The sequence below is a fragment of the Rhopalosiphum padi genome, chromosome 3 (genome assembly GCF_020882245.1).
Source record: "Rhopalosiphum padi isolate XX-2018 chromosome 3, ASM2088224v1, whole genome shotgun sequence".
NCBI classification, from domain to species: Eukaryota; Metazoa; Arthropoda; class Insecta; order Hemiptera; family Aphididae; genus Rhopalosiphum; species Rhopalosiphum padi.
The window spans coordinates 17,905,533-17,977,621 of NC_083599.1; the positions used below are offsets into that span (position 1 = coordinate 17,905,533).

General features: G+C 26.8%; 2 protein-coding genes and 1 pseudogene across 2 annotated transcripts; 1 reads left to right on the plus strand and 2 right to left on the minus strand.

Moving 5' to 3' along the window:
* Positions 1-22,053: 22,053 nt before the first annotated feature.
* On the plus strand, positions 22,054-28,667 carry LOC132924838 (52 kDa repressor of the inhibitor of the protein kinase-like). Its single transcript, XM_060989280.1, has 3 exons — positions 22,054-22,066; positions 27,400-27,525; positions 27,721-28,667. The coding sequence occupies exons 1-3, from the start codon at positions 22,054-22,056 to the stop codon at positions 28,665-28,667; spliced, it is 1,086 nt and encodes a 361-aa protein (XP_060845263.1).
* Positions 28,668-47,225: 18,558 nt separating this feature from the next.
* On the minus strand, positions 47,226-48,045 carry LOC132927945 (uncharacterized). Its single transcript, XM_060992511.1, has one exon. The coding sequence runs from the start codon at positions 48,005-48,007 to the stop codon at positions 47,417-47,419; it is 591 nt and encodes a 196-aa protein (XP_060848494.1). The 5' UTR covers positions 48,008-48,045; the 3' UTR covers positions 47,226-47,416.
* A 560-nt stretch (positions 48,046-48,605) lies between these two features.
* Positions 48,606-50,817, minus strand: LOC132924839 (uncharacterized; annotated as a pseudogene).
* Positions 50,818-72,089: the final 21,272 nt, after the last annotated feature.

Below are 72,089 nucleotides of genomic sequence, written 5' to 3' on the forward strand. Positions count from 1 at the left end.
TATTCTTATTTTAATTTCATCGTGATTATTATTTTTGCTATTTATTGTAACACCCAGGTATTTAAAATTTTGCACTGTTTCAAATTTTTAAAATTATTACCTATTTATTTACTAATTAGGATATTGGAAATTGAAGAGGGATTACCCTCAATTACCCTATATTTACACCACTGATATTAACCTATAGTGTCTGCAGAACTAGATTTTTTGATAGTCGTTCATCCTTATCAAATGCCGATGTTTTGTACCGATTTTAAAAATAAGTTTCGCAAAAATAGTTTATGTCGTTTAAGACTAGAATGCTCACTAAATATTAATTATTAAAACAATATGTGATGATTGTGATGTAGTAAATACTCAGTAGTAAAAACAGGTTTGATTGCTTACTAATTGTGTCCCTAAAAAAAGGTTTATTTTATAGGTATAGACGGTATAGTAAATCCAATGGGTACAACATGATTGTGCACTTTTTCATTTTTTGACCAGACTAATTACATCACGATTGAGCATCAAATGATATAATATGTATTATTGTAATACTAATATACCTACATAATATATTATGTATATGTATATTGTATATACTATATACTATGCATAATTTATGCATGAACAACATAAAATAATATATTATACAAAATGCGTATTTTCTGTTATTTTTATATTACATCATTTTCCATTACCACAACAAATTATCATCGTTGGCTTGGTTTTAAATTGTTTTTTTCTAAATCATTGTTCTAAATGATAAATATAGTATATTTATATTATATTATTCATATTCAACATACTATTTGTTCTCGATATTATAAACGTATACCAAATTAAACAAGAAAGCATTGGTTTTTTCACCATATTTTGATTATTTTAATAATTTTATCTGAACTTTGACAAGTATACAATGATACCCGTCATTGCATTCAAATTTAACACATCCATTATGGTGATCAATGACCTAATCTATCCATCTCTACTATACAGCAGAGCGATACCCACTTTCCCACTTTTTTTTTTAAATATTTTGTTTTATTTTAACAATTTATATTGAGCGTAAATGTCCTTACAATTAATTTTTACATTCTTAAAAAAAACATAAGTAATATTAAATCAAATTTAATGACAGATTTAAAAAATAATAATAATTAATTATTATTGTACTTTATTGAAATGTACGGAGTAATAGTACTTTAAGTATTCAAATTATGCATTTTAAGCATTCGAATTATTTACCAATTTTTTCAAATTTTTTTATGAATTTTAATAAAACTCGATATCTTGAACTTTTTCTTATTCCCCTTGAGATGCAACATAATGAGAATCTACTGTAATATGTTTTAATAATCATATTTTTTTAAATTTATATGTTAAAAAAAAATGTAACCTATAGCAGAAACCTACAATTACAATATAAAAGATACGTGAATTCAACAAAACAATGGATAAAAATAAGAAGTTATTAACTATAAATTACAAAGTTATAACTATAAATTACAAAGTTATAACTATAAATGTATATTAAAATTAAAAGTGATTGTTTATATAGATGTATTTTATTACTCTTCCATTAAAAAATCTGTTATTAATATTATTATTTATTATTTTTTTTAATATTTATAATGTTTAAAAACATTATTGATAAAAATCATATAGCCCGTAATAAACATATTATCACTACTCTGCCGTCCTAAGGAAGAATGCCGTAATTTCCGTCCATTCAATTTTGAGAAAAATGACATTTTATGTTTAGTAGTTTTTGGTAGTTCTAAATAAATAAATATAATATTTTTCAAAGTAAAATCCATAGTTTCTTATGGAAATATACCTGATAAATGCAATGAAACTATTCAATTTTATTTCACCAAGATATCATTGTTTTGATATTTATACTAAGCATGCTATTAATAATTCAGAATTGTTTACTAGGCAAAAATGCTGCAATTCTGATTACGGCATTTTTACGTAGTATACCAAAATGTACTGATCACTAACCGGTTGAAGAAATAACGCCGTATATTATCTATATCATTTTTTAGTTATAATTATTAATTTATTTAGTTACAATACGTCAATTATAAAATGACTAAAATGATTACAATGTCTTTACCTTAAAATCATAGTTAATATCTATGTAATAATATTAATTCAAATTTAATTAATTAATTTAGTTAATTACATATCGTTATATTTTCCCAAAATTGTTTTCTATTACTTGGTATAATTTGCTTCAAATTCGAAAGTATATCGTCACGTTTTTCTTGTGGTATACCACAATTTTTTGTATGTGGAGATGGCGGAGGCATTCCTTTTTTATTCATACATTTTTTTTTGGAGAAAATCCAATGTTGTGTATGTTTCATCTCTAAACTGATTTTTAGTAAATAATACATATTTTCTACGTTCAGCTTTTATTGACACAATGTCTTTCAACAAAACTCTATTGGTAGATTTTAATAGTTTCTGTTGTGCCTTAAAATCTTTCCATTGAAAAAAATCAGAATAACTCATTTTTTTTTAAATGTACATTTCCTTTATTAGCCGCCCCTACTGCATTAGCAAAATCTTCAAAATCATAGGTTTTCTTTTGATGTTTTAAAGATAATTCCACTTGATGGTGAAAACTATCGGCTGACATAAATGTGTGCCCTGCTTCAAAATAATTAAAAATAATTTCTTGGGCACAAATATCGCTTGAGTTAACTATGTATACCAAAAATGACAATAAACACCAGTTTTTATTTTGACTACTGCAGTTATCTAGCCAAACTGTCAACTTTTGGGAATCGCGATAGTGCAGGAAAAACGAAAAAAATGTACTGACCATGTCTTCTTTTTTTCGTCCACTTTTCGTTCTTTTCCTAAGTTCTCCGGATTTTGTGAAAAACTCGACGTCATTATTAATTTCAATTATACCATCGTCAACATAAATAGGTAACTCAGATATATCTATAATAGATTCATTATTATCTGAAAATTAGAGAAACCCAATTCTTTATTTTTCGAATGAAAAAGCTAACATAATATTATATATAAAGTTATAATTTTAATATTTTACCTTGATCAATTTCTTCAACTCCTGCAACTAAAATCTCTTTCTGCAGTTATTGTAGCTGTAGTTGTTGATTCTGGTGAACCATGAATAACACTTATGTTTGGGTCATAATCATACACAATATTTTCGGTATCTATTTCAAAAATAAAAACGACTTATATTCACGACTAGGTATCATCGATAACTGAACGAAATATAATTTGTTTACGATGTAGGATAGCGAAATTTCAAATATTATCAGTAATTTAAAATTAAATATATAAGATAAGGCTTAATGGCAATCGGTTTCCTAAACAACAACGCCGTAAATATAGATTATGTGGAAGTGCTAAGCAAAAACGCCGCATTTTAAATAAAACATACGGCAATCTTTCTAAGCAAACTGTGGTTACGGCGTTTTTTCTAAGCATCGATTATATTTTATTACAATTGCGGCAATATTGTTTTCTTATAAACACATATTCTGGATAAATAATCATAGTTACGGCATTTTTGCTTAGGAAAAACTTGAAAAACTATAATATTAAACGTAATATTAGTATTATCTCATTTTTTTTTTTTTCGATTTACGGCATTCTTCCTTAGTACGGCAGCTAGTAACTGGACTATGATTATGAAAAACAAACCTCATTAGTCATTAGACGTATTGAACGTATAAGAACAAAAAGAGTTATAATATGTTAATGTTTAAAAACAATAATATAAATATAAAAATTATCGTATCTATACTATTCTTTTATTAAAAAAAAAAAAAATTATTAGAATATAAAATAAAATATGAGGGCATATTTATTAATATAATGGAGTGTTGTATGTGCCAATACAGCATATATTAAAACTAATTTAAACAATAGCCATATCAAATTTAGATCAATGAAGCAAATTTGCTGAGACAGCAAAATTTATAAAATATTTAAAGCAACAAAATGGTAGTACGAGCAAGTACCATGGTTTATATGGGAAATTATAAATTATAATATATGTCTTTATAAATAAAAGCTTTTAAATGTATCATGAATGTTTGTGTTTAAGTATCTATAACATCTTAATGTACATTATACGACACAACATATACTGACTCAACCGTCTCAACCAAATTGTTAGACTTGTTATTTATTTTTATATACAACCTATCTTAACATAAATATCGTAATTTGTAATTAAATTTGCAATTTGCAATTAAATTTGCATTTGCAACTTTTTTTTCTACTTTTTCAATATATTGATAAGTACGTTTTAAATGCCTGTCATGTAAGTATGAACTAAAATCTAAAAATTTTAAGTGCAATTTTTTGCAATTTTTGGATTTGTATTGAAATTTTATTGAATTTACTCTTTTATATACAACTATTTTAGTTATACCTATAGGCTATATTCGACACTCAACTGTCGTATCATCTATGTTATCTTAAAAAATAAACATAATTTCAATTTGGTAGGTACCTATTAAGAGGATTACCTTATACCCACATGTGTTGTCTATGTCTTACTAATGTAGATCATAGCAAATTTACGTTTAGCAGATTGAATTTTATGCTGTTAGCCTTAATATTAGAGTCAAATTACCTATTATCAAACTTAAAGGTAATAATATTATCTAGGGCATCTCATAGACTTTTATTGATATTTTAATTTTTAAGCGAGTTACGAGCATTTTAAAGTTTTAATATTTTACATAACCATAACTCACTTAAAAATTAAGATATCAACAAAAGCCTATAATATGTTCTAGATAATTTGCATTTGAACGAAAATTTGCTACGATCTACATTAGTAAGACAGAGATAACATAATATGCGGGTATAACGTCCTCTTAATACAGCACAAAAATAATTTGTAAAATATGACTTTAACAATTATTATGCGGTATATTGTTATAATTTGATCTTCTGCAGCTACTTCGAATAGAATACTGAATTATTTATATTTATATTTTTGGTAGAATTTTAGATAATAATTAATAACAGTAAATTTAAAACATTTTTAACAAAACGCTTTTATTTTTTAATACAATTTTTAATATTTTAACATATAAGTGTAATTTTTGGTATTTTCTATTGTAATACTGCAATTAGTTTTACTAATTATTTAGTACTACAACATTCGTGCTGTACTAATTAATAATTTACAATAATCAATATTGAATATTAATCAAATAAAAATTTTTAAAATCCTAAAAAATACTGCACACTTTTAAATTTGCTATTGCACATTTAATATTAACTACTGCACATAGTGTATGCTACTGCACACAATTTTAGGCTCTGTTTTATGAGCATGTGAATGGTCAGTGTGTTTTAGAATCTCGCCTATGATTAAAGTGAATAAACAAATAGTTTTTTACTAAATAGTTTTTTTAACTAATAAGTACCTATTTAAAAAAAAAAATTATATTTAATAAAAATTTCAAGAAAATTATTTTCAAGCAAATTGGAGCAGTTTTAATACCTTAATTTTTGATTTTAATTACCCGATTCATCTTCTGAAGTAGTGTGACATCGGCTTTTGCATGCAAATTTTTTATAATCAGAGCAACGCCATACAATTTTATTTTCGTACACTTCATACTTGCTGTACAGAAAACCGTTATACACCAACATATTTTTGCCTTTTTGGCTTTTAATAAATTTTAGTGGCATAATTCAAACTTATAAAAACCACGCGCAAAGAAATTTGTATCGTGTGGACATCCACAATAAACACTAAGAAAAATCCCAGTATACGAGACTGTACAAAATTATGAGGACTATTATCGAATAGACGTACCTATACAAATTACAGAACACACACTAAAAATGATAAGATTGTTCACATAGGTACATAAACTATAATCGACGGATGTAGTACAGATCGATATTTTTTCTGTCTGTACTGTTCTTATAATAATGAAAAATATAATATAATATAAACATGCTTTTAAAAAATGTTTGATTATAAGATTATATTCATTTGTGTAATTATTTAAAAAGAATTGTCCATATTTAAAGACTTATAGAGATATTTCTACTTATTTTTTATTTTTACTAAACTTTTACTTAAATATAAACATGTTTTTAAAAAACGTTTGATTATAATATTAAATTCATTTCATCATTTGTGTTACTATTAAAAATAAAATTATTATTTATTAAATTTATTAACTAATTAAATTATTAAAAAAATAAAAAATAAATTATCGGATATTTTTGATACAGGATATTTTTTCCGGTGCATCCGAGTTGGGTCCCGAATACTAGGGGCTAATCGCAGGTAGTGTACTAGTTAGGTCCCAGATTTTTATAGGTACTATACTAGTTGGGTCCCAAATTATTATAGGTATTCCACTAGTTCCTGAATATTTTTTGGTAAGTACTACACTATACTAACATTTTCATTCCCATTTTAACAGACTGTCTATGAGCTATTTAGACCACAGGTATGGTTAAAAATGTTTTTTACAGTTTTTTTTTAAAATATTAAAAATGCTAAAAACCAAGTATATAAATACATATTATTTAATTTAAATAAATCCATATAATAGGTTTATGAAGAATTGTATAATTTAAAAGACGTAAGTGGTTTTCTCTCATGGATTTTTCGAGCATTCGTGTAATAATATCAGTATTATCGGTAATATCTGATAATTTTTGACATATCTTATAATAAACTATCTGGAACAGCGATAAATGCCGGTTAAACCTCGACGAGTTATCTATCGATATAGCTACATGTTGGTAGTAAGTGTTCTGCATTCTAACCACTAGCACTATGGAAGATTCTAACGTTATGTTCAGTGAAAAGGGCAAAAAAATATATATTATAGAAGGATATAAATTTTCATTTCACAAACTTCTGAAAAATGATATTGAACGATGGAGATGTATTCATAGATCATGTAAGTCATTTTTTAAATACAACGAAAATCAATTTATTGATCAAAATTTGACACATAATCATAATTGTGATTCCGAAAAAATATTAAATAGGCAGATATTAAATAATAATTTAAAGAGAAAAGCTCAAAATGATATATGTGAGAAACCTTCTAAATTATTACATTGTGAATTAAAAAACAATGATATAGATACATTAACACGTTACGATTGTACACTTATTAAAAAAAATATTCATCACGCGAGAAAAAATATTCTACCAAATATTCCACAAAGTTATGACGAGGTTCACAAAGTATTGAACGATTTAAATATAAAAACTAACAAACAAGAAAATTTTTTATTAATTAATGATAATCAATATAACATAGTTATTTTTTGTACAGTCGAAAATTTAAATTTTTTATGTAACAACAACACGTTTTACGTAGATGGCACATTCAAAAGTTGCCCAAAAATATTTATGCAAATATTCACAATACATACAATACATAATAATCATTATATTCCACTTATTTTTTGTCTACTCCCAAATAAACAAAAAGAAATTTATACTCAAACTTTTCGGATGTTATGTAATGAATGCGAAAAACTTAATTTAAAATTTTTACCTCAAACAATATATGTAGACTTTGAAGAAGCTATTCATAATTCTATTTTATCAGTATGGCCGGAAATAAATATTAAAGGGTGTAGATTCCATTTAGGGCAGAGCTGGTGGCGGAAAATTCAAAATTTGGGATTAACAAACGAGTATAAAAGTAATTCTGAATTAAGTAAATATCTCAAATATTTTTTTGGCTTACCATTTCTACACCCAGAAGAAGTGGAAAATTGTTTTATTGAAGATATAATGAGTCTCCAACCAAACGACAATAAAATTCGAGAATTCACTGATTATGTTTTTGACAATTATATTAATGAAGAATCTAGATTTCCACCAAAAATTTGGTCAGAATTTAATGCCTCGACAATGCGAACCACAAATTCCTGCGAATCATTCCATTCTCATTTTAATTCTATGTTTTACACAGCACACCCAAATATTTATCAGTTCCTAGAAATTTTAAAAAACGTACAAATTGATACTTATATAAAAATGAGAAGTGTAGAAGTAATGAAAAAAAGAAACTGCATTTTGCTAAAAGAAAAATTTATAGCTGACAATATGAATAAAAAAACTGCAGGAATAATCAATCGATTTGATTTTGTAAAATTAATATCGTATAAATTTTTACCAACAAACATGTGATTTTTCCAAAAATATTTTTTTTTTGTATTTATAATATTATTGTATAATAATTTTAACATTTTTAATATTTTTTAACTTACACCTATATGGCTATATTTATATTATATAATATGTATTTTTATACTAATTAGTTTTTAACCTTTTCAATATATAAGTGATTTATTTTTTTATAAAATTCTAATTACTTATATTTTAATAGAAAAGAAACAAAACTAAAAAAAAAACTGTAAAAAACATTTTTAACCATACCTGTGGTCTAAATAGATCATAGACAGTCCTAAGTCTGTTAAAATGGGAAGGAAAATGTTAGTATAGTACTATAGTGTAGTACTTACCAAAAAATATTCAAGAACTAGTATTGTAGCTAAAATAATTCAGGACCCAACTAGTGTAGCAACTATAAAAATCCGGGACCGAACTAGTATAGTACCTACAAAAATCCGGGACCCAACTAGTGTAGTACCTAAAATAATTCGGGACCCAACTAGTGTAGTAATTATAAATTTGGGACCCAACTCGGATGCAGCCATTTTTTCATCGGACCAAATGTCGCGGATCTTTTGTCGCCGGATATTATTTACCGGATCAAATGACGCGTCACCGTTTTATAATATTGGCTGAAAGACCGCCCTTCTAAGGCTTACTTAATAATAGTTAAGAAAATACTTACCAGTTAAGTAAATTTAGAAGTTTGAGTGTAAAGAGTGTAAATGTGTAAGGAGTGCGCGTCTGCGATTTAAAATCGCGACGTTTTAAAAACACGGACGCGCGCGTTCGAATCGCTTAGTGTGTAATCAGCTTAAACAATAACAAGATTTATTCGTACCCACTATACAGCATAGCGGTTAGCTACATTCCTATTCTCTTTAATTAAATATTTTTTAGCATATTATTCTTATGCTATAATATTGTTTTGATGATAAAATGCAGGTAAAAAAGATGTTAAGTAGTTGTTTATTGTATTATGGTTTTTATCGGTAAAATAAAGATATATTAATATATTAAAAATTATGAAATTTTTTATGTTTAATATAAAATAATTATAAGATGAAAACGATTTTATTTAATTATATTATAGTACACAAATTCATCATACATTTTTGATTATTTAATTGGTTTACAATATTGCAACATATCTAAGCTTGTGCGGGGGAACTATTCTTATAATTTTTTTTGAAATAAATAAATTATTAAAAATTTCTAGATCTTTTAAATAACTGTACATGACTCTAAACAGATATTTAGATCTATTTTATAGTGTAGCTTTGTAGCTAATGAATTTAAGCCCGGTGACTTACCCTTGTCGTTTTTTACCGATTACCAATAATATTATATCACTGAATTAAAATTAATAATTCATAACAGTGATACATCCACTATACAATTTGCCACCACAAACCACCCCCGACATTAAAAATCAAACCATTATTTTTACTGCATCTTCGGACAATAAAAAACACGCATACTACACTATTATCGTTTAAACGAAAAGCGTTTAGTTTAGATGACTTGTATGGTTTTGTTTACTCTCGCTTACCCTTTTTCTCAAATCAAGCCCCCGCATTTTTTTTTCTGAGGCCATATTTCATAGGTGACTTAAAATATTAAATACGTATTAACACACTCCATCTAGCTGTAGCCCAGCTGTGTACATTTTACCTTGTTGCTAAATTTTAAATACATTTTATTTTATTATTTACATCTTTATATTTCCTATGATGAATCATGTATTATTAATTATTATATTACTCGTAGTCTTTCGATCGAACATCAAATATAAAATAACAGAATAATTTTAATAAGATAATTTATATAACAGCCAACAGTAAATGTGTATACGATTATTATAAAGAAAATGTATAATTATACGCGGGCAATGAATTATTTGTATCATATTTAAGTGTTAAATTTATAACACGTTACTATAGTCACACACAATCGGTTTTGTAAGAGTTATGACAAAGTTCATAATGTCCATATTATACAAAAATCAGAGATGCTTATACAAATGCGATGCATAATAGGCGGTAAATGACACGTTGTCGGTCGTGAAAACAACGCAATTCACCAGATTTATCGCGATACCGTATAATTTTAAAAAGCTCGAAGACGATGCGTTCCAATTTTTCATGATCCGCATCGTCGCGTAAGACGATTAACACGTTGTCGTTATACGCGAATCCAAAAACGAATTCACCAAGTATGCCGATTATAAGTCGTTGAAAAGTTTGCGCTGTGAAGCCCGAAACGCATATGATGGGAACTCAGAAAGTCTGAACGGTGTCGTAATTGTGGTTTTATAGACGCTTTCGGGCATGTTTGGTGCCTGTATACTGTACAGTTGATACGTTCGTACGAGATCAAGTTAGGTGAAGGCAACTGACAATTAACATGGTCTTATAGATAAAAACAGAGTAATGATAATATTATGAGTATAACTTAAAATTCATGGCTTGGAACCGAAATTAAAAATACCGATATTTTAACCGGAACCTTTTAAAAATATTGGAACAGGAACCGTACCATAACCCTTTTAGGACTTTCTTAGGAACCGAAACCAATATTTGTTGGAAGTGAATTTTTTGGTTTTAAAAGCTCCAATTAAATATTAAACTATTTAAACTATATTAAATATTTTGGTAATAAGTAATAATATTTCATTAAATTTGATGAAGTTGTAAATGTATACGTACATATATAATTTTATAATTGTTATCTATTGTCCAAGTGTTAAACAAAATCAACAATAAGTTAGGATGACTTACGTAGTTACGCCAGTAAAACATTATTTAATAATAAAAATAAAAAAAATATATAATTTTATATTCTAATAATCTATAACAGTTCCAGAAAAAGATAAAATATGAGCAGTTACCAAAATAAAAATGTATAAGTAATAATTATTAATTATTGTTGTTCAGCGCCTTGCTGTGGGTTTGTAATACCCATCATTATGATTATTTCTTAAGAGGACGTTATACCTGTATGTGTTGTCTCTGTCTTACTAATGTAGATCATAACAAATATTCGTTCAGCAGTTTAGAAAGCTATAGTTTTAGATAATAATATGTATAATGTTGATAATCAAATTTTTTTTTTTTTTTTTGAAAAACCGAATTGTAACCGAAACCGAAAAAATCATAAAAGTTCCAAGTCCTGAGTCTTAAATTAATAATAACATTATTTATGATATGATTATTTACGTATGTGATTTAACTAAATATGTACTACAGTCTACAATAATAGGTTCCATATAAGTGTTTCTTATAGCAATCTAAATGTATAAAAAAATACATAATAATATGCAAAGAATTTATGGACATTGAATTTGTATCACTCATAGAGTCGTAGGTACTTTCTTCATATGTGTAGACAATTTTGGTTATGTAAAGCAGCGGTTCTCAACCTTTTTCATCGTGAGACACAGATCTTGTAAAAAAATCTCTGAGGCCCACTAAGAACACGTCATAGGACACCTATATTACGCGTATATATACTGTGTATAATATTATTAGTTATATAATAAAAATATACAATAATATTATTTTAAATAAATACGTTATCAATAGGGCTCGGATTTTAAAGAAAATGCTTCTTTTTATATATTTAAGATAAAAATCTAATTTTTATACATAATTCGTTTCACGTTAATCTGATTCGAAATAAACGAATTTATTTTTGCTTTTTTTTGCTTTTTTTAATATAAATGCTTTTTTTGCTTTTTTATTGCTTTCTTCAGTTATTCTAGCTGTGTAATTTTTATTTGTTTGTTACGCTATAGTAATTAAAAAAATGTTCATATAATTTATAAGAAATGTCAAAACCCGTAATAAATTATTATATAAAAGTGTTTATTTACTTAATAAGAAATGTGAAAATCCGCAATAATGACCGTGACCGTACCATTAGTGCGAAACGTCATTAAATGTAATGATTGAAATGTATAGATTATCGATCTACAGATAGCTTATGGGTCGATAGCTTATCGACTATTGCATATAGTTTGTTGATTTTAGTTTTTATTCAGTTTTATAAAATTATAACCTAATTCGTGTAAATTTTTAGTCGTGCTTTTTTTAAAAATAAATATGCTTCATTTTTGCTTTTTTTAAACAATTTTATGCTTTTTTTGTTATTTATTATGCTTTAAAATCCGAGCCCTAGTTATCAATGTTAATGTTTTATGGTCTACGGCCCAGTTCTACGTTGCCCACGGCCCACTTGTGGGCTGCGGCCTATGGGTTGAGGGAACCGCTGATGAAAAGTATATAATAATTTATCCTCGATTAACCTTAACGATTCCTGTTCTTTTATTATTATTCAAAAAACTTTAATTTTAACACTACAGAAACAATGTTGTCGGATACCCATTACTACACAGCAGTGTGTTTCTAGGATTTTTTTTGATTTTTAAGGACATATTATTTAAATCATTTAATTTTCTATACGTTTATTTAAAAGTTTATAAAAAACGAGTTATGTTATAAGATATGTGTATAATATATATTTTTTAAATTAATACAAGCTATTTTAATAAATTAATGGTTATAAAAATTGTTTAATTCCTATTCTAAATATTATATATTTGAATTGAATACTCACAGTAAATATATAATTTATTTTAACCATTTATTATACTTGAAGCATACTTAATACACACCAGTATTGAATTCACTAATTTTTTTCTCAATGTTATATATTTTAAAATACAATAAAAGGTAATAGATTAATACAATTACAATAGACCTAGTTATTGACAATTTTCTAAGGTATAACATTATATCCTTTTATTTTATATGTATTAAATAACTGATCGGTGGGTTGATATCGAACTCTACACCATTCTCTAATGCCCAAATCTTTTGCTACTGCAAATAATAATAAAAAAAACAAGATTACATTTTATAGCCTCTATGTTTTAGTTATTGAGCTAAAAATAACTCAGAAATTAACCAATAAAATCTGACTAGTCCTTATATTTTTAATGTTGAAAGCATTAAGTATATCTTTTAGTTTTCTATTCAATTATGAAAAACATTAATTTGAAACATTTTTCCGGTGTGTTTCTAAATCACATGATTGTCATAGAATCGTAAATTTCACTTAAATAACATTGAGTACTTTTTAAGAAAATTCAAATCAATATTTTGTCATATAATATATTATATATACGTAAAAACAATAACTATATACTTTCATAGAGATTATTTATTATAGGTAGTTTTGAATTAATATTAATAAAGAGATATATTATACCATTATTTTTTTTTATTTAATAGTAAATAAATAAATATTATCAATTATTTTTCAAAAGAATACGTACGATCCTTCATTTTTTTTAAATGAACATTGATATAATCATAGTACATCCTTTGAATAACTAAAACAATAAATCGTATAATAATTTGGTACGTACTTTGAATAGTGAAATTACATTTAATTATAATCCATTTTTTATTTTTTTTTTAGATTAAATATTTGTTATTAAAAATATTATGTTTAATAACATAGACGTTAATTTTTTGTTTATGATGTAAACACTATAATATAGTGATTATATATATTTAAAATATATTACATATTTACGAGGTAAGTGTGTGTTTTATTTATAGACATAGTTTTAATTAATTAACTTTTCCAATATTACGAAAATCGATGTAAGACCTTAAATTTTATATAATGCAGTACTGATTATCAAAATGTACACAACCCATATGTGTTTATGTGTATTGTGTAGAACACAATACACAACCCATGTTATGATCAATAAACCTCAATTATAAAATTATAAACATTTCACTTGAGTTATAATAAAATACATTCTATATATTATTTTAAAAAATAATCTTGAAAAAAATTATATTAAAATAATAATTACCTGAAAAGCTATCAACGATCTCCTTATTGTCAGCTGTAACAAAGAAAATATACTTTAATAAAAATGTACCTACTGCTTAGAACTAAACATTTTTTTTAATTCTAATGTTATCAATTCACCATAATACTAAAAATAGTATACATAAGGTGATTATTCTTTAAATTTAAAATTTTTATTATTACCTGTTCTCCAGTTAGCTTTATTCTCTAATAAATTAAATTAAATTAATTGTTTTGCTATGCCTAAGCAAGTTGTTGCTTAGGATTTAAAGTAGTAAGTACGACTGTATCAAATAAAATTATATTATGCACTATAAAATGATATAATAATTATTTTTTACCGAAATTAAATACTCCTACGATATTGTTGTATGGATATACTAAAAAATACAAAAGAATTAATAATTGTCCTATAAAAGTCTAATAGAATCTATTAAATTGAATATTAGATTAATGTGACTGGCTCAGACATTTTATTTTAAGCCAGTTAAGTTAGTTAATCTAGTGAATGCTTTGTGTAAATTTAATTAAGGTTAATAAATTTTCCAAAAGTAGTATACTATAATATGCTTTCCGCTATTATCCAATTTCATGCTCAAAATTATATTTTTTTTTTCTTTAAAATATTTAATTCGAATTTTAATATTATTCCGATTATTATTGTATAGATACCTAAAATGTTTTCATTTTATAACAGCCTACCCTATATATAATTATATATAATTTAACAAAGGTAATCAATCTTTTTTTACCATCGATAATGCATGGATAATTTTATGTAATATTTATAAATTATAAAGGATTTTATAAAGTAAAAATGTATTCAAAGATAATAATAACAAGACCATTTTTAGGCTATAACTAGTAAATATCGCATTTTTAGCTCGAAATAGTTTAAAAAAATGTGTGGAAAACTGAAATTTGTAAATTTGTGAGAAACAATGACACAATTTTAACATTATAAAATGTCTGATACCGTACATGGTTACATACAGTCATTATTTTTCAGTAGTATAAAATAGATAGTTAAGTTGTATTAAACTTGAAATTTGTAAAAGAAATCAGTAAACTACTTATATTATACAATTTATACTTACCCCAAAAAAATGTTTTAATTATCGATTCTGTTAAAAATTGATTTATTTATTATTTTAAAATTGTCAATGATACCATACGATCTTTCTTAAGCATTGGTGTGAAAGAATGCTTTCATTGTATGCGAATTGTTAATGACTGCATTCGATTTCCATTAAAATAATATTATTTATGAACGTATGTTAATCGTGATTTAAGATATTATGGTTGCCCATCAACTATAGCACGGTCTTATATTAAGACCGTGTGGCGTGGACTATATAGTAAAATGGCTTATCAAACGACCTCTAATATGAAACTATAAATCAGCTGTTTTTAAGAACGTAGCGCTTATAGCTGAGAAAAAAAATACTATGAGGACTGATTTTAGCTGCATTTAATATTTTTTTTAGATAACGCTCCTATTATAACAATAGCTGATTTTAAACAAATTACAAAACATCCATATGATTCATTAAAAATAATTAAAAACTTTCACATCATTGCTCGTAAAGTTAAAAAATATTTAATATAAAATAAATCGTAAATTGTACTTCCGCATGCTAAAAATAATAAACAATATTGTAAATCAAACAAATATTTTCAGAATTACATAGTAATGTATTCTAATACATTTAATCTATATTCACAGTATCATTAAATTAAATTATTATTTTTTCTTTCAATATTTGTGGTTATAAACTTATAATTTATTCTTTAAGTGTCGACTGAATAATATGAAATTAAATATAACTATATAATTGAAATATAGGTAAATATTTTTTTATAAATTGTTAGAATATGTAAAATAGCATACTAAAGGTAATATTATGAACTTACTTTTAGGATCTGTGAATGTATAAACGTAATTTTGTGAATTATTATTATGAATCATATATAAATTATGCTACACTATAAATATACTGTTATAAACAATATGCTATTTTTAAGTGTAGGAATATATAAGAATCTGTCTACTTTTTAACAACGATGTACTATTTCATTCAACTTCAACAATAATAGTTTATATATTATTTTAGAAATTTACATTATGTTGTATAAGTATATATATTTTATGTAATAAAAATACATTTATTTTAATAATTTATAAGAATATAACAAATATTTTTACATGTATACTATATCAGTCAACTTACCCATCCAATCTGTTAATTTATAAACATAAATAATTAATAAATATAAATATTTAAAAAAATATATTTATTGTTTAATAGTTATTAAAATTCTACAATAAAAACAATTGTCTTTTTTGTTTGTTTTACCGATTTTTGTATATTTTAAGGAGAATATAAATTAAATAATAACAAATATAAGTTATAATATAATAGTTTAGTATAATAAATAATAATAAAGTTATGATAAAAATTATTTATAAAATTAGTTAATTATGGACGTTTTTTAAATCTCAACACAAGTAAAATAGTATTTTAAAAGTTTTTTGATTAATATCAAGTTATTTTCTCATAGATGTTCCTCAAATGTATTCATATCATTTAAGGTATATAAAATTTATTTTTTTCTCACTGATAATATCAGAACAATAATCTCTTGGAGACTTAAGAGGATCTGTAATAAATGAAAAATAAAGATGTAATTTTGGTGAATGACATAATTATTTACATGTTTGGTATTATAAACAAAAAATGTAAAAAACATATATTAGATATTATGCAAATAATGGTATGAATTAATTTAATTGTTTGTATAAATTATTATGAATTTTACTCAATAATAATTGTTACTTACCATCCTTATCATATTCTTGTTTTTTGGCAAAATTGAAGAATTCATATTGGATTTCTAGAATTTTTAATATTTTATTATTATTTTATTGTTAACATTTATAATGTTTATATACATTTTATAAAATGTATAGTATTTCTTAGGTATCAATACCAAAACATGTGAGTTGCTAATATACAGAGATAGTACAGCTATTAAAATACAGAATACAATTATTGATGGCTCAATAGTATTAGGTCAATACAACACAGAATAGATAACATATTAGTGTGATATAAGAAATGGGAACCCAAATTAAATCCCCTTAAAGTGGAGCAGATATCATCACTCAACGCAGATACACAAACCCAACTCAAGTACAAATTTTCAACCAAACCATTACACGGAATAAGAAGGATGGAGAGGTTTAATATCTTGGAGGTTTTCTAGACAAAAAACTGATAGAGAAAATACATATCAATATAGTAAACTAAACCAAGCTTGTACTCGGATGAAAATATTATTATTATTATTATTATATATATATATTTTTTTTTTTTCGTATAATTTATAAAGTTTGTAGATTTTTGTGTAATAGTTAATTTTTCAATTACAATCGCCCATACTCATAAAATTCCATGTGATTTATGTAATAAAAATAATTTTTATTATGCATTATTTATTAATATATAAATTTATATATTATATTAAATGCATCTCATGTGTCATTGTTAGTAAGTTTATACATTTTAATGAATTCAGCAGATTATTTGTTTAATATCCATAAAAAAAAAACTCATTTGCATATACCTATAATAATATCATTCATTTTCTTGACACAGATAAGAACATATTTTCTTATAATAATACAGGCGCGCACCCAGAATTTTTGCTTGGGGGGGGGGCTTAATAATTTTTCTTTTTCCCTTACACACAAGTAAACAATTAAAACTAATTTTTAAATAACCACTTTTGTTTATTATCATATGTTATATAATATGTTATATTATTATGTATTTAATATTTATAACTAAATATTATGATAAATGAATTTAAAATTTAAGTTTCCTAGGTCCCTTTTCAGAAGCAATTTTTAATACTTCGGATTCTTTAATTTGTATTTCTCGATGTATGTGGAGATTTGCCAGACCATTTAAACGTGACTGTCCCATTGTGTTCCGGAGATAGGTTTTAATTCGCCGTAGTGTGGAAAACGACCTCTCAGCCGTACTTGTACTTACTGGTAACGTTGCAAATATTTTCAAAAGTATAAATACTGATTCAAATATTTTAATATCACATAAATTTAAACCATCAATTGCGTTTAGCGGTAAAGTATAACCACAGTTTTTAAATTTTTCATACCACAATTCGAATTCGGCCTTAGCGACAGAAAAACTAATTTGTTGCATATCTTTTTCGTATAAGTCAAAAAGATTTTTAAAACTTGAAATTTGTTCATCTGTTGGATTACGTCCGGTTGGTAAAAGACATTTATAACTTGTTAGGAGATTTTTATGTTTTAAAAATCGATCAGAAAGACTATTAAGAAATGAATCGACATATGGAATAAAAATTGAACGTCTATAGTATTCTTCAATATTTTCAGATGGTGTATTACATCGCTGAGTTTGGTGTTTTGTTAGTCTAGGTATAGACATAGTCAAGTCTAAATTAGAGGCAACTTCTTGTGCTTCTAAAAATAATTGTTTAAATTCAGTGTCGGCATTACTTCTAAGTCGTCGAAGAATAGACACTACACTTTCTACTTGGTTAACTGCAGTTGATAGATCTATATCTGTCGTTTGAAGTATTTTACTTATTGGTAAAGTATAAGCTAATAATTTTTCTGAACAAAGTAATGAAATAATAAATGTAGATTGACGAATACCATTTAAAAGTAAAAATGCACCTGATGAAGAGTCTTTACTGTTCCATGATTGAATTTCTTCTAACGCCGCTACTACAGGTAATAAAAGTTGATTAAATACTATTATTGAATCGTGTCGTTCAACCCATCTAGTTGGACATAGTTGAACAAGTTTAGTTTTATTAATATCAGGAACTAAGAGTTGAATTTGATTTTTTAAAATAATTTGACGTTTTGGTGTATTAAAAAACGTGTATACTTTTTCTATAACACCAAAACTATTCCTAATAGGTACTACATCAACAGCATTAGATAAAGCCAAATTCAAGCTGTGTGAAACACAATGTACATAGAGTGCAGTTGGATATTTTTCTATATACGCGCTTGGACACCTTTAAATTTGCCACTCATCGCTGCAGCCCCATCGTAGCCTTGTCCGCGTAAATAATTTATATTAATACCACATGAATTCAATGTTGTTAAAAGTACATCTGCTAAATTTTGACCCGAAGTGTATTCTACTGGTACAAATTTTAAAAAATTTTCAACTATTTTAAAATTGTTTACATCGATTGATTCAATATATCTTATACACAATGCGAATTGTTCAATAGAGGAAATATCAGACGTTTCGTCAGCGAGTATAGTAAAACATTTAGCGTTGTTAATTTTAGTTACAAGTTTTGTTAAAATTACTTCATCGCAAGCATCTATTATTTGGTTTTGAATATTCCAACTAATATACGTTGAATTTTTTCCGCAAGTCATTAAATGTTGTTTTAAATTTGTGTCTCCTGAATCAATTCGTGCCCTAAGTAACGCTCGAAAATTACCTTCGTTGCATTCGGGCTCTTGATCTATATTAAACGTTCCGTAATCTCGATGTGCCCTAAGTGGTAGACATTGTCGTCCACACAAAATAATTGTTTTTATTATCCGTTTAAGTTTTTCTTGATTCTCTAAAGTCTGTTGGTGATGAAATTTGTCAATTTGTTTATCAACCGATAATATTTTTCCTAACATGACATCCATAAAATGGTCAGCTTTTAAATTAGCTTCTTTATGATAATTTAAACTTCCGTGTTTTTCGAATTTTTCTAAGCCTTTTTTCCAATTATTGTTCCCCTTTTTAACAAACGTATGAAGTGATTGGTTTGAACTATAACCAGCCTCAGAAGGTGAAAATAATACGCAAAATTTACAAAAATCACTATCTTCAATTTTTGAATATGTTAACCATTTGTATTTAGTTAACCATAGTATATTAAATTTTCTTTTTTGATTGCCAATTTGTTGATTAGGAAAATTATAGTTATTATCTGGGACCCACACATTTTGTAAAACTTGAATTTTTTGTTTATCATTGAGTTTTTTATTTAAAAATAATGATATATCGAAAGAAGACAAATTTTCATAATTACCAACAATATCAGATGTTGACTGTGACGGTGAAGCAAAAAGTTTTTGAGGACTGGGCGGTTCATTGATAGTTGAAATTTTTGGTTTTATACTAACATACTTAAGAAGAGTACTACTAGTACCAATTTCAGGTTTCTTTCGTTTTTGACTCATTTTAACTCGGCTTTTTTTTTACTCATACGCACATTCGATACAGGCACATAGCTATCACATAGAAAAAATCGAACAGACTGAATTATCTAAACGAGATTTTCATGCCACGAAATAAAAATCGACGATAGCCACCATAGAGTATATTGATTGTCACAAACCTTATCGCGTAGTATTGAACTATTATGTATATATTATATGTGTATCTAACATAATAACAAAATTTTAAAATAAAACATTATCATTTATCATTGTTATACTATATTTTCTATAATAATGTGTAATTTAATATTGATTTATTATTGAAAAAATATTTTTTTTTGGGGGGGGCTTAAGTCCCAAAGCCCCCCTTGGGTGCGCCACTGTAATAATATATTTATAATTAAAACAAAATAACAAATGTATACAAAATATTACATACACTTACTCTGTATACCTAAATAATAAAAATAATTAAATATATTGTATTGTATTTTATAGGTACTATTTAATAAACAATAATGAAAAATACTAATTATAAGGTCGCAATTAATATTTATATAAGGATTTTTAAAACTAATTGTAAATAACCTAATTAATAATACTATTCATACTACGATTCTATACTATTTATTACATTACATTTTTTTTATATATTGTTTATTAAATATAAATTGCGGAACAGCATTATTTGACATATTATGCAATAACTTTTGTTCTATTCAATGTATTTTATTTTTATTTAAATATTTATTTTTATTTATGAACGGTACAAGGTTTGTAAAGGGGGCAGCATTTTAAAATCTGCCCCCAGGTGCCATATTCGTTAACCCAGCACTGTGTATACATAGGGCTAATTTGGGGGGACTTAACCCCCCGCCAAACGAAAATTTGTATTTTAATTGATTTGCTAAATCCTTTATTAGTAATAAAAGTTAATTCAACATTTTCTATCAATTGAACTAAGTAAAGAGTTAACAAAAATTTAATATTACCTACTACTAATTTATTATTAACTCAAGTTAAGTTAGTTAAAAAAAAAGTATCTTGTTTTCACATAGGTAAAATTAAAATAATCAGTTCCTAAAATTATTCATGTTAGACCAAAGAACTATTATTATTGTATATATTCCAAACGGTAACTGTAGTTTACGATAACATTTACGACGATCTAGGACAAATGGACGTAGCCATTTGGACGTAGCCGTTTGGACGTGGCCGTTTGGACGTGGCCGTTTGGACGTGGGGACAATTGGACGTCAAAAAAATAAATATATTAATCAGTAAATACAATTAATAAGCTAGGTATTTATATTTTATATTTATTATTATACGTCAAAAATGGTTATAAAAATATTTAAAAGTACAAATTATTCATTATATAAAATATTAAAATTAAAAAAAACAATATCAAAAAATGTTATTTATACTAATTATATTTATTATAGTACGTAAAAATGTATATAAATCATATAAAAAAAATTATCTAAAATATCTAAAAAGTTGTTAAATGTCAATTATAATTATTTATATTAATTATATTATATCATTTTAATGTAGAGAAATATTTTGAGCGATTCCGAGTAAAATGATATTTTAGCTCTAGTCTCATAACTTTGAACAATTTTTAAAATACGTTTATCCGCGTCAATAAATTTCTTTAGTTTTTTGGGAGTACTCTTACCTGCTTCAAGTTGGTTGTAAGATACATCCTATCCAAATCCTATTTTCACTAGGCCCGCTATCGTCTAATAAATAATTTTCCGACATGCCTTCAGACGGTGAGTAAACCTTGTATGTATCTGGTATCTCTAGTGTTATCAAATCATTCGGTGCATTTGGTGCTGCGTGTATTTCATTTCGTTTTCTTCATACTATTTTTTTTAATGCTGGACCACGTTGAAGAGCTCCCTACATAGTTATAAAAAAATTAAACTAAAAAATTAAAATTAAGAAAAAAATAGGTAGTATCTAATAAGTACCTTCGATGCTTGTGATAATCCAAACAATGCATTCATTTATTACTGTAGATGTTGGCTCAATAGTTTCTATAGCACGTTTTTTAATATTGCATACTGCGATATTTGCTTCAATTTTAGCAGCGTCAGAGTCATGAGTATGATTGCTTATACGCTTAAGAATAATTAAGTCTGTTATACCAGTATGTACACGAGCCTTACATTCTCGTTTATACCTACATCGTCAAAACCGTTTTAAACCATCAGAACTAAAAGCGTCAAATGAGTACATGAAACCGTCATTCAAAAAAAATTTCACCATCGCGATTCGAGTTAATTAACGACATTTTACATGTACACTTTTATACAATGTGTACTCGACTATAACACGATTATAAGTGTGTATTGTCGTTTATTACTGTGTTTCGATAAAGTGTGTTAAAAACGGTTGTAATAACCAATAAGTTATACATTATTTTTATATGAAAGGTACCTATTGCCAAAACGATAAAATTCAATCTATAAATAATACGCGTATTATACGTAATATTCAATAATAAGCTATACTATTTGATATAATACGATAGCATTAGTTATATTATGAACATATAATATCAATGGTTTTATAATTTATAAATACCTAAGAATAAACCAGAACTATTAATTTTTAGTTTTTTTTTTGAAATTTTCTTTATATTTTATTTTTTACGTCCAATTGTCCCCATGTCCAAACGGCCACGTCCAAATGGCCACGTCCAAACGGCTACGGCCATTTGTCCCTATTCGCATTTACGATAACAAATTTTAAAACTTACGTTCGTTTTTTTTTTTCCTTTTTTTTTCCAACTTACTTACAAAGTTTTCAGGTTTGAAATAATTTACAAATTCTTCAGGTTTGTCTGTAATAGTAAATTTTTAAATTACAGTCACCCATACGGCCATACACATAAAATTCCATGTAATTTATGAAATGGAAATATGTTATTATGCACATTATTATTAATATATTATATTAAATCCATCTCATGTGCCACTGTTTAAAAATGTAAGCCATTTAACGAATTCTGCGGGTTATTTATTTAATATCCATAAAAAAAAACCCATTTACGTATAATAATATCATTAATTTTCGTGACATAGGTAAGAACATATTTTCATATTTCGCATGCTTTTTATGAATAATAGACTGAAAATGAACGGGCAAATGGTAGACAGATTATTTAGATAGCAGATAGTCTACAATATATTATGATGAATATATATAGGTAGGTTTTTCTTAACGTATTAGACTATACCAAATACCAAGACTCCTAAAGCATCCTGGATGCTGGTAATGTGGCTCTCGTCACTACTTCCTTACTAATCTAATAAATAAAATTATCTTTAGTCCATGCATGTAACGTTTTTTTTTTTGTAGTTCACTACTGATGAACGATTTCTTCTTGATCAGACGATAATAATAATATAATATGAACTATTTCATAGAAACGTCAAATAACCGAAATGGACTTTTACAAACTACATATAAGAATCAAGAATCATAAATTTATCCGTCTATGACCAATCACGATTATTCAAATCAAGACTGATGTTCTGAAGGCATGAACTACTAGTAATAATTATAGGTTATAGTGGTAAATACGAACAACAGCCAAGTCAATCGAAAATATAGTTCTGAGTTGTGTTACATAAGTAGTATTGGTAGTATATGCACCTCGAAATGACTAAATCAAATTTTTAAATTTGGTAATTTAAAGAGGGACTTTCAGAAGGATTTGTCGGGTTTATTTATTTGTTGAGTTTAAGACAGGATATTTCTATTTATTTTATTTTTTTACTAACAACATCGTTCGGGATATAATTAATAAATATACCTATTATTTAAAATATAAGTCCTAATACTAATAAATTAATATTTTTTAACTGATTTCCATAACATTTCCGTTGTTGAATAAATAATTACATTTTCTTAAAATAAATTTAAATGTGAACATTTTATTTATGTCTCTTTAAGATATGTCATTTGATTATGACGTACTTAAGTACTTTTAATTTATAGAAATTGAATAACTTACTATTAAGCATAATAATAGAGTAGTTTATATATCCTTCATCGTCTAAAATAATATATTATAAGTTAATTTATAATTAAGTTGAATGCTCATTAGGTTAAAGCGAAAATTTGATTAAATACAACTACTATATAATACATAAACCTAATTTATCTGAATAACATAGATATAGATACAAGTTATACAATATTTGAAACAATAAAATATCATTTTAACAAATATGTGTGATTCAAAAGTTGCAGCCAGTGTCAGAATCTTATACCTAGGTACTTACTTTCAAGTCCAGATTCTTTTAGAGCATCTGTTAGTTAAATTCAGGCGTTATAAATATGATATTGACAAACATAATACTCGTATATATTGGAAAAAAGTATTTTTAAATAAATATTAGTCTTCAAATAATTAATGTTTTTAGAGAAAATAATAAGTTCCTAAATATATGTGAAGATTTGAGGTACATAGGAGAAAGTTAACTTCACGTGAGTGAATAAAGGTAGGTATTTCAGAAAAAAAGTCAGATAAGTATAATAAATATAGTTTTTTTTTAAATTTTGAATTCAATTTTATTACATAAATTACATTGACCTTATTTTATAAATTACATAAAGGTATACAGACAGTGTAATATATAATGATATATTTATCGTGTTCAAATTGTATAAATCAATTTTACAATGGAAAATTTGATACTTTTACGTCCCTTAGCAATACTTACCATAGCAAACTAAATAAAATAACAAACTATAATTACATATATTTAAATTGTAATATATCGTCGCTATTTTAGTCGATTTCGTAAAAAAATAAATTTCATATGCTCATAACATTTTTCTATATTGACGCTTATTGAAGAACCTTATATTGGGTTTTTTAAGCTTAGGTATAAATTACAAACATTTTATGAATTTTTAAATTCAAAATTCCTTGCAAATTTTCGCGATTTTGAAATATTTCGTAAACATTTGAACTTTAAATGCTTATAAACAATAATTGTGACTAATTATTTTTTTAACTACGATAAGCACAACTTATAATAAACCTCGTATTAAATTTTAAAGATATTTGGAATGCAATTTTTTTTATAAAAAACATTGAATTAAATAAAAATATAAAATACTAGTAATCCCTGTCATTATGAGTCTTTAAAAAAAAAACATGATTATGATATATTCATTATTTTCGGAGATATCGCAATGTGTAAACTCTCGAGAACATCACTGCATCATACTTTATTACGATAATGTGACAAGAAAAATTTACATATATTATTATAATGTTATATTATAATACTCACAAGATACATTCAAATAACAATAATTACAACAAGAATAGAACATTACGGGTACTGAATATTGTGTGTGTGAGAGTGAGACCAACTGTTACTCCTGTGCCCGCGACCTACTTAAATTATTTTTAATTTACGTTGCGGCGTCGGTGACAACAAAAAACTTACAAGTATACGTCTTTTACAAAAAAAAAATATATGTATATATGTATTATGTATATCTAGCCATTATATTTAACACAATCAACGGTATTTTGAAAATTGAATGAATTACTGACGCATTGCATTAAACTTCATAGGCATGAATACAATACGTCAAGCACCTTATTATATAAGGTATATTATATAAGAGGACGTCATATCTGCATGTGTAGGCTAACAGCATAAAATTCAATCTGCTAAACGCAAATTTGCTGTCTTACGTTCGTAAGACAGAGACAACACGTGCGGGTATGACGTCCTCATAAAAGCTGGATTTTATACAGAAGATCTATCACACATTATAAGTTTTATTGTAAAATACAATCAATCCGTTCAAAATCTAAAATAAATTGTGGCTATGCGTGCATACAAATAATACAATTTTTGGCAGTTATCATACAAAATAATAATAGTAAAATGATTGCGATTTGTGCCCACGATTTCTGATAAAACTAGTTGAAAAAACGTTGATTATTCCACCAATATGGTGGTTTTAATACAGGAATAAAAATATTGCATAATCATGATAATTTGATATCATATAATGGCGACCGTGGATGTACGTCGTGAGCACACGTATGTCCTACGTATATGGCAGAGCAGATGTATATAAAATAATAATAATTTGCGATCGGCGTATAACACATTAATAACACGGTTAAATTAAACTACGATTATACAGGGTGTCCCGTTAGGATTTACGCATTGCGATGTCTCTTAAAATAGAGTATAGAGTACAAATACTATAAGCATTTCATATTTTAAATTAATTTAATGTTTTGGTAAAAAAAGTTTAAAAAAAATCGAAGATAGACATTTTTGTAGTTAATTTTTCAGAAAATTTTGACATTTCAACATTTTATTTTCATTAATCTCATGATTTTTAGTATTTTTCCTAGTTTCGAGAAACGAATTAGAAATTATTTAATACCATATAGATAAATACCAGTGTTATTAAACATGTTGCCCACAGGCTCTTTCCTATATATAATGATATGAAATGATTTTTAAAACTAAAAAAATATTATCCAAAACGTGATGACAGACAAAAAAAAAACAAAAAAAAAAGACATCATTGTAAAATCAATATATTTAACACTCCGTTCAGAATCAAAAATCAATTTACCTATTAAAATATAAATATTTTTAAATATACATATGTATTTTTTTATTATTACTATTCTACTACATATCTCAATAAACATTTTTACGGTTTATCGGTAACGATGTTAAGGTTTTCGAAACGTACTTTTAAATGAAAAAATAAATAAAAATGTTTAGTATTGATACATACACATTTTTTTTGTATATAGTACAACAATTTAGAAGTATAGCGCAGTGGCGTAGCTGAGGGGGGGCCATGGGTGTATGCCCCCCCCTTGAAATTTTATTTTAAAACTAATAAATCTAATGAAAATATTTTAGTTGCATGTCCTACTAAAAAAAGTAAAACATTAGAAAATGATGAAAAAAACAAATTGATGATAATCAACATCCCATTAATGGTAGGTATAATTTTAATTTTCATATTTTAGTAGGTACCTATTTCAGATATTTATTTTATTATACTATTATTTTTATGCCTTTTTACGTTTCAGAAGAATTAGATATTGGAAATTTGTTTGGATTAAATAAAGATGACCATACTAAAGCTTCCTTGTTAAAACGTTCAAATGTGCCAGATGAACATTTTATTTACCCATTTTCTATTCACAACAAAAATGGTAAACAACTTAAGCGTTATTTAAGAAAAAATCACTTTGAACAATTTACATGGCTTGAATATTCAAGATCAAAAAATGGATTATTTTGTAAGTACTGTGTACTTTTCCTAACATCTGAGCATGGCGGTCGAAGGGCTACAGAAAAATTGAAACGACTTATTACTGAGCCGTTAAACTAGTTTGCCAAATTATTAGGAAAAGATGGGCTATTAGAAACACATCAAAATAATGACTATCATAAAAATTGTGTTCAATTTTCTTTCGATTTTCAAAAAACTTTTTCAAACCCAAATAAAGTTGTAATTAACATAATTGATACTGAACGTATGAAACAAATTAAAGAAAATAGAGAGCGCTTAGTACCAATAATTGAGAGTATCATGTTCTTAGGACGCCAAAATATTGCTTTAAGAGGACATAAAGATTATGGTATACTTTCTTCTGAACCTCATTCATCAGAAACTGTTATTAATGAAGGCAACTTCCGAGAAATTTTAAAGTTTAAAATTTTATCAGGTGACAAAACTCTTGAAAATCATTTAAAAAATAATAATGCAAAAGCAACTTATATAAGTCCCACAATTCAAAATGAATTAATAGAGTGTATTAGAAAAGAAATTATATTTAAAATCATTAAAGATATTGAACAGGCTAAGTACTACAGTATTATATTCGATGAAACAACTGATGTCTCAACAGTCTCTCAAATGAGTTTAAGTATCAGATATATTTACTCTGGAAAAGTTTTTGAAAGATTTGTTACATTTATTGATTGTCATTCATCTATGGACAATGACAATGAAGACAGCGATGAAGTAGATTTAAACCAGATAGAACCAAAATTGACTGGAGAATTTCTTGGTGATATAGTTATACAAATGATGTCCAAACTTGGCTTAAAATTTGATAATTGTGTAGGTATTTCTACTGATGGCTGTGCAGTGATGGTTTCTACTATAGTTGGGGCTGTTCAGCGTATTCAACAGTCAACAAAAAATGCAATTCATTGTCCTTGCAATAATCATGCTCTGAATCTATCAATTTCAAAGTCATCTACAGTTCAATCCATTCGTAACTGTATTGGTATCATGGAACAAGTTATATCTTTTTTTAACGCATCAGCTAAACGCAATTTCATTTAAAAAAAAATGCTCAAAAAACAATTTGTAAGTATTTGTCAGACCAGGTGGATGGAAAGGCATGATAGTGTGTTGAATTTTAAAATGTCATTACCTGAGGTTATTAATGCACTTACATCTATACCAAAATGGGATGATATAGTATCATCTTCTAAAGCCAAAACCCTTTTGTTTTCAATTTCAAACTGTGAATTTATAATTTCTCTCTACTCATTATTATCTGTATTAGCTGTGACGTATCACGCAAGTAAGACACTACAAGGAAAAAACCAAGATATATTAACTTCTTTTGAAGTCATTGAAAATATAATTTCAATTCTTAAGAACAACCGTTCAGATTGTGATACTAACTTTCAAACTATTTTTAATGAATGCAAAGATCTGATGGAAGAACTAGATATAGATATAAAAATACCAAGGATTGCTGGTAAACAGAACAATAGATCAAATCCACCCAATGTAAATAGTTGTGAACAGTTTTACAAAATTACTATTTTCATTCCATTATTAGACGGTATTATTAATGACATGTGTAGAAGATTTGGAAATCATGAAAACCAGACACTTAAAGCTATAACCAAATTAGTTCCTAAGCATTTAGTAAAGTTGACGAACAACGAAAGGAAAGAAATACTTAATGAAATAAAAAATAAATATTCATTTTATAAAGATATCACAGATGTGCTGTTTGAGTCAGAAATAGAATTGTGGTATACCAAATGGATCCATTACAAAGGTGGTAATGGTCTACCATCAAATATCATAGAAGTAATTGATGAGTGTTCTGATATGGTTTACCCTAATATTAGTTCTTTGCTTCACATTCTTGCTTCTTTGCCAATTAGTGTAGCAACTGCTGAACGCAGCTTTTCCACTTTGCGCAGGTAAAATATTTAAGCTATTTATTTTTGTTAAATTTCCCTAATGCTTTATTATTAGACTTTAAACTACAAACTTTTAGAACTATAAACTACTGCTTCAATATTCTTTAGTTAAGACTATGTTATTTACTAAGATAATTATTAAACATTTATTTAGTAGTTAGTTATTCTTATTACTTATTATTCATAAAATATTCACTACTTATAATTAATAATTATGCATATTTATTTATATAATATATTATAAATAAATAAATTGCTTAAATTCGATTTTGCTTTTACCTAGGCTTTTACGCTGTTGCATGATGCTTTGTTTTAGATTAAAAACTTGGTCAAGAGCAAAGATGGGTGAGGAACGACTAACTGGTTTGGCTTTATTAAATATCCATAGAGATATTGAAGTGGACGTTGAATCAATCATAGATCAATTTTCAAGAGTAAAAAATATATCTATATTACTATGAAAATTGTTGTAAATATTTTTTTTCTGATTTGTTGTACTGCCGCGGTAAGAGTGTTACATGACTTTAGAATTTAATATAATATGTATATCATACATTTTTTTTTATAACAGCAAATAAATGGTAAGCAATTAATTAAACATTAATGTACGGTTAAAAATAATTAATGGAAACTTTTGAATTCCTCACAATATTTTGTGGACTTGTGGTGTATTACAATTTTTAAATAACCCCCCCCCCCTTGATTGAGTTCCAGCTACGCCACTGGTATAGCGTATAAAAATATATTTAAATGAATTTACCAATATTGTCTTACGTTTGAAAATGATTTTTATGTGTAATGTTATAACTTATAACGTGTTATTTTATTTTACTTACATTATCTACTATTTATTATCTTTTACTTACTTTTATAATCTAATAAAATAAAATGTATTAAATGTAATTATGTATACATTAGACATCATACGATTAATTATTGATTATTTTGTAGCAATATATCATTGTAATTTATAATAACAGTATAAGGTCAGTTAATAATTTAAAATTTAATAAATAAATTACATAAAATATAGTAATATGAATGTTAGTGAATATCACTTTCATATTTTAATTTGAATATAAAATTACATAATCATTGTTATATTTGTTACCTTTATCGTTAGCACCACTAAAATGTATTATATGTATCACTGCCAATGACAACGTTATTAAACCTTTATAAGAAATCATAGTTTTTGTTGAGATATCTATAAAAAACGTGCATACATATTGCGTTGCGTAGGTAGAATGTCATTATTTTTTGAATTGGTACGATGTTAAATTTGGTTTTTATTAATTATATAACAACTAAGAACACATTACAAAAATAATTTATTAAATCATTGTTTGTTTTTAAAAACTCACATATGTACAAAGATGGCACACTTTTATGGTTCGCATATTTTTTTTGGTTTTCTACACAATAAACTATTGAAAAATACTTCAATCTTAATCTTTGATTGTGGTTTCTGATATCAAATTAGATATAGTTACTACATCTATGAAGTCAAAAATTTATGCAACAAAATTACACTTTTTCTAAAAGTGAACTGCGGTAATTTATGTTATATATATAATTTATATAGATACTAAATAATGTACATACCGATACGATAACATATATAGGTATATATGATAAATAGGTAAATAGGTATATATGATACATATATATAGAATATACCTATACGTTATTATGTACATTACTATACATTATCGTTTAATTAATATGTCACGTTGAATACAAATTTGTCAGGAAGATCCAAATTTATTTTTAAGTTCTAACGCAATATTCTAAATATTGACTCCTTCACAAGTAAAAGATTATTATTTATTACAAGTGATAATTCTACTTAGTACGTGTTGGCTGTGTCGTTTAATATTTTATTTAATATGGAACTTACAAAAATGTTTAGCCAAAACGACAAACAATTTTAAATTTAAATTTAAATATAATTTTAAAAAAATGGTTATTCAAACGGAATAAATATTATATATATATATAATACATTTCCTCAGTCTGAATAATGTATCTTATCGGTTTTGTCGCAGATTGTTTAATATTAATTTTTTATTTTTACCACATTTTACATATCGAATTTTAGAAAAGGTGCAATTTTGTCGTAATTATAACCATCTCCCAAAAATAAAAGGCTTTAAAATTGATTTATAAAGACAGTGACTATATATAAAATCACTATAAAAAAGTAATATCATGTTTTGTAATGTCTACCTATAGGTATACTATTGTAACATTTAGAAAAAATTTTATACTATTTTAAACATTCCTCCTACAGTCCTACATTCGTATCATTACGTTTACGTATTATTATGACACTACTCAGAGGCGTAGGTATACTCTAGATTATTTATGGAGAAATTATTTGTAATAATCTGACATGAAAAAAATATTGATTAATAAAAAATAGGATTGGGTCGGGAATTGAAAAAAAATGAATATTATGCAGCATATAAGCATATTATTATACAACTATATTAACTAATAAGCACTTTTGATATTATTAAATACATGTTATTAATGTTTTTAAATTATTATAAAAGTAAATTTAATCTCTACCTACGTTGTGCTAATTATTTTGAAAATTTGTATTGGATCAACAATGAAGTCCCTATGTTATTTAAAATGGCTAACCCAGTTAGATGACTTAGATGCTCTTAATTTTTAAAATATTAAATATAGGTAATTTAAGAATAAAAAATCACCTGGAAGGCTGGAAACTATTCGGAGTGAACACATTTAGGTACAATAATATAAATGCAGTGTTGGTCTGGCTCATGACTGGGCCCCTGGTTAACTAATTTCGAATGGGCCCCCTACAAACTTAATTTTAACTTAAACGAAAAAAAATTTAACTGTCATTTAATAAAATATTAAGACTATTTTATACATAATTAATAATAAAATACATAATAATTAGGTCGTTTTTTTCAATATAATTTAATTAATTTAATTAATTCTTTACCACGTTCACTTAAAATATTTTCATAATAAATAAAAGCATGAACCACATCAACTATACGTACAACGCGTGTAATTATACTGAAAAATACTACGAATTTATAAAACGGATAATATTTGTCTAAATTGTATTTTATCTTCATCAAATAATAACATAATATATGAAGAACAGAAAAAAAGTCTCGGGGAAATAATTATTGTTGGTACTTATTAATAATTAATTATAATTAGGGCACGGATGTTGTTGCATTTGCAACTTTATTTTCTACTTTTTCAATATATTGATAAGTACGTTTTAAATGCCTGTCATGTAAGTATGAACTAAAATCTAAAAATTTTAAGTGCAATTTTTTGCAATTTTTGGATTTGTATTGAAATTTTATTGAATTTACTCATTTATATACAACTATTTTAGTTATACCTATAGGCTATAGTCGACACTCAACTGTCGTATCATCTATGTTATCTTATAAAATAAACATAATTTCAATTTGGTAGGTATTAAGAGGATTACCTTATACCCACATGTGTTGTCTATGTCTTACTAATGTAGATCATAGCAAATTTGCGTTTAGCAGATTGAATTTTATGCTGTTAGCCTTAATATTAGAGTCAAATTACCTATTATCAAACTTAAAGGTTATAATATTATCTAGGGCATCTCATATGCTTTTATTGATATTTTAATTTTTAAGCGAGTTACGAGCATTTTAAAGTTTTAATATTTTACATAACCATAACTCACTTAAAAATTAAGATATCAACAAAAGCCTATAATATGTTCTAGATAATTTGCATTTGAACGAAAATTTGCTACGATCTACATTAGTTAGACAGAGATAACATAATATGCGGGTATAACGTCCTCTTAATACAGCACAAAAATAATTTGTAAAATATGACTTTAACAATTATTACGCGGTATATTGTTATAATTTGATCTTCTGCAGCTACTTCGAATAGAATACTGAATTATTTATAGGTACTTATATTTTTGATAGAATTTTATACATAATTAATAATAAAATACATAATAATTAGGTCGTTTTTTTCAATGCCTTTGTCAATATAATTATAAATATAAAAATGTAAACCAACATTGTTACTTAACAATTTTACAAATGAAATACAAAATTTGAATTAAAAATTAACATTGAATTATTAAATTATTAAAAAAGTATTTTTTTTAATTCATTGCTTGACGATCCTAACATATCAATAATTTTATCTTTGTTTATAAATTGAATGATATCATCTTCAACAAATAAACAAGTTAAAAGATACAAATATTGCTGGCTTAATGAAGATCTAAGTTTGGGTTTTTTAAATTTTTGGTTTTGAAAACACTCGTTCACACTTAACTCGTGTGCATGGAAGTATAAGAACATATTTTAATGCTATGTACAGTGTATTGAATAAGCCCATTTTGGTTGTAAGTTCAAAAAGAATTTATCCCGTAGACAAGTAATCAAGCTAAATACTGCGTTTATCCTTATCACCAGACCACAATAATTACCATTTATCTATGTTCAATGTTTACATATTTATTAGAGTTGTACCCGATTGGAATTTTAAACACATACATATTTTTTATTACATTTATTTATTATGATAAACATATCATTTTAATATTTTTAAATTTATTTTTTTGTATTTTATAAACGTTAATAAAAATTATATTGTATTACTATCTATGTAACTTTTATAAAAAGGTTTAAATTTTGAATAAATATTTACGCGGGATATTTTTACTGGTATATTTTGACGTGTCACCATATTTATTTACAACACAATTGTATATGTCATAAAAATGTCAAAATTGTTATTATAAGTTGTATAATTTTGAATGTAAGATCAATTTGTAAATAACATAATATAATATAATATTTTGTTGAAATTTTGAATAATTTTTGACACAAATTTATTCATAATTTAATTTGATATTGTCGGGCAAGTGTAGTATCGGGCAAATCTAGTGTCGGATAAATGTATTGTCGCGCAAATGGTGTCGGGCAATTAAGGTGTTGGGCAATCGAATGTCGTGAAAATGTATTGACCCCTTAGGAATGTTATTGCCGTTATTGGAATGAAAACAGATAAAATTAACATTAAAATAAACAACTTAAATATCATTATATTGTATTATGTATATTATATTGCTTATAAGTAATTTTTTAGGAGGTCCCCCAAAAATTCAACTCTGGATCCGCCACTGCAACAGATACTAACCTAGTGTCAGCAGAACTAGAGATTATTTTTTGCTAGTCGTTCATGTCACCTTATCAAATGCCGATGTTTTGTACCAATTTAAGAAATAAATTTCGCAAAAATGGTTTAAGTAGTTTAAGACTAAAGTCTAGAATGCTCACCTAATATTAATTATTAAAACAATATGTGATGTAGTAAATACTCAGTGGTATGTAACAAGCTTGATTGCTTACTAATTGTGTCCCTAAAAAAAAAGTTTTATTTTATAGGTATAGTAAATCCAATGGGTGCAACATGATTGTGCACTTTTTCCTTTTTTGACCTGACTAATTACTTCACGATTGAGCATCAAATGATATAATATGTAATATTTATATACCTAGATAATGTATTATGTATACACTATACACTATGTATAGTTTATGTATGAACAACGTAAAATAATATATTATACAAAATGCATATTTTCTGTTATTTTTATATTACACAATTTTCCATTACCACAACAAATTATCAAGATTGGCTTGGTTATAAATTGTTTTTTCCAAATTATTGTTATAAATGATAAATATAGTATATTATATTATATAATACTAAGATATTATAGTCAACATATTATTTGTTGTCGATATTATATACATATACCAAATTAAACAAGAAAGCATTGGATTTTTCACCACATTTTGATTATTTTTATAATTTTATCTGAACTTCGACTCGGTGTAAGGCAATACGATATAGTAGGGAGGTAGGAACCTAATAAAGATAATATTATCTTAATAAGTGATATCGGCGTTGGATATTGGTATTTATATTTTATGTTTCATTTGTAATTCGTATCGTGTATAGAGTGAACGTGTCAATGTGTGTCGATGATTAAAGTGAATATCAAAATTCATAAGAAATGCCTAACTGGAAAAGGTAAGCTAAACATTTTAATTGATGTATATAAATAAAGGGAATTCAGTGTAGGTACTAAAAAATGTGGCAGTACCTAAGTATCGGATACCGGTGTACCAATAAAAAAAATGTTGGTACTCTGCTCGTTAATGAAAATGTTAAATAATTATTAACATGCTTAATGATCATAAGGTAATTGCTGATAATATCGTTGATACGCAAATTATTAATTCCCGTATTAAAGGGAAATGCAAAATGATTTATAAACAAGGCCGAATAAAATAATTCGAGCTGAGCTTCAAACCACAGAAAATGATATTGAATTTGAGCATTCTGATTTGAAGTTATGGAGAAAAAGTATGTACGTAAGTATGTTTTGTCGTAAGAGTATGCCTTTAATTTCAAAAATGTTAGAATAATCAAAAGTTAAAACATTTGATAAACACGAAAACATTATAGCTATAGCCTATAAGTAATACTGGTGAATTATTTTGTCATATGGAAACAATTTCAAGTTCGGTAATGTTTACTTGTGCTACTAATCATGAAATATTAATAATAATATAATTATTATCTCATATATTATAATATATCAAAATGGTTTTTATATACCTATAGTGTATAGTTTTTCGACTTCAAAATCAACTCAAACAAGTCGAACATATATATATATATATATATATATATGGCTTACAATTGTAAAATTGTGTTTGAAATTGAAGGTATAGTGTATAAAATATATTTAACTATCATTGGATCAATCAACTGTTTATTTCAATTTTGAAAAGTGCTCATACGTTATTAAAATAAATAATGCTAAACCTAAACGTAATGAAAAAATAAAATACGAAGAGTAAGAAAACAACATTTGTTATTTATAACGGATATTTGGGAAAAGTTTAAAAATAATAAAATATCAATGAATGATTATTTGCAGACAATGGAACTATGTTTTTGTGCTAGTCACCAAATTCTATGTTTTAAGTACAATTACATATTAGAAAAAGTATGATTGTGATTCATATGTTTTAATATTTGTGTAAGAAAAAAAATCTTAAATTGAAAAATGTTGACTATTGACTACATTCAATTAAGAAAAAAAAATTTTTAACTTCGCTAACAACGATAATTTGTAATCATAATAATTCGGCTGTTATTTTTCCTAACTCGTATAATAGTTATTAGTTACTCATCACCGAGTTGCGTCCATAATTATTATATATTACAATAATATTTATTTATTTATTTTTTTTTTTTTTTAACTTAAAAAACATCAACAGCAAAGGTTATTAGTTTTGTGTAAAATTACATAGTCGTTATTAAAAATTACAGTATATATATGGTGTTCTTTTTATATGATTACAATTTACATTTATATTACAATTTTCTTTAACGGTAAGTTCAAATTTTGTCGTATAAATCCGATTTTTTGAGGAAGGTTAACATGTTCGATGTGTTTTCACTATCTGGTCCTAGAGCTTCATACAGGTTGGGTGGGATGTTGTATTTTTTAAGATGTTCGGCGTATTGGTAACACTCTGTTATTAATAATATTTATTATACTTATCGTAAACTGTAATTTTCGTCTATGGTCTATCATTCAAATACATCAATTTATAAACGTATTAAAATAATTGTAAAATAATACTTGTGTTGATCTATATATTAATGAATAGCATAAAAGATTATAAAACAAAAACACAGAAAAATTGTTTATTTAAATAAATTAAAGATAAGATGATAAAAATTAAACAAATTTCGTTTTGATGTACACAAAAAAACATATCACTCATATTTCAGCTTTAATTATTACTTTTGTTGCATGAACCTCTTTTTATAAGAAGACTAACTAGGTACTGATTTAATGACTGTTACATTAGACAATTTACACATTTTAAAGACTTATAAAAACATGTTTATATATTATTATTTTTACTGTGATTTATTTTATATTTTATAATATACAGGTAAGGTATGCTGTAAACATAATACATAAAATTATAAAATTATAAAATTATAGTTGTGTAAATTGTAAAGAATATTTTACACGAGTTTATAGTATTAAATATTGTACAATTAAGTAGGATACCTTTATTCAAAGTTTCCTGATCAATTTCATCAATAGTTTCAAAATTTAATTTATTTCTATTTCATTTATACTCAAACAGTGCCCCAAAAAAATAATAAGTAATTATAAACATAAAAACTATTATTGTTGCCGTTTATTTTACATTTTATTGCATTATTTAATAATAACTGTTTAAGAGTAACGTCAAAATTTTAGTACATTAGGAAAAAGATACTGTTGACTTACTTTGAAAAATTATAATCGTTTAAAATATTTCTTTTTTTCATTTCTCAAGTTAATTATTTCTATCAGGTCTGGTAGTAGCGTAATTTCGTTTAGCAAGCTGCTCGTTGAATAATATTTTGGAAACAATATATTTTGGTCGTCGCCAAAAGCATGCCTAGACAAATTGTAATACAAGCACACTCCTGAGAAAACAAAAACAGTTTAATAAATAAACAACCCTTGTCATCACTGCTAATATTTATATATAATGCTTATATGACTATATCTATAATAAAATTGTGATATAATCAAAATCAATAATAAATTTATAATTACGATAAAATCATATATTCTTGATTACTCATGTGAATCAAACATATTTTTTTTCGCACTCTATTTGTTACACAAAAATCGTTTAAAAAATTCTTTTTTTCATTTCTTAAGTTGATTATTTCTATCAGATCTGGAAGTATTTATACATTTATACAACCTCCATTTGATATTTTACATATTAAATTCGTGAAGATTCCATTTTTGATTCTGTAATAAATATATATATATAGGTACATAAAGATATATATAGGTATGTGTTTATGTGTGGCTTACAATAATTGTAAAATTATGTTTGAAATTGACTGGTATAAAATATTTACTAGTATTGTCTATCAATAGCTCAATCAACTTAAAAAAAAGAACACGACTCTGTAATTAAAATAAATTTTATTAAATGCAATGAATAAATACATTATAATACATTATTACGAAAAAAGCAAGAAACTCAATATTTTTTATTAAATATTTTCGTACCTAATGAAAATAATGATTTACCAGCTACTGCAAAACCAATTACAAATGATTTTTCAGCAGTTTTAAAATATTAATAAAATATAAAGCTAGTGTGGTTAGTAGTGGAGAAGCGAAGAAAAAGTAATATTTTCACAATTATTATCTTTAAATCATCTAATAGATTATACGTATCTGTTAGACGTCTACCTAAGCGTTAATCACACTGCACTGATATCCTATGAAAAATTATAATTGTTTAAAAAATGTCTTTTTTCGTTTCTCAAGTTGGTTAATTCTATCAGGTCTGGAAGTGTTTATACATTTATATAACCCCTACTTGATATTTTACATATTAAATTCGTGAAGATTCTATTTTTGATAAATATTAGTAAAGCATTATCTTGTAGTTAAGTTTTTGGTGGTTTTTAATAATTTATAAATAAATTAACAAAATGTTTTCTTTATTTAAGTATGCACAAATTATAATAAAAGTTGTATTCAACAAAATGATTATAAATAAAAAAAATTAAGTTTAAATAAATTTACTTATGAAATGCTGTTATAAACGGTGTGGGTGCAATACAAATCAACAGCCAAGTCAGTGCATTTTTTTTTGGTACACTAGTCTTCACGTACGACGGTTAAAAACTTCATTAAAAAGTAATCTAAACCATTTACTATTTTCTTGTTAATTAATTTTTGAGGAATAAACCCAAATCTAAACACTTTTAAACTGCAATCCATGTTTGGCGGTTCCGGAGGTAATATTAGGTAGTTCGTCAACGACTTGTTGACCACCTTATTGACGAGATAAACATTTTTAATTAATAATAACAGCATTTAATTTTTATTGAATCATTTTCAGCTGGGAAACAAATAACCTATTATAAAATATATTTATTTACTTGAGGTTCAAATGGCATCATTGTAAAAATAGAAGCACACTTTGCACCGATATCCTTTGAAAAATTATAATCATTTAAAATATTTCTTTTTTTCATTTCTCAACTTGTTTATTTTTACCAGGTATGGAACTTCTTATTTATAAATTTGATTTATCTGTTTATTTAATACTCTCATGTTTTCCTTTTTAAATTCTTTCGTGTTGTATTGTTCCTGAATTAATATTACCTCTATTTGATATTTTACATATTCAATTCGTGAATATTCCATTTTTGGTTCTGTAATTATTAGATATATACAACTATTTTCTATCAATGGCTCAATCAAATTTTTATATAGATTTTGAAAAAAAGTGTACACAATGCTGTTAATAAAATAAATTGTGTTAAACGTAATGAATAAATAATTTACGAAGTGAGCAAGAAACTCAATATTTTTGATTAAATATTTTTGTAGCTATTGAAAATAATGATTTACCAGCTACTGCAAAAACCAATTACAAATTATGTTTTAGAAGTAACAATAATAATAAAATATAAAGCTAATGTGGTTATTAGTGGAGAAGCGAAGAAAAAGTAATAATAATCTAATGGTTTTATTCTTTATATTATTTGGTGATTTCACTACAACAGCTAGAGTATAGGTACGACCTTAATTAGAAGGTATACGGAGTTCATTAGAAATAACCAAAAGGTATACGGCGTATATTGCCGTATACCCTCCACTACAGCACTGTTTATTTCTATCAGGTCTGGAATTTCTTGTATATATGTTTGATTTATCTGTTAGTGTACCTGTAAATACGTGTGTATACATTGTCAGTAACGCATATTTTTCCGAACTGGATAAGCGTAATTGCGTTTAGCAAACTGCTAGTTGAATAATATTTTGGAAACAATATATGTTGGTCGTCACCAAAAGCATGCCTAGACAAATTGTAATACAAGTACACTCCTGAGAAAACGAAAACTGCAGTTTAATAAATAAACAACCACTGTCATCACTGCTAGTATTTATAGAGAATGCTTATATGACTATATCTATAATACTTGCAACTTCTTGCATTTATTTTATTCACCGGAAATGAATGTCATCCAAATATGTATACCAAAGTGTGTGCTTAACTCTGCCAAATGAACTATATTCGCCAATATACTAGGTTTGATTCTTTCAGCTACCCTCGATGACATATTTAAATCGCCAGGCAACACCTACACGGTGACCAGAATAGCAGCCAACGCCATTACCGTGTATGCCGATTGAACCTTTGTTCAATATCCTGAGAAATAAAAGCAACCATTATTATAACAAACTACAGAAAATTCGAGAATATTAACTATTTTAATGTGATACACAATATTTGTTAAGTCAATAGGTATAGTATAATATTTTATTTTATAAATAATAAATGTTAATAATACATTATTCATTATTGATTGTGAAATAATCATAATCAATAATATATTTATAATTACGATATAAACATATATTCTTTATTACTCTGTGAATCATACATATTTTTTTTCGCACGCTATTTGTTTCCGTTTTCCGTTTCCCGAGTGTAAATTCGTAATACCTAATTATTTGTATAACAAATTTAACATAAAAATAATACACAAGGCATTTTAACGCACGTCCTATATAACTGATATTTACGTTTATTATTTAACTGTTTTTTTTAACCATGTTATTTAGGATTATTAATAATGATTATAAATAAATAAGGCTTTTTAAAATAAAATAATATTCCCTTCTATTTCTACTTATCTGCATAAGTATATCAAAAGTTATACATCTGTGTCATAAGCTAAAATATAATATATTATAATGAGCTAATTTAAGTTTTTTACAAATTTTATTTTATATCAATACGAATTGAAGAAATCGTAAAATATATTTTTAAATAATTTTAACAATTTCAATAATTTAGGCTGTAGAAACTAAGTTTTCAGATATTTTATATTTTTATTTATGTTAGTGCATTATAAATAAACGTTTCTTTTTGAAACTCGATTAATTTTGCGTGTTATCTCGCATACACGTTACTACGTTACATGTAATGCTTTCAATAAAAAAATAAATATTTTTTATACAAAATAAATAGCAAGATATACGTTAAGTTAAATATTTACAATATGTGCTATATTATACCTTTCTTTAGAAAAGGCAAAAGGTTTGTGTACATTTTTAAAATCATTGAAAAAATAAAATGATATAGTGGGTATTTTAAAGTTTAATGTTTATTTAAAATTAAACACGCGAAGTGTCATTTTTATGGCATAACCATTTACAAGTTATTATTTACAACAAGTTTTACTTCATTTTATTAATTTATTATGTAATGATATGCTCACATATCGTTTAATTATTCTATAAAATAAATAATAACGGTATTGTTTTCGCACGCAGATAACCGTTTTAAAATTTTAATAATCACCATTAATCACTTGTGAAAGAAACGATTTACATTGTTTGGTCACGTAAGAACTCACACGTGGCACAAAACGTGTGATCTATTTCGTGTGCCGCCAGAGACAAGGGATAGCGCAATGAGGGTCTCCGTCGTCGGGGAAAAAGCCAATTTCTCTAAAGACGCGGAGGTCTTTGATGAAGCCGCCTGAGAGGTGTGGGCGCACCACTCCCTTTAATAACATCTCTCTCAAGAGTGCATGAGCACCATACAAGCTTACCATACAATTTTTCTCATTTGTTTACGATGTATCTGATAAATGTGGTCAATACGTTGGCCGGGTCCCGCTTGGACAGCCGGCGGTTGTGTCGTCTCCACTTTTTCATCTGCCAAATCCATGTGGCTAACTGCGTCGGTCATCGTTGGCAACTTGAATAAGTGATGTGGATGACCGTATCCTCGTTTTGACTTGTAATTGGCTGTTTCACTCATTGTGGTATTAGGGAAAGTGTCTATACCGAATAGTGATCGAAAGTTATAGTAACTTGATTGTGTACAGTGACGACTCGTGGTGATAAAAATATTAAATAATATTAAATATTAAAAACAATAAATTAAAGTATTGACTATGATTGATTTAACACGTTTTTATTGTTTTAAATTAATGTATTTTATTAATATATAAATCATTTAAATATATTACTATATTATTATTTAATAATTACATTAATAACTTAATTATAATTAACAAAAAAAGGTTAAAATTTAAAAGTTACCGTTTATTTAAAAAATAATTTTGCAATAGTAACATAGGCGTAAATTGGAGGGGGGGACTTAGTAGGCTTAGCCTCCTACATTTTTTTTAAAGTCTTTCAATAAATTTCAGGTTTTTTATCAAAGAAATTTTAAATTTCTCTAAAGATGAAACCGCCGATGGAACCGCCTGCGATTCTGGCAGACTTGACCAGGTCGTCTCCTCTCACCAGTGCGGGCGCACTACTCCCTTTAACAGTGGCGTGTTTACGGGGGGGGGGATATGGGGGATAGATCCCCCAATTGATCTTTTTTTTACTTGATAGGTTTAATAATATCGTACATATATTATAGAAATACAGAATAAAATTATCGAAAACGCTATATTTTGTTATAATATTGAAATTTTAAGAATTTGGAAATATTATAGTTGATGGCCGTAGTCAATACGCGACTTACTGCTAAATATGTATATGATTGAAAACAATTCGTATTGTAAATCGTAAAATTCCGTCAATCGTCATTATTGTCAATAATGATCCGGCTATTATTATGCTTTTTATAATAATTAATAAGCGTTTGGTTGCTATTTCAAAACTTATTGCAAGTTGAAGGTATTTATATATATATATAAATAGGCATTCTAAACCTTTAAGTTCTAATAATTAAATGGTATACAAATATTCATACAGATACCTTCCATACAATTTATTCGGAAACACATATCTTAGAAAACCAATATAACATAATATGTATATAAACTAAACTACTGAACGTTAGGACTAGTAGGATAAAAACCCTTTCACCGATCCGCAGAAGACACCACATGATTCGTCCTTCAATAATTGCTACTGCAAATGAGTATAGCATTCGAAACGTACAAATACATTATTTACTCGAAATAAAATTCGTTAATGTTAAAATTCCGTTTAAATCGTATTCTTTGTAAACTCTATTTTAAAGGAAACAACTGCAGTTAACATCGTTTTTGATTTTTATTTGTTCGTTTCTGTAATTTTTTAATTAAAATATTTAAATTATTATTACAAATATGTATACACGCTTAAAAGTTAAAACTAAAATATTAACAGTTCATATTAATACTTATAAGACATTATGGTATTTATAATATAAAATAATAATTTGCTTAAATTAATTTGGAAATCATTCACGTTTACTTGTCAATTTCTGGATAAATAATGATATTTATTAAAAGTGTAGACAATTACAAATTATATTCGATTTACAAGTATTGTACGTTTTTATTATAATGTACGATATACATCTTCATGTATGAAAAATTAGTAAAAGTTCATTTTCGTGACAATTAATAACTTAACTAAATTCAATAAATTTCAATGCAAATCTATTGTAGGAGCATTACAAATATTATTGATAATAATCGATTATTAGTTAGTAAAAAAAAATATAAACATCGATAATAATTTTGTCATTTAAATTCCATTTTTGTAAATATCAATCAGATTATTTCTATGCTTAGATGTGATTAAACAACGACTTAGTACCATCTCCTGAGTGAACATACCGCGTTTTAAGTATTTACAATACTTATTTGTCGGATAAAAATTCGTACCTAACCTAACAAGATTTGATGTTACGGATATATTAAATTCCTGGTAATGTTTGTAAAAATACAATGTTTTAATGTTTTATATTGTTTACATACAAAATATGGAACATTCGATATAACATTTTTTATAAGGATAGACTTTATTAAACCGAAACATGGCAACAAAATCAGTTAGTAATATTTTTAAAACTGGTCCTATGTCTGTTTTAATTATATACATTTTTTTATTTTTACAAGGTATTTACAATCTATTCATAGAACAATAAGTAAATTTGATATGAGTAATAAAAACATGAAAAATATGACGGAAGAAGCCACCCAATGATGACACTACCTATTTTGTTTCAGATTAGTAAGGGGATTTTCTAGGGGTCATGCATTTAGCAGGTCACGACACCAGTTGCGTTTAAGACGCCTAGCGGGATTACCCGGAATCGAAGGGATTGCCAGATTTTTTATAAGAGGGTTAGGATGGTTGGGTAACCAATTATATACATAATTTTAAAAAGTGATTAAGCAAATTTTAGTTGCTATTTATGTGCTAATGCCTAGTGTTAAGGTAATATTTTTTCTAGTTGTAATAAAATGTGCTGTTTATTTTAGTTCTTTATGATTAGCTTTGAAACGCGTAGACTAAACAAAAAATGGACCAGCATTTTTTATAATTTATGGGTAATGTATCATAATATGATAATATTTTAGTTTTAAAGTGTTTTGGAATAACAGTATGCATAATTCATGGTGATCAGAAATAAATGATTGCAATAATGTTACACCTTGATTTTGCATCCCTTCACAAAAAATAATATTAATACAATTTAAATGAACTCATAAATTCCAAAATTGAGATTCTCTTGGAACCAAATCTCATATAATCAATCCATGATATTTTGTAAACCATAACCTTTCAGAAACTGATATTTTGAGATACCCATCTCATTATAAACTTGAACCTGTAATTAATGTTGGGCTACTTCTGCTGTCTAATGGCCCATAATTACATAATTTTTCATTAACAGTAATAGATACAATCTTTAGTTAAAATATCAGCTATATAATCAACAGGATCTCTTAAATTGGTATCATTTTGTATAGATTGTTGACGACATTCTTTTTTATGAGTTTTACAGAATCAACAATGATGATTTGCAAAAAAAAACTCAAATCCTAGAATAGAGTGCACTCATATTATGTTATCACCAAGAATTAATCTTTATTTAAAGAAAATATTATAGATTTTATTGTTGACAAACACTTCAATTCCAGTTGACTTTAAAAAATTAATTCCGCAATAATTAGCTCTTTAAATATAACACGATTCCCAAAAAAATGTTTATCATCAGTTTTGAAAAGAGTTACTAGATAAGTATGATTTAGTTTTAGTGAGTTAAATTATTTAATTAAGAAAGTTCAGTATGAATTTTCAGTTTCATTATAGAAAATATTGAATCATTAAAATGTTGTACATCAATTAAAGATACAATATTTCTTGGAATTGAAACAACGGCATTCTACAAAATATTAATATAATTACAAATTATTAAGGAATATATTTGCAAAAATTAATGTTTAATATTTACAGGAATATTCACTGTAAAAGCATTTGAATGTTCTATTTTAGATGGTCTTATTACTTTTTTGTTTTACAAAACAATATTGACCGGAGAATATAAAAAAGGTGTTAATTGAAGTACAGTCAAATCATGATCATCTGAAAAAACACTAAGAATGTTTAAATAAATGGTTGGTTAAACAAAAACCAGTTATTTGATTTTTGATTGGTCTCAAAAATTATTGTCCTTAAAAATCTAAAAATATTCACTTAAAATAATTGAAAAAATAATGCTCATAAACATGCATTTAAAAAAAGTAGTTCTAAATTAAAACGTCTTAAAACTCTCAATACTATCTCCGTTGATGGAATTTCTAAAATTAAAATGTAAATATTTTTTTAGTATGATGCGAACTGTATTTAAAAAATAAAAAGAACTAGTATTTAAGTATTATACTCGTACAGATAATAAACATTATAAACACATTTTAAAATATATAATATATTATGTTTTTTACCAAATTAATAAAATAATAATTCAATACTTGAAACATATGTACATGAATAATTCAATTTGTTTATTCATAAATTATTAAAAAACATAATATAAAGCAAAAGAAAAATCTGAATACAGCACACCTTAAAATATTTAAGCAACTGCAGGAAGACTGATGATTCATGGTTTTCTACTAGTTAGCCAAATTAAGAAAATATATTAGATTACTCTATCTAATAAAAGATTACCATGATCAAAGAGAAATTCTCTAATATCTAATAATAATATATATAGGTATATAATATATTCAATACTGTACTATTCAACAAGTTTCAGATTAGAAATAATATAATAATAATATTTAATTGTTATTGTAATATTATACACACACTAATATTATAGTAGTATTATTATCATACATATATCATCATATATATAGTATTTATAATTACTTACATACTATATAATTCTTTAAAATACCTATTGTTAAAATAAATGAAAATATTATAGTTTTTATGTACAGTAAGTATACTTGTCAAAATAATTTGAAAGTTAAATCTATACATGAGACTAATATATCATTATGTAACAAGAAATTTACAATTATTATATTTCTATACAGCAGACAACAGAGGTATAAACAATAACATTACACATTTATTTTTATTTATTTATTTATTTCATTTCATTTCATATATGTACATATGAATATTGAGCCTAATTGAAAAAACATTTACTAAATACATAAAGATCAAAAAAAAAAATAGGGTTTAAATTAAAATACACTATTGTGGAAATGTAGTGTCGAATTACATTTGAAACAAAAACGCTTTTATAACACAATGGAATAGTACCTTGAAAAGGGTACCTTTAGTATTGTTAATATTAGAGAATAGAGGCATAGAAAAATTTTATTCTATATTAATTACAAACATTAAAAATAAATACATTTAAAAATGATATATAATAATATATTGTAAGCAATTAATAGTTATTTTATTCACTTGTTAAGTAGCCGTGCGATTTTACATTTAGGTTCTGTTCCTTTGTCTTCATCAGATTCTGACGAGGATTCTGCATATCTTTCAGCATGAGATGCAATGTATGTATTGACCAAGTTATTGGCACTTATCTGTATTCTATAATCAAATAAGTTTGGAACATTCATAACAAATGTTAAGCAATGTATGGGTACTAATCTATCAATGACAGAACTATGTTCAAATTCACTAGGTATGAATTTGTCATGATGCTTTTTTGATTCCTCTGTGGCTCCAAGGTAAGCTTTAGGTGCTAACCAGAAGATTGATGCTAGTTTTTCACAAAAGTCATTTTCATATAGCTCAATAATTTGTGCATAAAAGATTTTAGGCGATTCCGATTTACATAAAGATACAATATCACCTAGTGTCCAAAGTTGATTCATGTATTTTAAATGTCCAGTCTTACGTAATGGTAAAGTGTATGGACAACAATATGCATACGACTTAGATGAAGAAGGATTTTGTTTTGCTAACCAGTGTTTAGTTTTATTTGATCCTGATGATCCAGAAGGTTTTGAAGGTGAATCTTCTTCACTTGACGAATTCATAATATCAGTCAACGGTGTCTGTGTAGTTTGTATTAAAATTAAAACAACAACTGTTTAGTGTTAATAAAACTATTTAGAATTTAATAGTTGTTACTTATTTTACTTTTTAAAGATCACCGGTGACACAGCGTTTATCATTGCTAGTTGCTACTACTACTAAATCGTACGATTCGCAAGCGTCCGACTACCAAAATCACTCTCGGTCACCGGTCAGCAGTCGTAACGTTGCCCACACTGACACGAAGCCGATCGATCCGACGCGACGCCGAAACGCTTTCCCGTTGATTACCTGTTATCTCCAACCGTGTTTTCGAACTCGCGTTCGGTAATTTGTATTATGTGTTTGCATTTGTAATATTATTACTAATTAGTAATTAGTTTTACGAATTGATAAACATTTTTTGGACCAACGTAAAGACGTCGTCGACGAATAACGCGACCGTCTTCTGTTTGTCGTTAGTTATAAGACCTTGTGTTCTGCTTCCACCACGCTCATCGCGTGAATATTGGCTATTTTCTTTCGCTGATGGCGTAAGGGAAATCGGTTAAATTTTCTACGTCCTCCCGGATTGAATTATCCAAAATCTTGGATCATATACTATGGATAGAGCCACGGAGTATTGTATCCATACAAAGAGTTGTTGCCGATTTTAGCGACGGGTCTCTTTGTTATTAGGTGCTCGATGTGCTTACGCGCAAAGTTATTCGTTACATATTCATGCTATGGAATATTGGAATCCATAGTATGGACTTATCATTTATTAGTTAATTATTCTTAACACATTAATTATTAATTATTTCATCTGTGTATACCTACTTTATGTACATTTTTATACAATAGTAAGTAGAAAAAAGAAAAAAAGCAAGTTCGATAACACTGAATTTGGAACTTGACCAAAACTTATTTTTATTTATGATTTATGGGCTAAACTCAGAATTCCATTTTTTTAGTTTTGACAACTATATGGCAAACTATAATGCATGTGTGTTTTGTTTGAAATTGGTAAAATTAAATCCTGAATTAACTTTGCGTGTGTAAGCCAATAAATTATTTATTTATTACGGCATAATCATTAATATAGTGCTGGGATTTTATTTATTATTTATTTAAAATGTATTTCTTTCATTTGTTGACTTTTAGTTTTTACTTTACATAGGTACTAAATGAAGTTTAGTAACTGGTTGTCAATTATTAATATTTTATTTAGTAGGCTTTGTTAATTTTGATTATATTATATTATGTGTAATTGTATATTATATAAATATTAAATTATAAATAAAATAAAACATAATTCCACTAAAATATATTTTTATGGTTATTAAGTTATAATAAATTATATAGTTGTAAATTATTAAAATAACTATTTTTACTTACAAGTTTATATATAAGTGGCTGAGAGTATTGATGCCATGTATTTTGTATTCCAGCTGATGAAGAATTTGCTTTAATTTGTTGTAATCGGTAACTTGTAGTTTTTTCCATATGGTTTTGATTTCAGGCCATGATAGCTCTTCATGTTTTAAACTAGTCATAAGAGTAATGGCATCATCTTCAGTTACTAAAATAAAAACAGTTAACTAATTAATGGAACAATACAATCTATTGTAGACATTTGTAGTAGTCTTGTATTACCTAGTTCAATGTCTGATTCTTCAAAAACATGTGTTCGAATTTCTTTTTTAGTATTATTTTGTACTTTGGACACTTGTGAAGAAACAGCAAATCCTTGGCTCTTGAAACTTCTAAGTTTATTAAAATATTTTGAGTATAACTTTCCTTTAGGACATTTCTTTACATCATCTTTTGTAAAGTATATTTCCTTTAAAACTTTCCTTTATATAACTATAATACTTAAATTATAATAATATAAATTACCTTTATTTCAGTAGTGAAAGTTCCAACAATTGTATCAGCAATGTTGTTTGCTAACACCACACATATTAGACGATTTTTTTCAAAAAGGCATGTAATAATTACATCCACCAACCTATGACTTTCATTTAAATTATTATGCATTTATAATAGTTCGTTATCAAAGCACCTTGTGTAATTTTGGTTAAGACTTCATCCAGAGAAAACTGTTGTTCTAATGGTACTGGTGCTGGTAATGAACTAGATGAAATTATGCACTCTGCATAATACTATGTACTCTATAGGTAATTCACTGGAATTGTTGCTGTACTTGGATTTCTGTCAATCTTTAATATAGTATGCAAGCTTGATACGAATACCCATAGGATAGCGTCTTAAAAGATTGAATATTTGGTCTGTGGTTATATACTGTAATGCTTCAATGTCAATACATTCAGCTGAAAATAAATTGCAATGGTGGAAATTTTAAATCTAAATTTTAATATCTAAAATCACAAATAATAATATAATTTAAGCCACTTAAATAATTAATATAAAATTAGAAGGCTTTTTTATTAAATATCAAATTATTTTGTTCGAAATGTCATAATAATTACATATTGGTCTTAAAATATCTTTTTATTATATGAAAATATTAAAATAGGTTACCGAACCACAAGTAAAGCAATCATTTTTAATTAATTATTCAAAGGTAAAACCATTTTATTTAGTTTTCTTAGTTTAAAAAAAAACTTGTAAAATTTAATTTTATGGGCCAGGACAACTTTAATAAATTATTAGAATTTAATATAGTAATTATTGTAAATTATTATTTAAAGTTTATAAAAACATTTTAATCACCAATTAAAGTTTAAAATAAATATCTCATATTCCATCTATCAAGAAGAGATTTTATTTTTTTTTCTACTTTTGATAAAGCAAATTCTTCATTTGACATATCAGTATCTAAATTCTAAATAATTGTCATATCCTTCATTTACCACCTCAGCCATAAACTTGCCAATAATATCATGGGCTTCATTCATATTTTGTATTTGTAACACAAAATGTAACCTATATTGTGATTAATTTAAGTATTAATTTTTTTTAACCTCACAGTATATTATAAATTAACCCCTATGGGTTGAAAATTTAAATAAAAAAAAAAACCTAACTTATAAAAACTTAACCTTAACTTATAAATAATAATAACAAAATAAGATTTTTTTAAAATAATCTTTTAATCTAATCATTAATTTTCTATTAGTAACTTGATTAATATCTATTGGTGGACCACTAAACTCCTCAATATTTATTAAGCTCCTTGATAGTATATTTTGGTTTTTGCTCACTTCATACACTCTAATACGTGAATTATAAGAATCCAATTGAATTTGATCAACAATAAAAGATATACCACTATTTTGTACTATAACAATTTCAAGTATTTTATACAGACATAAGTTATGTTTAAAACAAGTAACATAACTCCCTATTTTATAATTTGTCCCTTTAAAGATAGTTTTTGAAAAACTATGCCTTATGAAAAAAAACCAAAGAAAGTGATTTAAGAATAGAAATACACTCTTTTCATAATTCAATAAAAAAAAATAAAAATTACGAATTGATTATAGGTACTTATTAAATTATAAAATAAATGGACTATGGAATAAACACAAACTACCTACTGCACATCATACTGCACTACATACTATTATAGTACTATACCTAACAGAGAACAGTACAATGATATTACACTGAAGTATAGCAGTACATTGTAGTTGCAGACTATAGATTAATGATGCCATTGATTTGATTTATGTAGGTTATAATAAGTCAGATGTTTGAAATATTTTTTATTTGGTTTTTTTTTCTCAGAACCATGGGTACATTCAACGTAGAATATCGTACAAGTCAAAATAATATAAATATAATATTTAGTACTTTTTAATTTTTTGACTGAAAATATACCACTTAATAAGCAGTACTTCCCACAGTTAAATTTTATTTCTAAGTATATTTTCTGCGTACACAAATATTTATCAACCCATTATTACAGTCTTATAATCTTTAACCTAACCTAACCAGTTAAGAACTTGAGTAAGCAATCTACAATATTTGTTTACATCCAGAATTATTTCAATATTTCACACCATTCGATTTTAAGAAGGAACATTATATAAGCAACTTATTCGTTATTTTTAATTTTCCATAACAAATTAATACTTGTGGTCATCGTAAAAGTTCGTAAACTTAAACCAATCAATTTTAAATTGAACTTTAAGAGCTACGTTCTTGCTTTAGAACTGCGTTATGTCCCATTAGTTTTTATTATTATTTGTTCATTCGACATTAGTAAACTCGTCCACAAAGGACATTTTGTAGTTATCAAGGAAATTTGATGCGATATTGAATGACTGCAACCGACTGTAAATTATCCACCACACGTCCACACGTATAATTAATATATTATTATACCCACGTTATGATAAGGATACGGATTTGAATGCAAATTGCATTTCTTTTTGAATATCCAAGGGTACATTGCTTTGTAAGTACAAAATTAATTTTATACATCAATGAATTTTAAAGAATGTAACATTTATTTTGCATTTTTAAGACTTAATTACTATTTATAGAACATTTTTTAATATTTTTAGTGCATTTTTAAGTTTTTAAGTCATTTTTATATAAGAATGAATACAATCTGAAAAAAACTTTAATTAAAATTAATTCTAAAAGAATAAAATTGAATATTATTTATTGTGCCTGGTCGTACTTTTATTTTTATTATATTTGTTATATTTTTGCAAATGATTTTTTAGTAATCATTTTTCGGGTAAAAAAAAAAAGATAGAAGACGAGTAATAAGATGATATGAAAAATTAATAAAAATAAGAATTTAAATAATAAAACAAATTGTTTCGATGTTAAAAATGATTTTAAAAACGTTTAAAAAATATATATATGTGTGAGTGTATTAAATCGTATTTTTGAAAGGCATTTTTCTTGTTTTTTAAAGCATTTAAATCCGTTCCCTAGTTATGATCTATGACGAGAAACTCGTCTAAACTGTCTACCAGATAAAATAATTTGTCTTACAAAATATCAATCGTTTATCAATCGTTTCATGTTTGATTTATAAACCATGTCTTAATTATTGGAAAATATTAAGATCATAATATACAATAATACCTATTAATAAATAATAAACTAGTAATATACAAAATTAAATTAGGACACTTAAAAAAAATAATCTTTAAATATTTTTTGACTATTGATTCAACCTCCTGGCTGCATACTATAGTTGCAGTCGTGGATGATTTTTGGGATAAGCACATATCGTATAACAGTTGCGGTCACTGCAATTGTAGGTAATATCTAAGTTGTGGTCATAGCAAAGACTGATCTTTTACAGTGATAATAAAATAAGTTAAAAAATTTAGAATTAAAATTATATATTAGTAATTAGTAGTAATTAGTATGATAAATTAAAAAAAAAATACATAGGCACATTTTTTTTTATATGCATTTGAAGTTAAAATGTTTATAAAATTTTTTAAAATCACAAAAATGTACATACTAGTATACTACAAGTATTTTGTAGTGAAAATGTATAAAAGTGGCTATGGTTTGATTATTTAATAAAACGTTCTTCATAAGTAGTTCATATTGACTTAACTAAAAAAAATCTAAAAAATATACATATTATAAAATAATTTTTTTTATAGATATTTGTATTTCAGGTTTGAACGAAATAATGTATATAAACAATGAATAACAATGTTAATTACTTTGTTTTAAATCAAACAATTTTACATATATGAATTTTACTATACACAATACAATTTCAAAATAAATTGATTAATTTGAAGAGGACTCCACACCATCATGTGATGTCTCCGTCTGACATACATACATGTGATCTATATAATGATGAGGTAAGTGCGTATATTACGAATCTATAATATACTACTTTGTGACTTTTGGAAATAAAATTGAAAATGATTGTCAGTATATTTTACCTCGAATTTAAATGTGTTTACAGAATAATGTAAGTATTATGTATTATGTCTACATTTTTATTTTATAATTATGTAATAAATAATATACAAACAGACAACAGTAAAATCGACCACTTTCGATTTCTTTCAGAGAAGTCATTGGAACGCGTATTCTTATAAAAGAACTTTGTAAAATACAATACGAATATGTAGGTGGAGTAGGTTAACATAACACAGGCAGGATTAGCATTGTAACATAGTGATTAGTAACCCTTTTTAACTGAATACCACCCACATCGTCTTGGTCTTGTAATAAACCTATTGTAGTTGTACACGAAAAATGTGTATGTATAATTCTATTATCACAATTGAACCCTAAAACCATTAATCATAACAGGCAATCGCGATGGGTTGGTCGTCGGCGCCATAGGTATTGAATTGTATATAGTTCGTAAATAATGAAGATTTCTGCAGATGATCACAGCCATATAACTTAAAAATTCGTAGATTGAATTCAGTACGGTCAACCTTCACTAAAATTATAAAATACAAAATAAAATAATATTTACAATGTAGGTACTAATATGTACAATATGTATAAACATCATGTTTATTGTTTATTATAGTTAACATCCGAAAGTGACAATAATAGTAAAAACATTATTGGTAGGTAAATTAATAAGTTCCCTAACTTAAGTTCTTATAAAAAAGCAAATTACTTTATACTATATTATTGAAATGTATTATCTGGCTAACAGAGAAAACGATAGAATTTCAAATAAGTATAAAAAGATAGTGTGATAAGAATTTTAAAAATTGTATAAAAACGACACGCAATCAAAATGTGATTACTTATTTAGTGAGATATCAAATAAATATAAATAATTAATCTATTGAAATCTATACTATACGTATAGCTGTATATACTGCAGTGGTGGTAAAATTGTAGCTTTTGTTATGCAATACTTAATGCAGCAATTTACCATACCTAGCCACATCTGTCTTATTTTTCTTTATGCCTTAGCAATATACCCGTGTTACCATGCTTTAGCCATCATGTTTTAATTTATAATTTTAATAAAATGTAAAAAATAGTACAAAAAGAATTCATTTTAAACGTTTTGCCACACACTTTTTTCATATTTTTTTTCAACCTAACCCTTTCAAAAAAACCTAGGGAAATATATTGTGGCTTACTGAACTTAAAAAATCGGAAATATGTATTTATTTTGCTACTTACAAATCTGATGTAAAATGGACTAATAGGGTAGGTATTGTTAAATGATACGCTTCAACTTAAACCAGGTTGAACACAATTATTTGGAGAAGTTAAAAAATGTCCTATACTTTCTTAATAATTTTTTAATTTTTGCCAAATGTTTATATCATTTGTTTTAAATTTTTCGTCGTCAAACACACATACACACACTCACATAGTCACATATGCATTTAAAACGTATTGTAGTGGCATCATGACCTAGCATTTGATTAACATATTATATTATGATGTATATATAAATTCTTAATCTAAATTTGAAATATCGAAAAATATTTTTCTTCTTTTAAACGTGTTCGGTTATAGATTAGAAATAATTTATTGATTACAAACAGAAAATATTGATAATGATTAATAAACATGCAAAAATAAATTCACTATAAAATATAAATTTTTGATATTTTTTTTTATTTTTCATTGAAATGAAATATTTTGAGAAAATTAATTTCATGAAATTTTCAAACCCTATGCATAATATACAGCTAGTATCTACGTGGGGATGTAACGATATTATATTAATATTGCGTAATATTATTATAATTTTATATATTACTCTTGTATAATATTATACTCGTATTTTAAACAGCCGGTGACTCCGCGGCGCCCGTTGTCGTAAACATGTTATACTGGTTATAGGTTTTCAATTTTTTCTATATTTTCGAAATATTTCCAGCCTATTATGTGTATACCATTATATCCGCTACGACGCGATAATGATCGACAAAATATGTTCCAAGATGAGCCTTCTGCTACAGCAGTATTAGCATACACATAATAAATATAATATACCTAAGCCATAAAGGCAACGCTGCCGCCACATTATCCCGTGTAGTTTTTTGAAAATACTTCGGACCCGACATCAAGGCATCAAACCATTCACATGATATTATATATAAATATATATATATATATATATATACACTTAAGTATATTAATTGTGCGTGTGTGTGTATATATGTGTATATATATAATAAAAATCGTTCGGCGTCTTCCATTCGGACAGGCTTTTAAATATGTCGGACCTACCACTTACACACACACAAGCGTGGCATTATTAACGGACCGTATCGTAGCGTTTTGAAATAAAATTAAATGCACACGCATATTATATCTACATCTTTTATCCGGGTACGCGGTGAGAGGGTGGCGTCTGAGAGAGGACCGAAGAAATGTCACATCTGTCACGCACTCGCTACTCACGCCTACACAGACACAGTAGACCAGTGGTTTTCAAACTTTTATTATACACGGCACACTGACCTTTTTTTTTAGATGAACAAAATTGTTTTGAATTAATTATAATTATATATACATTTAATAAGAAACGTATGATTGATGGGCTAACAAATATTTTTAATGCTTGGACGAATAGTTGACACATACCCGCATCTTTTATATCAAAATTCAATGCAATCGGTAATTTATGGAAAAATCGCGGCACACTTAGTGGATACTCGCGGCACGCCAGTGTACCGCGGCACCCAGTTTGAAAACCACTGCAGTAGACGTTCGTTAGGTTCGTTCACTCGATAATAACACAACAAACGGTGGATAATAAATAATAATAAAAAGTTTTCAATGCATATGAGAAAACGTGCTACATTATAATATATCCTTACAAAAGAAATCAATGAAACGGAAAAAAATGCGTTAACCATTCCGCGTATTTGATTCGGCAACCAACTATTTTTTTTTTATATACTTTTCTTGAATTCTTAGGTATAATTAAAACTATTACAACTTATCTTTTATAATTAGATTACATAATATACAATAATTTAAAATATATTAAAAATTATATTGAACATTTTTTGGTCAAAATATATTTTAATCATTTTTGCAACATTTATTAATTATATTGTTAAATTAATATATTTTTTAGTATATTTGTATAAAGAATGATATTTTTACATTTAGAATAGTTATACGTCATGTGAACTGTGATAGAGGGGTTAGGGAATTTAATGCGTTATTGACAAAAATTCTTAGAATACACATACACCCTGTCGTCAAGGGAAGATACTTACTCCAAGGTCCAGGTTGGAAAGTATAACGAAATATAAACACAAGATGCAAGAGGAACGATTTTAATATACATTTTATAATACACGTTTGCGAAACAACAAACTGGTATTATTATAATAATTAATAATACACGGTAGAAATAAATTAAATATACAAATATAATATGATCGCTATAATCGGTACCTTGTCGATTTCAAAAAGTAAAAACAACAAAGAAACAGTGAGAAGTAGTGGGAAATATTTTAAAATAATTAAACTAAATTAAATAAACATATTATTAACAAACAATTTGAACTATTTCGTTATAATTTCAAAACGAAAATCATAAAAATGTATTGGTTACATTTTGATTAAATTCTTTACTTGACGTAGCAAAAATAACATAGAAATACATATAATTGACAGATCAGGTACCTAATAAAAATTTCAATTTTTTTAAATCCCGGTTTTTAAATTTACCAAAAAAATGTTGAACGTTGACGCTTCAGTTTATGCTTCACATATAAGTATACGTAAAATATGCTAATTCTATATAGCTATATATATATAAGGTATACCTTATGCATATCGTTTACCAAAGGATTGTAGTGGTCAATCGGTTAGATTATCCTGCTAATATAAATATATAGGTGGTGCCATTTATAGTAAGGTGACTTGATTCGCAATAAATATTTGGTACCAGGATAATATTCGTATATTTATTCCAGCACCTCTGTAGTTCACAATGACGATAACGCAGTTCCATACGAGAATAAGGAGATGAATGTGTTTAATATGTTACGTATTTTATATATAGCAATCAAAAACGCCATGGTCTTGAGCTCTTAAATATTCATTTTTTTAAATTAATTATAAAAAAAAATATAGCTAATGCATTTCTTAGGGTACATATTTAATTTTTTTTTTTATGTGTTTATACTTGCATATTTGTTATTATATTATATTTTAAAACAAGACGTATTGACTGTTTTCATGTATTACTACATTTTTCACTGGTATCCTCAAAAAGCAAAATGTATTATTGTAATAAGTAGGTTAACCTTTTGGCTATTAAAGTGTCAATTTATTTGGCTATATTATATAATCGTTACAAATTATCGATACCGACACAATTCAAAACAAAAATTACCAATGTGTTTTCCTAATGTATTTTTTATCCTGCAATTATGATAATATTTAATTATGGTTATTAAATGTTTATTTAATTCAGTTAATCATAATTGTCTAATGATAATAATATTGTTGAAGTGTTGAACACTGCACTACAGCCGACGCCGGGATGATTGTTTTGCTATTAAGTATTACACATTTTATGGATGTGATCCTGGATGTAGATACCTATGTAGTATGTAATATATTGTCAGTATAATCTGACCGATTGACCACTACAATCCTTTCGTAAACGATATTCAGGAGGTACCAGATTTTAAATAATACTCAATTATTCACGTAGAAATACAATATTTATTCAAAATAATTTACGATTGTGTATAATTATAACAACCTTTGAGATTAGCTGGCAAGTAAGCAGTATAATATAATACAAAAGATGATATTAAATTATGATGATTATTAATAATAATAAAAATAATAAGTGATTCGAGCGTACGGGTTGTATGTATATTTTTCATTGTTCGCGCCATCAGGCAGCGCTATAAATTATTGTGTCGTGATTGCGCGCGTTGTCTCACTGTAGCGCGTCGGCTTGTGATAATATAGCGATTTGCTTTTATCGGATTATGATATCGAGCGGCGTGCGTTGTAGCCTCAACGGTTTTTATTAGTTATGTAATATAATATTTTCACTTGTACGAGTCTTATGTAATGCTTTCAGTGCCACCGAAAGTGTGTATTTCAAAGTTTCATTTTGTTCAAAGTGGTACAGAAACACGTTTTTGTTATTATGCGTGATTTCTCATTGGTTGTGTTTTTTTTTATGTTAAAGTTTGGCCAAAACCTCAAAATTGTTATTTACGTTCATTTTTCTTTTTCCGCCGTTCGAGCTGCACGGCCATTGTCCCAGCCAGTGGTCTTATTCAATTTATTTTAATATTTTGCATTGAAGCATTATATTTTTATTCATAGGCGGAACTACGGCCCAGGCTAATTGGCTCCGTATTAATGTATACATTTGCTAAGAACATATTATTTTAAATGCAATAAAATAAATTACTTATGTTACACTTATGCATCTGTATTTTAATTAAAAAAATCGGTGTTCCCTATCCACCGTTTATTCTTTTGGATATGATAGGTGCAAATTGACTCTCATTAGCGGCCCAGTCTAATGAAAATGTCTAGTTCCGCCTATGTTTTTATTATTCATCAGTGTTTTTTCTTGTTGAACCGACGTCCTGTGTATATGTATTGGTTTTTTGTAAGTTTCGTCATTATTTTGAATAAAATCATTTATACCTATTAGTCTCCAATTCATGGCGGTCATAAGACATACTTGCAGGACCACGTGAATTAGTTGTTTGTGTTTTAGTTTGTTGTGTATTGAGTTAATCGTCTGAACTGGTGGCCCGTTGGTCGTACGTTCTCGGGATTGTCACACATTTTATTTGATATTGTATTCTTTTTATTGTACAAGTGTGGGCACCCCGAGACGGTAGCGTTCTGGTTCAAAGCCGCCAACAGACACCAGTTCCCAGGTAATCGGCTGATGAGCCGCATGATATTTTATTTCTATTTCTTATATTATTACTTATAGCATATTATTTATATTGCTGTTGAGCCATCATAGGCATATATCATACTTTGAGTATACTTTTACATTATTGAAGAGCCAGCTAAGGTCAATTGTATACATTTGTCATACTATACTATCATTGAGAAATGGCTTAGGTCATTATATACTGTTATATTATATTATTATTGAATTGGCTTAGGTCAATTTTTTGTTGTTATATTATTATTGAGCTGGAAAAGGCCAAATATATTTTTTACTGTCATATTATTAGTGAGCCAACATAGGCCAATTATGTTTTTTTACCTTAGTTATACTCTTGTTGAGCTGGCATAGGCCAACAATATTATATTATTTATATTGATTATTTTTTGATGGGTAATAACCATATACATTGTTTCCTATTTTATTATTATATTTTATATTGTGTCAAACAGACCAATTAGGTATTTTTTTTTACATATATATATTTTTTTGTATGCCATAAATGTATTGCTGTATTTGTATTATCATTTATCAAAATTTATGACTAAAAGAATTGTTTATTGTTTTATTTATTTATTTAAATTATTAAACTATTCTAATATTAACATATAGCGTAAGAGCATATCGGTGCCTTTAAGGCACATAGGCTGTGTGAGCATACATTCATAATAAAAACAATACCTGTTGACTAGCAAACACAAATAAATAATATAATTTATAACATGCCTATTCGCTCTAAGGTGGTTATATTTATATATATATGATTGAATATTATATTTTTGTATCTTGCAGGTACGTATAGTATTGTGTGTACATTTATAATAGAAAATGCATTATAATTATCTTAAATAAATTTGAAAAATTAACATTTTGAGAAAATAATACATTAATGTGAATATACTGGGTAATTCATTTATTGAAAAACACTCATTATGCATCATTTTACTCATAAACGTTTTTGAAAAATATTTAGGTATTTTATATAATTTCTAATTGAAATAAATAAAATCTTTAAAAAATTTTATCGTTATTATTTTTAAAGTTTTTATTATTTTGAATGAAACATTCATTTTTAACTTCATATTCTGAAGCAGGATATTTTTCGAATTATTTCTTTACATACAAATGCATTTTAAGTACAAGTAGGTAGATTAGTTAACCAATATTTTGGTATCCCTGTACCTCACCACTCCCCATATCATACTTATAGGTAAATAATTAAAACTCAATATTAATTTTTTTCATAAAACTAAAATTAATGAAGGGCACTTACAAACACTATACATTGGTTTCTTCATTTCGGTACAATATTAAAATAAAGATTAAATTAACTTTATAATTTGTAAATTTATGAATCATACAAGTACACTAGGAATTTTTGTTTAAAACTAGTTAAAAATTAAATTACAAAAAAACCGTTGATTTTTAATTTAAGATTTTTTTTTTTTCGTATATTTGATTTTTATAAGTGGTTGGTTTGATACTATTGATGATTCATTGTATACACTACCATTTTTGTTTGAATTAGTCATAAAATTTATTGTTAAAAAAAAGACCATGGTCCTTAATCGGCTGTAGATCTCGTCATTAAATAGGTCCTGATAATGATTGTTGGCTAATAGGCAATAGCTGATATTGTGTTAAATTTTAATTGAGTGATAACCGGTTGAATTAAAATAATAATTTTGAGAGGATTTTCAGCCTATAGCATAAATGATATTATATTTTCTATTTATAGAAAATAATAGTTAAATAGTTTTTTTTTCTATTAATTGCTATTATAGTAAATTTTTTAAAATTGTCATAGTGTCAATTATTAAAAATAATATACTAATTTAGTATACCTATAATATAGATTTTTTTTTAACCAAAACTATATAGTTAATAATATATTATCGCATTTTGTAGAAATATATAAATCACCTAAATATCAAGTAGTGAGTATAATAGTACCAAAGAATAGTACTAATAAAATAAAAATAAATTATTATCGCTTTATATTTTGAGCTTTTAAAATATCTTTAAGTTTTATTTAATTTCTCCCAAAACTAGTACAGTTATAATAATATTAATAATTAAGAAATAATAATAGATAATAAGTGTATAAAACAAACATTAAAAAAAGATAATAGTCAATATGTCAAAAATATGTCCGGAAAACTTTATATGTTTCAGAATGAAAAAATTTAAAATATTCTAATTTGTACTTTTTCCTTACCTACCCAACATCTCTTATAATATGAAAAATTCTAACTTATTATCAAATACAATACATTAGGAACCAAATTTATTTGTAGTATAGTTCATTTAGTCCTTAACAAAATAGTATATAAGTATAAAAAAATTAGACCCCTACTCTGTATACAGATCACTAATCCTGTACTGGTCCATTAAATGTGTGGTTCTCAACCTTTTTGTTTTCTCGGACCACCTAGAATCTAAAATCTAGATTTAAGTAAGATTACAGACCACTGGTTTTAATTAAAAAAAAAAAAAATATATGCTTTAATAGTGTAGTTTTGCCTGCAGATTAGTGTATTAAATTTAATAAAAATTTAAAAGCATATATATTATATAAATATAAATAAAATATAACAATACCGGTGTATCAATTATTACAAAAAATAAAAATAAGTAAAATTGAAAATTGAAAAACAATATTTAATGAGAGAGTTGTACTTATTTTGTTTTGGCAATTTTATTTAATCTTGGTTTCACTGATGAAGTCAAAGCCAGGCGTAGAGCATGTGCGACATCAAGCTTATTTCTGGTTTTGGTTTTTATATGGGCCATTCCGGAAAATCTAGCCTCACACAAATATGTTGACGAAAATGGAAGTAGAATTTTCATTGCTTTTCGAAAAGCATTTGATACTCGTCCTTGAGTTCAATCCAAATTTGGTTAGAGAGAGATATTGATTTGAATTTAGATTGTAGACCAGCATCTGATGATAACTCTAACAAAAGTTCTTCATCTTTTAAGCACAATTTATGTTGTGAGTCCGTTAAAAATGGTTTTGTACCCACAAATATCCGTCTCGTGGATCTTGATTGAGTGGATAATAATCTTCAAATTTATCATGCAACGACTGTAAATAATTTTGGATAGTTATTTTGATTGTATTATTATCGATGTCTACCTCATTAGTTTCTAAAAATTATGACAAAGATTCAAACATCTTGATTGTTTCTCATAGTTTTCTTCCCGAATACGAGTTATCCACAACTGTATTTTTTTTTAAATGCATAAACTTTATTATACATTGTGAAAATAGTAGTATGCGGGCCTTGTAAACTTAAATTAAGAGTATTTATAATATTGAAAATATCAGATAAGTAAGTACATTTTCCGATCCGTTCAGTATTTTGTATGAATGAGATGTAATTGCTTTTTTTTAACAAAATAATATTATTTCTTTTCTTAACTCAATAAATCTAGCCAAGTCTCTACCGCGGGATAACCACCAAACTTTTGCATGTATTAATAAATGAGAATGCTCAGATCCCATTTCCTCACATAAAATTGAAAATAACCTAGAATTTAAGGCATTATATTGTATAAAATTTATTATTTTAACTGTTTCAGTCAATACTTCATTCAAATCTAGTGACATATTTTTTGCAACTAAATGTTGTCTTAGTATAATACAATTTACAGTGGAGCGTCAATTATCCGCACTAATTGGGACCAAAGGGGGTGCGAATAATCGATTTGTGCGGATAATCAAACAACCATTGAACATTTTAAAATAAAGTTAAAAACTAATTTACTAGATATAATACTAAATATATTATATCATACATAATATAAAAAATATAATTTATTTATTTGAAATAATAATCAATTTTTCGCCGCCAAGCCATTTCATAATATAACATAACATATATATAACTAAAAATAAATTTGTACTCAAAAATGTTGTAGTGCGTATAATTGACGGGCCGGATAATTGACGCTCCACTGTATATGAATAAAATTTTTATTTGCTACATTTTTAATTTTAGAAACTACTTCAGAATATTTTCCAGTCATACTTGATGCCCTATTTTTTATGATTTGTCGTATAGTAAATATATGATCACTGGTCGATTTTCCTTTTCGGAAACCACTTTGGTATTCACCAATTATCTCTGAGGCATATTTTTCGATTCAATTTAATATAGCAGTGAAGAGTATCTTGTAAATAGTATCCAGCAAACTAATCCCTCTATAGTTATCCGTGTTAGATGGGTCACCTTTCTTAAAGATAGGACATAAGATAGCTGTGTTCCAGTCATTTTCTATTTTTTCACTTTTTCATATACTCGAAATAAGGCGATGAAGGATTTTTAAAAGGTCTTTTCCTGTAACTTTGAGCAGTTCCGAGTTTATATTATATTCCTATGGTGCTTTGTTATTTTTTAAGGATTTTACTATTAGTTTGATTTCTTCCATACAGGGCTCTGGTAATTCTAGTTCGGCCGTTTGGTATACTTGTTTTTCTTATGGACTGTAGCTGGTATTTGGTTCTACGCTGTCGTTAAGTAGATTGTCAAAGTACTTTTTGAAGTTTTCTACAACCTTCTTGGGATCAGAAACTAGATTGCCGTTTCCATCTTTCCTAATAGACGTCCGTGCTTTAAATCCTTCCTTAACGAATTTCCACTTTAAAAAAAATAATTTTGGGTTTTTGTATTTTTCTATTTCTACTACTTCTTGTTCTCAGCAATTCTTTTCTGTAGTCTTATTATTTTATTTGCTACATTACGTAATCTTATATAGTTTTTCACGTCATCATTGGTAGGGTCTTGTGTCATGAATGTTCTTGCTTCCTGGCGTTTTTTAATCGCTTTTTGGCATTCATCGTTGAACCAGTGGTATTTTTCTTATTTTCCCACTCTTAAACTTTCCTGCTTTTGTTAGCGAGTCTTTGATTTTTCCAAAGTAGAGGTTGGGGTTTTTCCAGCTTCAGGTTGTATTGTATTATGTTTAGCTTGTTCCATAGTTACTTTCTGTTTAAATGTTTTAATTTCCAGCCACACTTTTGATCGTTTGTGTCTTTTCCATTTAGCTGAGAGTTTGAGGGAAAATTTTGCTACCACCAGATAGTGGTCCGAGTTCCCATCCGCACCTCTATATGTTCTCATGTTTGTAATGCTTGACTGATGACGTTTATCTATATAATGACATGATCGATTTGAGTTTTTGTTCTACCATCCAGAGCTGATCACGAATGCTTGTGTATATTTTTCCTTGGGAACCATGTGCCACTTATGACTAGCTCTTTGGAGATTGAAAAATGATTAATTTGTTCCATTATCATTATAATATAGGCATATAGCTTATATATTAGCTTATAATATAAATATTTCAATTTTTATTAACAAAAATGTGTTTTTACATGTTCAGAATTATGATTTATAAATAAAATAAAGAATAAACAATTTCATAAGTTTGGTGTATGTAAATTAAATATTAATATAATACTAAGTTTTAATAAAATTAAATTGTATATTTATTATTTTGTATTATACAGTGCATTTTATATAATTTACTAGAAATTATTTCTTTTGTAATTATTTTATTTATATACATATTTTACCCTTAATTATATTTCTTTTAATAGTTATAATATAGCTTATAACATAAATATTTTAAACTTTATTAACAAAAATATGTTTTCACATGTTCATATTCATGAAGCTTTAGTTTTCTTTATCAGAAAATTTTTGATTACAAATATGACATTTTTAAATTTCGCCAGATGACCACCACTGTTTAAATTGATAATGATCCAATTTATCACAAGTTTCATTACAAATTTCACAATCAAATGGCTGTTGGACCACACATATTTCATTTAATGCTTTTATATAATTTTTTTCAAGTATAAATGTAATTTTTTAAACTATGTTTGTACTATCAATACTAGAAAGGTCCGAAGTCATATTATCGCCAAGAGTCACATAGAATTGTAAGAAACGCATGATTTTTCATGATCCATATAATCAATGGAATTTGCAAATATTTTATGACACACATTACATCTATACTGATCATTTTTTAGTTCTAATGGCATTTGATCTTCGAATTCAATAAAAATATTATCAGTCTTTCCAATTCCGTCTTTTGTTTGCTTCAGCTCAAAGAAATAAAGTTTTCACTTAAAAATTGATTCATCTTCACTTGAAGCATGTTTAAATTTGACCAACCATGAACGTTTTTTATGTTTTTTAAAAGACGAAATAGTTGTATAATTTTTACAACAGACGTCACAATATTTTTTCTTGTGTTTAGTTTGTTTTTGTGATTTGTTTTTATTTTTTTTAATGTAATTCTGATTCATTTTATCTTGAATTAAAACAGTATTCATACTTATTTTAAAGTAAAATTATTATCAGTTGTTAAATGTTTGGTTATCAAAGCATCGGGTAAATACTTCTAGAAGTAAAAATTGATAAAAATGTTTTTTTTTTTATGATTTTTACTGTCACATAAAAATATTATGATATTCAGTTAACCTGTCGATTGAAAAAACCATTTATAATTTATTGATAATTTTGACATTAAGTTAACAAAATAATATAAAAAAAAATTAATATATAACTAACTTATAAACAAATATTATATTTAACAGGAAATCTACTTTATTAAATGTTTAGGCTTGTTAAAATAACAAAGAACTTAAAGTACAGATTTACAGATTTCTGTTGGGTACTTTTGTGTTTTCTTAACCGATTACCCACGTTGTTGCTTGTATGTTGCTGATACATACAAAATTACTGTTACTAACAATTTTTGTATGTTAATTTAATATAATTATCTAGGTTTTAAATATGATTAATTACCATTTTAATGAAAAATAAATAATTTTGATCATTGAGTGAAAAAAAATACACGTATATTTGTAAGATTATAAGTAGGGAACGGACTTTATTGTAATAAAAAAATCAAAATATGTACATAAATATGTACTTAATTTTATTAAAATATGTAAAAAAAAAATAAAAATATGTATATCGAAAAAATGTATTAGTAGGTACTAAAAATTACAAAAAAAAAATATTTTATACATAAAAGTATTACAAACGATGTAGGTATATAAAACTATTATTCCGGAACAAAGCAGTGAGAAACAACATATTGTTGAAGGTTTGAAAATGAAAAATTTCTACGGTTTGGTCGGAGAATACTCTTGTATTGACTAAAAGACCGTTCTACGTCAACAGATGTGATAGGGGCGTAATTCATGTTCACTATATCAGAAGGAGTGAATTCAATGTCGAGAGATCCTTGTTGATTTTTACCAATTAAAATATCTCTGATGATTTTAATAGTTTGAAATCCAGAATTTTTTTCAATGATATTTGCAAATTTGTTTTTGACTATTTCTCCCATGTGTCCTTGACTTTTTTCTAATTTATCTGCAGATTTTTCTACAATGCTAATGCTTTCTATCAAAGACATGTTTTTAGTTTCCAATTGTTTAATTGTCTGAATCAAAAAACAAAAATTTGCAGAAATGTATGTCAAGTTGTTTTTTAAATTGATATCTTGCATCAGTGAATTGGCTTTTTCAATAGCTGCGGCCGATTCAGTATCGAAATTTGAAATAACATTTTTTATTTTGTCAAAATGATCGCAATAGTATTGGACGGCTTCAAGCCACGTACCCCATCTTGTTATAATAGGTTCAGGAGGTAAATTAAGATCTGGATACATTTCTTTAAATTTTGAAACACGACTTGGCGCTTTTAAGAATATTTTTTTAATGGTCGCTATTAATTGATCAACCTCGGAATAATTACATCTTATTGTTTCTGAGACACGATGAAAGCCATGTACTAAACATGTCAAATGAACCAGTTTAGGGAAAAATGCTGTCAAAATACTACCGGCTTTAACCATATAAGGTGCAGCATCGGTCAAAAATAAAAATACGTTTTCATATTTTACACCATTTGGCCATAATAAGTTCATAGAATCATTAAATAATTTAGCAATAGTTTTATTATTGCATTTTTCTAATTGCACACAATTTAAAAGAAATGATTTAGTAGGCTCAGAACATAGTTTGCCGATGATTACATTACCAACATACCTGCCCACTGCATCTGTTGATTCATCAATTGAAACCCATATTGGTCCATCTTGAATACACTGTCTAATTGATTGTAATGTTTCCTCGTAAATTATATTAACATAATTCTTTCGGATGGTGCTTTCATCTGGAATTTGTTGTCCGGTATATTTCTTTAAAAAATCAGTAAATTCTCGATTTTTTAGTTTGAAAATAGGAATATCCGCGCGAATCAACATACGACACAAATCCGTATTAAAAGCTGACAAATTATTGGAAGACGTAGATGGCTCTGAATTCAAGAAATTTTGTTGAAATTTTTTTTTACGATCTCTATTTTGTTGGTGCTTAGATGTAGATATATGTTGAGTAACTGAAAAACGCTGATTTATTGATACTGCCTTTTCACAGCATGAACAGAATAAGATTTCTCCATCACTTTTAAATGTCTCGTTAGGAAACTCTTTTAAATAAAAATTCGCTTTTGATTTCGATTTCACAACTTTTGGCATTTTAAAATTATAAACTAGACGTCGACTAGTACACGAAATTACGTTTTAAATGTGTAGAAACTACGAATGATACTAAAGACGATTGTCGAGTACCTACATACTCGACAGTGTAGATACCATTTCCTTATTTTATATTTATATCGTCAGGCATTAACAAGAGGTACTGAACAGTTCTAATCTATATAGTGGCATGCCACGTGCCGGAAATAAGTACGTAAATGCCATTTAGATAACGATAATATTTGGTGGTCGTCAAAAATTACTAATCTTGTTAATTTAGACGAAACAGATAATGTTTAAAGTCGTCAAAAACTGAAAATCACTAAAATAAGTACTAAAATATGTATTTATTTACCAAATATGTAAAAATATGTATTTATACCAAAATATGTAAAAATATGTAAAATAAAATTGGGCTTATTTTAATAAGAATGATCTGAATCGTGCATATTTTTTATCAGATTAAAAATATCTCATTCCAATAAAAATATGTATTTACAATAAAATCCGTTCCCTAATTATAAGTAATATTGTTGAACAATTTAATAATTGAAATTCAAACATTAACTAGTTATCATTCAGTCGATTTTAGTTTTAGAGCCTTGGTAAAGAGATCAAAATAACTCAAAAATTCAAGTTATATTTTACAAAATATGGATACTGTAAAAACTATAAATTTAAAAATCATCAAAATGTATGTATTTTTTTATTCCCAATCTCCTACAGAAAACCAAATATTCATCTGAGGTCACCTAACTGATATATTTAATGTTACCTAAGGAAACACACTATTTAGTCTTTAATTTAGAACATACTAAGTTGTAATTATTACAATATAAGTATCATTGTGTACAGTTGGTAGACAGATCTAACACTATAATTTAAACCTCATTCAACATGTATTTAAAACGTTGAGCTCATATGCAACAAACACAATCATAGAATCAGCAACATAAACTTTAAAAATTACACAAAGAAACTAACAGTCATTGGGAAACTTGATGGAACTACTATTTAAAAACATTCAGTTTCTATAGAGGTAACTGTTATTGGTGTAAATTATTTCCAATTAATTGCTATCTAAACTGCATGTACAGTTTAAGAATCATGTAAGTTTTAAACAAAAATAGTTGGTCGTACTGCACTCGGGTAAAAATCATTTAGTGGTTGAACTGTACTCGTTCAAAAAAAGAGTTGAAATGGAAAAAAACGTAGAAGCTTGTTACATACGAGTCGAAACATTCGAAACCCGTTAAAAATATAACGAATCTTTGATACCATAATATATAAGTTCGTGAATGCTATTTGGATAACGCAGATAATTATTGTCGCCAAAATCGACAAAAGAATCTATCCTAACTGGATAATAAATAGTTATCAATCAAAATATAAGGTTAATACTTATATTTTATACCGTGTACTATGTAGACCTATGTAAATTACAATTAGTGCACACTTTTATGTCACTGTGTAAATATAAACAACTTAAAAATTATTAAAAGTGAACGAGGCCGTGACTTATTGTGTATCAATGTTATACATTTTACAAAGAAAAACATGTAAATGATGGTGGCGTTATACCTATCGTGTTTGTTTTTCAAAACTATATCTAGATGAATGTTCTACAGTTAATTTTTGTTGTGAGTTAAAACATAACCATGAAGAACCACTTATATTTACCTCGAAAAATGATATCAAATTCAGCAAAGAGAAAAACAGCTGACCAAAGTATTTATAGACCATTAAAAATTATTAGGGAAGAAATTGTTAACGCTTCTGTAGAATTAACAAAATTATTAAATAGTAACGACATAAATCGAATACGAAAAAATATATATCATGAACACCGTAAAAACTATCCGATTTTACCAAAACATCTTTATGACACACATGATACTATTCACAAATTAAAAATTAAAACAAATATTAATGAAGATTTTTTAATTGATAACAATTCTGCATATAACATTAATATTTTCAACCAAAATTTTTTTAAATATATATGTGAAAAAAACGATTATTTTTGTGGATTTTTTTATCAAATGTTCACATTGCATACAGTTCGCAATAATTATTATGTACCATTAATATTTGCTTTGTTTTCAAATAAAACTATAGAAACGTATAAAAATATGTTTAAAATAATTACTGAAAAGTGCAATGAATTTGGTTTAATATTTACGCCGAATTTATTTGTAGAAGGTTTTGAACAAGCAATCCATAATGCGATCAATGAAATGTTTCCTTTATGTAAAATAATAGGTTGTAGACTCCATTTATCATAATCATGGTATTATAAAACACAAAATTTAGGACTTGCAACTGATTACAAATCTAAAACAGAAATTGAAAAATGGCTTCGTAATATATTTGGATGAAATTTTTTAAATACAATTGAAGTTGGTGAATTTTATACATGTATAATTACATGACACGGCCCTAGCGCCTGCGCTTCTCCTCAGCCGTACACACTGCCACTCTGGCCCAGATAGGAGAATATCGAGGTTAAGCTGATAAGACCGCGGTGGCTCATTGTTACGAGACTCGTAATTTTTTCAACTTAATTCTCGATATCTCTCCTATGACCGGCCACGTGTGGTCGCGTCAAATGGCTGCCCGGCGGGGAATCGAACCCCGGTTTCCCGCGTGACAGGCGGGGATACTTACCATTATACTACGGAGGAAATTCTTGACTTAAGCTATTGCCCTAACGGGCGCTTCTCCTCCGATCTCCTCTAGCGCTGCGCGGAGTTGGGCCTGACGCCACCGGGGTACCGGTGCACCCACTTGTCGAATTCCATTGGCTTGTGAACCTTTGTTAGCCATTCCATTTGAAGGGTGAGTAGGAACTTGTCCACCAGTTCCCTCACCGGCCAGTCTGTCACATGTGCACTGGAGTGTGTGGCCCGAACGCGCAATTGCTTGCGTGTGACCGTTGGGTGCAGCTGCTCCCCCGTGGCGCTGTAAAAGCGCTTCAACCTCGACACGAGCATGGAGTTCGGGTGGTGTGGATGAGCGTTCCTTCTCTGTGGATGGTGTATCTCCACATATTGCCAATTCTTTGCTCTTGGACAACCCATTGTCCTTTGGCAGGGTCGCTTCCCATGTGTCCACGTGGAACGTCGGCTTGTACGCTAAGCACTTGCAAGCTTCCTTCGGGTTCCACACCATCGTCATCTGGTTCACTGTCGGAGTAGTAGGTGGTGACGTGACTACTGACACTTTCCATCCCATCTCTGTTAACTTCCTCAGGCTGGTGATGGGTCCCAGGCTGGAGTGCAGGCATTTCGCAGGGCTGAATATGACCGGCTTCAACGGATCCCCCAAGAGTGGGTGCAACACCGGTACTGGGCGTAGTACTCTCTTCTCTACGCTCGTGAGCATGTTCTGGTGGCTCAACACCGGTGCTGCTGCCACTGCCTGCGTCAGCTTCGGCATCAGCAAACGGGCGGCCGTCTGGAAAGGGCTGTTGGTCAATCTTTTTCTGGGCCCCTATCTGTGCCCGACTGACATGGACGTAGGAGGAGTACGTGGGTGCCTCGAACCTGGAATAAGCCCAGGAAGTCACCCACCGATTCTTGGACACCAACCAGCCAGTCGGTATGCTTAAGAATCTCCACCATGTCTTCCCAATGGCGTTGTTCATATACATGTACATATTGGGTGCGCGTGATCTCGTA

Coding starts and splice junctions, on each gene's coding strand:
- LOC132924838 (XM_060989280.1), top strand. Junction 27,526..27,720: donor TTCTATTCACAACAAAAATG/GTAAACAACTTA, acceptor CCAAATTATTAG/GAAAAGATGGGCTATTAGAA.
- LOC132927945 (XM_060992511.1), bottom strand. CDS start 48,007: ATGAATTCGTCAAGTGAAGAAGATTCACCTTCAAAACCTTCTGGATCA.